General features: G+C 47.1%; 1 protein-coding gene across 2 annotated transcripts; it reads left to right on the top strand.

The window, feature by feature from the left end:
* The first annotated feature begins 2960 nt into the window (after positions 1 to 2960).
* INSIG1 (insulin induced gene 1) lies at positions 2961 to 13533 on the top strand. Of its 2 annotated transcripts, none has more exons than XM_051812897.1 (6): positions 2961 to 3108; positions 3387 to 3826; positions 6425 to 6549; positions 7206 to 7372; positions 7839 to 7938; positions 11142 to 13533. In XM_051812897.1, the coding sequence occupies exons 2-6, from the start codon at positions 3403 to 3405 to the stop codon at positions 11169 to 11171; spliced, it is 846 nt and encodes a 281-aa protein (XP_051668857.1). In that variant the 5' UTR covers positions 2961 to 3108; positions 3387 to 3402; the 3' UTR covers positions 11172 to 13533. The 2 variants fall into 2 exon arrangements, with proteins under 2 accessions (XP_051668857.1, XP_051668858.1); XM_051812898.1 differs by lacking the exon at positions 2961 to 3108 and adding an exon at positions 3152 to 3308.
* The last annotated feature ends 47415 nt before the right edge of the window (positions 13534 to 60948 follow it).

The following is a 60948-nucleotide window of genomic DNA, read 5'->3' as shown; positions in this document are numbered from 1 at the left end:
CCCGCATAAGAAGCCCATGAGACAGTCCTTGTGAGGCAAACACATTGTCAGATTCCAGTACATCACAGAGTTTAACACAGAAAGTGTGAAAGAACAGGTGAAATTATTTATTTATGTAATGAGTAGCAATGCTGAGTACTTAGAGATTCTGCTGCCTTTGCTAAGGGATGAGATAAAAATAACAATGTCAGTAATCTTACAGAGACACGTGAGTGCGTCTTTCCAGAAATAACTGTTAAGCATAAAATTTCAGGCATTAATCAAAGCATGCAGAGGCCTAACCTTCTTTAGGATTCTAAAGAGAAACGTAAAGCAATAGAACTGTAAAGTAACACGAACACAAGGGGCATTTAACCTTTATTCTAAGTAGCTAATTTCAGGGAAAACATGCTTAGGGCCAGTTTCTCAACTAGCATAGATTTGTATTGATTCAGCTGGTTTCAGCAAAACTGCAGCAAGTTTTACCCTCTCAGAAGTTGGTCTCTGCTGTCTGAAAGAAGCCAGGAAGAAAGAAGGGTACCACCACATGATATCATGAATATTAAAAAAAAATGAATAAAATATGCTGCAGGAAGTAATGCAAAAGAGACATACCCACGAGGAAAGGAAAAACACAGGATAAAAAACAATGCTTAAGAGGTTCTTTCAGGAAAGAAAACTAGCAGACATAGCACAAGGGAATGTAAACTCGGCCCAGACACTGAGAATATGGGTAAGATTTAGGGGGGAAATTTAAATACAGAAAAATATTTTTTCAAATAAAGTAGAGATGTAGCACAAGCAAGGATGAATTATATTTGTTTCCCATAGGCCAAGTCCAGAAAGAGATTTCCTACAAAGATGGATTGTTTTATCTCAGATCCACAGTCCTGTTGATAAATCTCAAAGTGATTCACCAAGAAGGAAAATTTCCCAGGGAATGAGTTCTAGTCCTTATATAGAGTTTGCTGAAGGTGTTGCTTAGCAGTCTGGGGATGCAGATAAATTGCCTGTGTCAATTCAAAGCTCAAACACAGTTGCCATGAAGGGAAGTGTGTATGTGATTTCATGGAACAAATACAATGTTTCTGCAGAGGAACCCATAAAAAGCTGACAATATATTAAGACTGTTTTATCTGAAAATAGTTAACTCAAACTTATAGTGCAGGTCCACTGGGTCAGGAAAAAAAATGAAGTCTTAAAAAATCCGACAGAAGAATTCAAACAATTTTAGCGTATGAAACTAAGACCAAAAGCTGTTTCAGTACGTTACACAGCAGTGGAAGCTGAACATTCACAATTCCACGTACAGAGGACATATATACATTGGTTGAGCAGTAAAGTCTGTGAGAAAGGGCTGGGCTGACCCCAGTTGGCATCATCTCTCACTTCCAGCAGTGGCACTAACAATTTGTCCATCACCAAGACAGAGGAGTAACTTTTTCAAAGGCACAATGCTCAGCAGAGTGAGCTATGCTAACTCTTTGCATCTCAGCTAAAAATGAGCGGAGATCAGAGGGGATAGACATATCCCAGATTTATTTTACTCTTTCTGATATACAGAGAAGACCTGCCTCTTTCAGTATCTCTAACTGATTTCGTATTTTTTATTTGCTATGTTTAACACGTTGATGAAAGACAGCTGGAACCATCCTTGAACCACCATTGAATACTGATGGTCTGAATTTTCTTGGACCATCATTCTGCCCATCATGAGCATGGCTATTCTTAAATATTCAGTGCCATCACTTGGGAAGCCATTGGGTCCTATATTCCTTCCAAGTGTAAAGAGGGCATACCTCATGTGAAGAGAAGACCTGCTAACTCTATTGAGGCCAACTAATTAAACAGGAAATCCAGTTATTCCTACTGCATACACCAGCCTCCAACATGTCCTGGAGAACAGGAGTCTTAAATAGAAAGCCTGGCAGTTGAGTCCTGCTTCATGTGCTCAACTTTTGGTGCTGAACTCTAACAGGATGTACATCTCACAGTTAATGATCTCTGCTCAGCCACTTCTCATACCCTTGTGGGGTCTAGAGAGTAAACTCTCATTTAACTGGTTTTTCATGATTTTAACCTGGGAGGATCATGACCCGGGCTTTGTCGGTGTCAGCAGAGCAGCTGCTCAGGCTGTCAGGGAACAGTCAGGAGTCTGGGATCTGCCAGGCACTCCATGGCTGGTTGCTGATGCAGTGTCTGGGTTTGGCACCATCTTTATACGCAGACACGGGCTTGGTGGGATCCCCTTACACCATCATTTTAGAGTGATGACAGGGATCACTGATCCCTTCATCTTCAGGAGACGCTGCAGAAGACATCTTCAACCTTCCCCATGGCTAACTGCCGTCACCCAAGGGGACAAGCAGTGGACTGGGTGAGCAGACGAGGGCTGGACTGCAAGGGCCACTGACATGGCCTTAAACCAAGACGTGGGAAATTCAGATTAGATATTAAGGGGGGGGAAAAATCAGGGCGATCTGGCATCGGAATAGGTCGTCCAGGGAGGTGGTGGAGTCACCACCTCTGGAGGTGTTCAAGAGGCATTTGGGTGATGTGGTTGAGTGGTTTAGGGATCACAGTAGGGGCGCAGGGTTGACGGGTGGACTCGATGACCTTAAAGGTCTCCTCCAACCTTGACGATTCTACGATTGTGTGACACGTTCTCCTTCACCGCCACCAGCATCTCCCATCTCTCCATCACCCGGAGGAGGCGGCGCGCTCCGGACGCGGCCCCGCGGGCGCGGACGGTGCCGCGCGGTGTCCCCGGCGCGGTGCGGGCGGAGCGGGCGAGCTGGGGCCGTGCCGGGAGGCGGGTGGTGTGTCCCGCACGTCATATCATCCGCCCGGGCTCCATTGGCTGCGCCGCCTCACCCGAGCCGGGCCGCGGCCGCCCGGGGCTGGCGCGGCGGCTCCCGCGCCCCGCGATCGCCCCGCCCGGCGGGGAGGGCACGGGCGGGGCGGCGGCGCCGAGCGGAGCGGCGGGACCGGCGCTGCCTCCGGCCGCGGGTAGGTTGGCGGTGGGTAACGTGACATCCGCGGCTCGGCGCTTATAAACCTCCCCCGGGGCGCGGGCCGGCGGCCGGCAGGGAGGCGGCGGAGCAGCGGCCGCGCAGCCCCTTCCCTGAGGTGAGCGGTACCCGCGGCCCCGGAGGGAGAGGATGGGCGCGGGGGCTGAGGTTTGACGGGCCCGGGGAGGGAAGCGAAGCTCTTCCCCGCGGGACAGGGGCAGCGGGGGTCCGTGGCCCTGTCCCCCCGTGGGGCCGAGGCAGTGCAGCCCCGGGGCCGCTCGGCTGTGTCAGGTCACCCCGCATCCTCTCTGGAGCCCGGTGAGTGCTGGAGGAGGCGCCGGCCTGACCCGTTGTTTGGGGGCTTTACTAGCGTGTGCCTGTGCATTGTGTTTTCAGGACCCCGGTGAAGCCAATGCCCAGGTTGGAGAGCTGCGCCTGGAGCTGTTCCTGCACTGCCAGGGGAAGGCACAGGACCCAGCTGGGGGGCACGGCAGCGGGACTGGCCGCCAAGGTGGGCGAGATGCTGAGCTCCTCTGTGTCCAGCCCCTCGCTAGCGATGGTGGGTCGCGGAGCTCGCAGCCCCAGCACCTCCAGCGCCAGCAGCACCACCAGCACCACCAGCAGCAGCAGCAGCGGCAGCAGCAGCAGCAGCACCTTGAACTGGAGTCAGCACCTGGTGCAGAGGAGCGTGGTGCTCTTCGTCGTGGGTGCTTTCATGGCCCTGGTGCTGAACTTGCTGCAGATCCAGCGCAATGTGACTCTGTTCCCTGACGAAGTGATTTCCACACTCTTCTCCTCCGCCTGGTGGGTGCCCCCATGCTGCGGCACAGCAGCGGGTGAGTTGCTGACCTCCACGGGTGATTTTTTTCTCTCTCTCTTTTTCCTCATCCCGTGGCGGAGGAGTGGCGATGGGGCTTCACGCGTGACCCATGCGCGCGTTGGCCCCCAAGCGCTTCCATCGCGCGGCGAGCGATGCGAACTCGGGCTTTTTGGAAAGGATGCGCGCCCCGCTTTATCCACGCGCGAGAGCCGCCCGCGCCTTTCCGCGCGTCCCAAGGCTATCTTTTTGAGCCGGTGCTCTCTGAGCGTGGGCAAGGCGCGTTCTTCCCGGCGGGAAGCGCGGGGAGGGGGGCTCGGGGCCGGGGTGCGGGACTGACACCGGGACCGGCCGCGGGATTTCCCGCGCTGCCCCCGCCCCGCGCCGGGCGCGAGCGCCCTCGGCGGCCCCGCCCCCCGCCGCCCATTGGCTGCCGCGGAACTGGTGAGCGGCGGGCGGCGCGCGCCATTGGCTGCGCGCGCGAACTGGCCACGGGCCGGGCCCAAAACAAGGAAGTCACGTGTGGGGCGCGCGGGCCGGGCCTGTCACCGGCCTGTCACCGGCCTCGCCTCTGTCACTGGCCCCTGTCACCTGCCTGTCCCTTGTCTGCCCCTCGCTGCCCCCAGTCACCGGCCTGTCAGCGGCCTGCCCCTTGCCTGATGTCCCTGCCCCAGTCACCTGTCCCGTCACCTACCTGTCCACTGCCCCTTTCCCGCTGCCCCAGTCACCTGCCTGCCCACTGGCCCTGTCACCTTCCCTGATGCCCCTGCCTTTCCCCTGCTCGATGCTCCTGTTCCCGGCCTCTCCCCTGCCCCTGTCCCCTGCCTGTTCTATCACCGGCCTGCCCCTTGCCTGGTGCCCCTGTCACCAGCTCTGTCACTTGCCTGTCCACTGCCCTTTGCCCACTGCCTCAGTCACCTGCCTGCCTCTTGCCTGATGCCCCAGTCACCTGTTTTTCCCCTGCCTGCTGCTCCTGTCCCCTGCCTTTCCTCTGCCCCTGTCCTTTGCCTGTTCTCTGCCACCTGCCTGTCACCAGCCTGTCCTTTGTCTGCTCCCCTCCCAGTCAGCTTGTCCCCTGTCACCAGCCTGCCCCTTCCCTGGTGCCTGTCACCTGCCCCTTGCCCACTGCCCCAGTCACCTGCCTTTCCCCTGCCACCTGCCTGTCACCTGCCTGCCCACAGCCCCTGTCCCTTGCCCACTCTCCCTGTCACAAGCCCCTGTCACCTGCCTGTCCCCTGCTCCCTTCTGCCCCCTGCCCACCCATACCCACTGCTGGGCAAAATCCCACGGAAGACCTGGACTATGCTGCAGTTGTAGCAGCAGCGGGCACTTACCTGGTGGATTAGTGTTCATAACCCCCTCCCAGCCATGTCCAAACGAGGCTTTGACAAAGGGTTGAGGGATTAAAAATGAGTTAAGTTTTAGGACACTGTGATAGTTTCTAACTTGCATTGAAAGTACTTTAAACAACTCTTGCATGGTTGACTTTTATTTTAATGCAGTGACGTTGTCATGTGATGTTTATGTGTATCACATAGTAAGGGAGTAAGAATGATAAACTGTAAACTTGAATGAATGATAAACTGTGTAATAAAAGGGATGCTGTGGGATATGCTCCAGTGAGAGTTCTCATAGTCCTGTCACAGTTGGATTAAACTTTGGAATTTAGCTGTTATCATAAGGCAAAAGTCCTGGTAGCTGGCATCAGAATAATGAAACTGTGTCAGCATTAGATCATATGTCTGTCTTGGAATAGTATGTTTTGTAGCCTTCTTAACATAGAAGTTATTCCTCTTAGGAGTTTAAGGGATTAAAAAAAAGGGGGTAGGAAAGGAGATGAATAAACATAGGAGTTAACACACAATAAAAGCACCGTGTCTAACCCTGGAGTTGGCAACAAGACTTACAAGTCTTGGAAGAATGGAGCTCCTCTAGTGTTTGTGATAGCAACTGAGCTAACACTAGCCTGTGTTTTTCTTCTGCAACCAATTTGCAGGCTGATAAGGCTGAGAAAATGCTATATGATGATACAAACTTTGTGCGATTAATAGTATGAGTAGTTATTTTTCCGTGACATAAATACAACTGATGGCAGATGCTTCTTTAAGTTCAGCTCTGCATCTGTTTGGTATCAAAATTCACGTGACATGGACAGAAGCACAGGCTGACTTACAACCCAGCAGAAGGAGAGAAAGCAGCTCTGCCGAGAAACTTTTTAAGTCCAGGCAAATATTTAATTCAGAGCCTGATTCACAGCTGATGAGTCATGTTCATAAAACTGTCTACCCTGCACGTGAGCAATGAACACATATTCCAGTCCTCGCTGTAATTAAGCTTTTGTTATGCTTTGGTTTTTATTGGTACAAGCATTTGCTTGGGATGTCAAATGATAAATCTCTTTGGAGAAAGATTGCTTCAAGTCAAAAACCTTAACACTGGTTTTAATTTTCTAAAGTAGAAAGTGAGGGTAATAATTGTATTTTCTTCATCATGCTTACAGTGGTGTGATAAGCAGCTCACAGCTTTTTCAGGCACTTATTTGCCGAGCTAATATTTGATAACATTGGAGTAACCATTGTATAACAGTTAGTGCAAGTAGTGTTGCTTTCTCTTGCAGCTGTCGTTGGCCTGCTGTACCCCTGCATTGACAGCCACCTCGGGGAGCCACACAAATTCAAGCGGGAGTGGGCCAGTGTCATGCGGTGCATCGCGGTGTTCGTTGGCATCAACCACGCCAGTGCTGTATCCTTGAGACAGTGTACATTGTTGCTCCATGTGCTTAGTCTGTTGTCATGAAACAGTGTCTGGGGGAGTTACAAAGGTAAGGATGGTGCTGCTACTGGCAAAGTTCTGTCAGACCTGCTGTACACTGCAGTAATTACTGTAAGCTCATTTAAAGTACTGCACAGTTCATTTAAAGTAGTTGATGGGAGTTCTGGGAGGGGAGAGGGATGGACATTATAGTATGTCTGGTTTAACTACAAGCATAACAGTGTAAGTTGTGTTGTTTTAATCTGCCTGCATCGAATAGTTAACACAATTAACTGGTGATGTACTAGTGAGAAGCACTCAGTAAAAGTGTTCTTGTGTTGTGATTGTCTGAGCAGAAAACATAAAGCCGAATTACTTGAGACAAAAATCCATAAAAGTTAAATATATTACTATATAGTATATTCTTTAGATGCTCAGTGTGACAAAAATTGATGTTGACTTTGCATTCACTATCCAGTCAAAGTCAAGAGCTATGATTGCTTGGCAGGTCTGAAAAACAAATCCTAAATATATTGTATTTAAAGACAGAGAATCATGCTCACTTTCAGTTTGAGTTCTCCCTTGATCAGTGTCAGCAGCAGGATGTCTGCAGACTTCAAAAGATTGTCCTTAACATCTTTTTCCAGAAACTAGACTTTGCAAACAACGTCCAGCTGTCCCTGACTCTGGCAGCCTTATCACTGGGTCTTTGGTGGACATTTGATCGTTCCAGAAGTGGTCTCGGGCTTGGAATTACAATAGCCTTTGTAGCAACCCTGATAACCCAGTTCCTTGTATATAATGGTGTCTATCAGTAAGTTATACTTCTAAAATACTGTTTTTACTCTCATATCTTAAGTAGAAATGTGGGTGCACGTGCCCTGGAAGTTAGTTATTAACATATTTGGCACATCATTATTGTTATTAGACATTTTGTTTGTCTAAGGCTGCTAATTGTCCAGTTATTCCAGATGATAAGATTGGGAACTGGGGGTGGGAGTTGGGGAGCAGACAAATTGGGATGTATGTTGAAATGGTAACAGCTCAGCAAACCGAACTTCTACTGGCTCTCAGGAGAGGGAATTTCTAAGCTTTGCTGATCAGGACATGGAGGTTTAGAATCTTACAAACTGAACAGATTTAATTTGGTCTCCTTGCTTCCTTTTCTCTGTTACTGCCTTTTTGTTTTAGCCCAGTGAGAGAATTCTATAGCATCTTATTAACAGTGTGTAAGGTGATGAAAATCACTTTTCTCTAACTTATTTCCTTTTGTTTACTAGGTATACATCCCCAGATTTTCTTTACATCCGTTCTTGGCTTCCGTGTATATTTTTCTCAGGAGGTGTGACTGTAGGAAACATAGGACGCCAGCTGGCTATGGTAATTACTGTATAATTAGTAGTTTCTTTAACAATCCAAATATCTTCCATTGTTGTTAGTCCAAGAATAAACTATGCCTTTAAGGGTATGACTCACAGACTGACCGAGTTAAATAGATGTCTTTTTAAGAGCTGAACTGTAAGCAGACAACCTGTGTTGCCAGTAGAGTAGGTATTGTCTTAGTAAGTGGTTGAGTATCTGTTTTATTTAACTTTTTCCAGTAACAGCCTAATTAAGATTGGAATCAGTACATGGCTTCTGCTGATAATCGCTCCTGTTCCATCAGTACTTAGAATTAACATCTAAGGTAGCTGGAAAACTGGGGCACAGATGGATTTTCTCTAATTATTTATGTACTAAATTATTTTTGTTACGTAAATGAAAGGAAATGTCTCTATATGGCATTCAGTTCCACCACTCTATAATCAAATATTCTGTTGCTGGTCACTTAAGATGTAGTTAAAGTGTCACTCTATGTATGGGATGATATAAATTACTATCTTGTTTGCTAGGTTCTTAAGTAATTATTTCCTTGTGGCATACTGAAGAGTCAACCTGGCTGTGTGTTTGCCAGGCTTGGTTGTGAAAAGTGTTCTGACACTGATGGATAGTAATAATTAATATTGCATTGATTTAACTTCTGTCTTCTTTGCTACACAAGTCCTGTGTCCTGGAAAATATCCTTCAAGTGTTTAACTTTTCTAAGGCTGCTGTGGTTTAGGTGGCTTCAATTTTTAATGCAGGAAGGGCATCTGTAGACTTGGGAGTTCCTGAAATACTAGTCTCTGAACTGCTTAGTAAGGGGGAGAGCTGCTTTTTGGGACAGAGCCATGAGCGAGTAAAAATATTAGTCTAAAATTAGCTGTCTTTCTCTCCCTTCTGCCTGGTCTGGCTGACCCAGTGGATGGCTGCTGATGTACTTCTAGTTTGGGTGGTCTGAACTGGACACTGCAGAGGGACAGGCCTGCAGACAAGCTGGGCAAGAGAGTCACATTCCCTGACCAGCCCTGGCTAACATTAAATATCGATTTCTTTAGTATTGATTTTCATTTACACTAAACCCACAGTAACCTCTCATAGAAAAGGCTGCTTAAGGAAAAGAAAAAGGCATGGGCAAAATCTACTCCTTGAGGTTTTTCTTTCATGAGGACTTGGTGTCAAGCTACAGATTTCCTGGGACTGTGGTCACCATCTTAACTTCACAGTCAATTTGGTTTGCTCTGAGGTTCTTTAAAACACCAGCTCACTACTGCCCCTTCAAATCCCACTGGTGCAAACTACCTGCACTTTTTTTTTTCTTAGGACTACGTGTATGGGGGGGAAAGAGGGTATAATTTCTCTTTTTAAATTTGCCTCTCATATCAAGTGAAAAACATATATTAATTTAATTCTATTGAAGCTTTGCTATTGCAGCAGAGTCTCAAAATAAAATTATAGTTTGTTTTATGCTGCACTTCTATATTTCACATGGGCATATGCAGTGCTTCCATTGGCTCTGCTGCTTCTATTAGAAAGCAAAGAAGGGATCCTGAAAGGAGTAAGAGCTAAAATAAATTCAGGCACATGGAACTCCTTTTTTTTTTTTTTTTTGACTTCTTTTCACCTGATATCTCACCTGAATGTAGTTAAAATCACACTGACTGCTGCCTGCAGCTTTCCTGTCAGTCTTGTCATCTTCCTTATAAAGAAAGAGGGAAGTTGGCAAGGCAAAGGTTTTTAATCTGGTTATCTGGAAGTCCCTTTACTGTGATTTACACTACCACTACTTAGTCTGGAAGAACTTGGTGAAGCCCAGCATTTTCATAGGAAAACTTCTGCAAGCATTCAGTGCTGGAAATCAAAGAATTTGACTTCTAAAGTAGAGTCTAAAACTCAGTCAACCACATCTTCCTTCTACAGAGAGAACTGAAAAGCATCAGTCTATTTTATCATTGTGGATGCGGCAAGAAGATGGAATATAGCATTTTTTAAACCATACTTGAATAAAGCAGTTATTTCTGTAGCTGTATTCTCCTGTGGCCCCTGAGCTGTTTGCTGCCTGTGACAGTTGCTGATCAAACAGCAGATATTTTCTGGGCCTGTCTAAAGGAGAAGGTGGCACCCATGGAAATTAGTGGAGTAAAGTTGCCTTGCTTCTTCCTCAGCCCCTGTTTAGCTTTTGCAGTTAGAAAAGAAATTGAAAGTAAAATTAGAAGTGTCCCTGAGACGTCTCCTCCCATCCTGATAGACAGTAACTGGGAGATGCTTGCTGCTTTTCAGTCACTGGATTTCAAGTGAGCTCACATGTTCTACGAAGTGCAGTGTAACCTTTAAGCAAACCTGCTGGTAGCAGAGACTTTTGGAGGTTGTTTGTTTTGTTGGGGTTTTTTGCTATCAGCTTGAGGATGAAATCCAAAGTTTCCTTGTAATAGCTTTTATAGCAAAGGAAGACATGAAAGTGCTGCTGCTGCTGCCATCAGCTCTGTCTGCTGACTATTACACCTAGAGTTGCTCAGTCAGTGCTCATCAGCTGGGTTAAATGGATGGCAGCACTTCATTTTGAGTTGTAACCATCATTCTTGGCATCTGGCGAGCTAGGGTCGTATTCAGAACTTGGACCTCACAAATATGTATTGTTTGCTAGTGCTGGAGGCTGCAGGACTGAGAATGCATTCAGTACTTGCAAATACATTTGCATTTTGACCTTAGAAAGAGAAGAACATGTTACAAGCTTTGTTTTAAAGAAAAGTTGGGTAAATTCCTCACACTGACATACACTACAAGGTTTCATACTGAGGGACTTAGGAGGAAATGAGTAAGTCTCTGATACCATGTTTTGATTGGAAAATAATGTAACTTACACTTGAAGACAGTTTAAAAAAGAAAAGGGCTGTTAAAACTGAATTAATGTCCAGTAAGTGAAGCACTGTGTACCTTCTGCTAATAAATAAACTGAGATAGAGAGGAAAGATAACAAAGTTTTATAAAAAGCAGTGCAATTGGTAGATGGGTTTTTCAGATGCACTAACTGAGGCAACAAACATCCATAGTGATTTTTTTTTTGTCCACAGTCCTTGTTCAGCTTTTATAAGAAGCCATGTCTAGGTCGTTGTCAACTTAAGTGAAGTTAGTTGATCATTTAATAATTGAAAATACTGCATAATGTAGTCACTTACCAGATGGCATTAAAACATAATATGTGTTTGATGTTTTTTTATCCATAGGGTATTCCAGAGAAACCACACAATGACTAAATCTTTGAAGAAGAGAGCACGGTGCCAGCGTGAAAGCAACATTACAAAGATGTGTTCCTGTTTAAAACTGAAGATTATTTAGAAAAAATAATCTCTTTATGGGCTCACTGCACAAATGACTTGTGGAAAAAAAAATATTAATCCACTCTTAGAATAGCCAAGTGAAATTAACTGCTTATCTTGAAATCTTACCCTGATTTACCACGTAAGCATTTGCATATGGCTGTTCTCTGGAAGAGTTTAACACCAAGTTGCATACAACTGTTCGGGCTAAGTGGCAGTTTTCCAAGTATTAGATTCCAATGTAAGTTATTGAATCAGCTGCCGTATTTTAAAGCCTTGAAACTGAAATTTAATTACAAGCTCTTGTATCAGTGCCCAAAGGAAGTAGATCGATGGTGCTTAACAATGATGAAGTATGGTTTAATAGGAATAGTATTTATCCAAATCTTTAAAAAATAGGGTTGTTTAAAAATAAGAGTGATCAAAACAGATTAAAGGCACTGCACTAATGCTTTTAGGAGTCTTATGAAGGAATCATGCCCTTACTTGTAATGCTGCATTAAGTTTCTGTCTTTGACAGTGGAGAGGGTTGGAGGGATGAAAGGCTGGAAGTCTTAGTTTGGAATTTCTAAATTACTTCAGTACGATGGGTGAACACAGGAGACAATCTTGTTCCAACGTGAACTTTTATCAGGAGATTCCGACTGGAAATTTCATTATTTCTGAAGCTTGCAGTTAGATTTGCAAGAATCAAGTTCTGGCCTTTATTCGGTAAGATATCTAAGTGTGTTTGAGTACTCCTGCTTAATATTAGACACATACTTCAGTATCTCACCAGAGGAGGTCTTGGGTATCTCAAATGTCTGGTGTCACTGAAAAAACATGCATTGCGTGTCACTGTGTGACCCCCAACTGTTCAATTTGCCATTTCCTCCTAGAGCTGTCCTTGATCTTCAGTCTGAGTCAGGGTTTTGACTGAAACGATTGGAAACAGAATTGGGCCTAAAATGTGATTTAAACTGTATGTGAAAAAATAGCAAACAGCTTGTTTTCTCAGTTCAGTTTCTGAAAGAGATCACTACTTGTTTTTATACAACCCTATAGAACTTGCAATCTGTGATTGCCTTCTTAAAAACAAAAAGTGCTTATGTCACTACATTAAACATTTGGTGTTTCTTAATACATAGTTCTGGTGAGCACAACGTATTCATTTGATAGCTTAGACCACAGGAGACCTAAGTAGCAAGTATTAGGTCTTAAAAGTTGAAGTGCAATGTACAGTAAGTCTGAGCCTCATGTTCTCTTCAATATCGATCATTTCTTATGAGAGATTAAAGAGAAAAGGGTTCTGAGTTCATTTCAATGCTGCATGGAGTCAAATGGAGCAATAATTTATTTAACTAGTAAAGCTAGTTTTGTTGTATCTTACATTGAACCCAAATTTATGGAAATACTCCAATTTTGTGTTTATGTTGTACTTGTAAACTTTTATGGATTTGCCTTTTTGTATTATGCAATTTTTTTTGTGTTCTTTTCCAATCTTACATGGCTTCAGTTATAGTTAGAGGCATCAGTTAAAGACTGAACCATCAAAACAGATGTCAAGGCCAGATAGCTGCTCTGGCTGTTTTCACTCTTCTAAGGGAATGCTTGCAGGAAAAATTTAGCACAAACTGTATACTACAGAGCATACCCTCATTCTAATCTTGCTTTGGTGTAAATCAAGAGTAATTGAGTTGGTCTAAGATCCTTCCTCAAATGTTCAAAACATAAATCATCAAATTTTATAGAAGTACCTGAAGAAATTAGGTCCCCAGATCAGGACAGGTTCAGCTCAACTGTTTAAGAAGTATGCTACCTGCTGGGGAGACAGCTTTGTAACCACCTTTAAACCAATCTCAAAATGTTATAAAACCAGATGGAAGTAAAGATGACAGTGATCTCTATGGATATTTGATTAATAGAGAAGTATTTAAGATTTATTTCTAAAAACTGAAACTAAATCTGTGTATGGTCGAAATAATGCAGCCAAAAATGTAAGTCAAAAGTTCATTTTTTGCCAACACTTCTGAGTATCTTAACCAAAGTGATTTAAGTTTGGAAGAGGTGGGGAGGGGAGTGAAGAAAACTTGCACTATTCTGAATTTGAACACTTATATTCTCATTCTTACTGATAAGTTTTCAGCAGTGTGTTTGGTTTTACACTTTTTTTACTATTAAAGTTTTACGATCAAGTCATGTTTGCCTTGGATTCTCTGTGCTCACATTATGCAGGAATCTTTCTTGAAAAGGACAGTTGTTATGGTTGCATAACAAATATTCAGTCATGCATATGCAGTGGTTTAAAAAAAAAAAAGAATCCTAAACTGAACTTGCCAAGATTAACTTCAGCCTGGGTTGTACAGTTGAGAAGAAAAACAGTCTTGCTATTGTACCAGGAAAGCAGCATAAGTGTGTTATGGTTATGTGACTTAAAGTACAGAATATTACAACCATTGTCTTCCAAAATGCTGAAATTCATAATCTGAAACAAAATACAGAGGGGGCAGGGTAAACATGCACATTCCTTTTGTGGTTTGGTTATCTGCAGCAGTGGTTACTAAAATGTGAGTGCAAGCTAAGAATGAGTAAGCACAGCTGAAAAGTCTAAGAAATTCTAACAGCAGCTTCCAAATTCAGACCAAAACTCTTCAATTTTGCTGCACTTAAGTGTCTATTTTGGGCTTCTAGAAGTTGCTGCATTTTCAGTGGAAACAGTAGAATGGCTTTTTTGATATATTTTCTGCTGGCTTAGCTGAAGAAAGCTTCGTGAAGAGCTTCTTAACTATTTTAGCTTAAGTGGGCTGCATTTGCTTAACTTCAATTCCTGCTCTGTAGCAGCTGAGGAGCTAACGGCTCCAAACCTGAGGATGGCCCACATTCCCCAGGTCCATTGCTTCCCTGAAACTCCACTCAAATTTTGTCAAAAGGAATTCAATATATATTTATTAAAAAATAAATGAATTGTGGGATACAGCCTGGTCTTGGAGAACTGGGGCATGATGGTGTTCCTTTTGAGACAGGAACGGGTGTACAAAGTTTCTAAAGGGAAAAAAGCAAAACGTTCTTCCCAGCAACAGGGATGATTTGACATGTGCACAGTCCTGCAGCTCCATTTGGTGGGTTGTGCAGCCTCTGGTTTTGAGCATGGGGATTTGCAGGTGCTAAATTAGCCACAGGAGGGCCCATGGTCTGCTCTCTGATTGCAGCAGGAACATATTGAGATGAATAATGAAATTAAGTCTCAATTGCCTTACTGCGCATCAGAGTAACTCCAAAATTCATGAGAACAAAGCATTACATGCTGGACTAATTGAACAAAGCATATATGCAAGAGCATATTGAGGGCCCTATCTTGGAAACCAGTGAGGGGTGTGGGTGATTGGGTTCTTCCAGCTAAAAGGTCAGGAAAAGTACCCATATGTGGTGGTGATTTCTCTGGGCAGTGGAATACCACATGAGTTGGCAGTACCTAGTTTGGAGTCATTTCCCTGCTTTTAAGTCCTTCCCTTGTGCAGTGATAATGTTCTGTCTTCATGGGCTGCAAATGGGGACAGGTGAATTGCATTTGCAATAAAGCCACAGTCCTCATGCCTGCCTGTGTGACAACAAAGTCTGTGGATTGTGATGATGCTTCTGGCCTGCTCTGGTTAACTTTCAAACACAGAGTTCAAAGTACATATGATGATTTCCATACATAATGCATTAGTGCCCAAAAACTCATAAAGGACCAGAGCTTCACTGAGTTTTACTCAGTGAATTTTTTTTCTCCATCTGCCAATCACGTTTTCTCTATTCCATTAAGTCTTGTTTGTGTATAAAGTAGCTTGAGTGCTATTACATTGTTTTATTAAATATCAGAGAAGTGCTATAGACATTACATAAGCTTGGTGTGTTTCTTAAGAATTAACACATCAGCTACAAATCAGCAGAAATTAAACACAGCTACATCATTTTCTCCCAGCTCAGTAGCTGGTATTTGCCTCCCTGTGGCACCTGGGCAAATATCCCTTTTGCCAACCTGCCATGGTTTGGGGCTGGGATGGGGAAGACAACTCCTGTGGCTGCTCCAGGGGTGCTCCAAGCTTCCTCCTCCCCAAAGCAATAGATGTTGAGCATTGTTTTTGTTGATTATTTGGTTTCTAATTAGTCAAAAGCAGCCAAAAGTAGCTCAAACAGCAAGACTATTCCAATGAGAACTGCAATAGTCACTGAATGAATTACAGCTGACCCATATTTTTCTGGGTGGACAGAGGAGAGAAAAGGGTTTTTTTCACCCTTTCTAGGGTTTCTCACCAGTTAGAAGGGCACATGTCCCTGCATTGTGGAATCTGGCCACTGATGGCATGGGCCAGCTCCTGAAGATGGGGTTGAATCTGGGTTAGCACCATCACAGCAGCTGACAGTATGGCATAAGCAAAGGTGAACTGACGTCACAGAGGACACTTTTATTCACCCTGAATATTCTTAGCCACGTTAGAAAGCCTTGAGGGCCATATTCTAGTAGTGTCAAGCTGAACTAGCTTCAGTTTAAAATGCAAAAGTCCTGCTGAAAGCTGTGTATGTCTCTTACCTGCATATGAATATACAGGAAGTTCATCCTTTTCAAGGTATCTTAGAGTAGATGCCCCAAAATTAAAATAAGGTAATCTGGACTCACAAGAGAGTCAAGGTCCCATCCACAAAGGCTCGCTGAGATGCTTCTGGAGTAATGTAAGTTGTTCACATGTGACCACGGAATTCCTCAAGACAGAAGGTCTGGTGGCTGTTTTGGCTGCATTTCGAATTGCATGATACTGGAGGGATCATAGAATCATCAAATGGTTTGGGCTGGGACCTTAAAGACCATCTAGTTTCAACCCCTTGCCATGGGCAGGGACACCTTCCACTAGACAAGGTTGCTCAAAGCCCCTTCCAGCCTGCCCTTGAATTCTTACAGGGATTGGACAGCCACAACCTCTCTGGGCAATGTGTTCCAATGCCTCACCACCCTCACAGGGATGAATTTTTCCTAACATCCAATCTAAATCTCTCCTTTTTTAGTTTTAGAGGTGTAAGAAAGCTTCAGATCATGTGGCTTAGGACAGCCACAGACTTTACCATGCAGTACAGAAAGGCCCACGGCCAACTGGGAGCATGCCCAGCATCACCTGCAGTACTGAAGAATTGCTGGGACATGCATGATTGAACAAGAGGGTTGTGATCTCTTCAGGGGTGGAGATGTCTAAACTTTTCACTTGGACATGAAGGACATGTATGTTATAAATAGAGGTCATTTAGCAGCAAGAGGGGGTGACATGACAGAGAGATCAGTGAGGTTCCGGTTTTTCTGGAAGTGTCAGAGTGTTCCTCAACTTGAAATCCATTGGTCTGGCCCATATGTGGGGTTTTGTGGGTTCATGTAGCTCCTTGTCACCACAGGCTGCATGTATGTGGGGGAAACTGCCCAAACAAGGCACTTTTTGTTCATGTCTTCCAGCGATGACAAATATCTTCCATTAGAGATGGCTGTGGGACATCTGCCACTGACTGCAGTAAACATAAGACCAGATCCTTTTTTTTTCCTTTGGCATGAAGACAAGACCACCAAGCACAAAGTCTGGGTCAGCTGGAACACTTGTTACCACCTTGAAATGCATTGGTTTGATTCTGACCTTTGAAAAGCGGTCCAAGTTGTCTAACAGTGCAATGTTTCACCTGTTCAAAAATCTAAACCACTCTTTTTTATAAAAATGGGACGAGCAATTTGGATTTCCAAACTTTTCTCATGGTTGCTTTTAATGTTACAGAAATGCATAAGAATGTGTTAGCTAAGGAAATATCTTTTGTTTTGATAAATAAGCATTTTTTAGAAAAAAATAGGCTTTTCAAAAAATTTCTGATCACTTCTGATAAGTATCATCTTGCTCACTCACCATCCTCACCAATCTTATATTTCCTCACACAGGGTAATCACTTTCTTCTTCCTTCATGCCCTTTCTTGGTTAAACAGCCTCGTCCAGGCTCAACACTGGCTTCATCATCCTTCAGACCTCATCTTCCTCTATGCCACCCCAGTGGTGGTTTGAAAGGCAGCCGATACCTCTGCTGGATGTGTGGTCTGCACACTGCATTGCCTGGACCTTTTCATTCTCAGACTATACTCTCAACCTGTTAAAGGATTTTTATTTTCCTGTTTTCTCGCCTGCCTCTGAAACTCTTACTACAACAAAAAAAGTCAGCGTGCTGGAAGGACCAGCATCCCCCACCTTGGCACCTGGGGGAGCAAGCAAGGAGCTTGCTCCTTGTTCTGCAGAATCTCTGCCTTGTTTTGACAATTGCATTCGGGAAGAAGAACTGAAGTTTTGTGTTTAAAAACAAACGAACGAGTGAAAAACCCAAACCAAACACTAAGTTTTTCTCACCTCTTCTTCTGAGCCCTGGCTCAGAAGAGCAGCTTTGCAGTGCCAGCTGTGCCTCTGTCATGTTGTACTGGAAACTGCTGTGACTTCAAACAGCAGCAGCTGGAGATGGGATACCTCAGGCTGTGTGTTAGCTCCGAGAGGTACAAGCCATCCTTCATTTTTTAATACCAGCACCTATCGCACTGCTGCTGCTTCATAAAAAACAAGCTACTGTTGAGTTTAATGCTTGGTATAACTTGAACCTGATGTCTTCCAAAAGCAAGAGAAGTTGTCTGTGTTCCCTGATCATCCCTGGTGTGCAGCTGACAGACCAGAGGTGGAAGGTCCTTCTGCAGGGGTCTCTGCTGCTGAGCTCTTGCACCAGGACCCTGTAGCAAAGGAGCCTGGGCACTGTGTGGAGCTGTGCTGGTGGGCTGAGAAACAGGCTCTGATTTCTCCAGGAAATCTACTGGGCTGGTGGAAAAGATGACATGAACTGGTGTAGAAAGGAGGTACAACACATCCCAGTCAATATCATGTAAGTCCCCACCAAATTTTGCCCTGTAAGGATCAGATAGCACAGTCCAGAAATCTCTGTAAAGCTGGAGATGCAGAGCTTGGGTGAAGGAAGAAACCCCGGGAACACATATCCTGCTGACTTACCCAGCACTAGCAAAATAAACAGGGCAAAAATCAAAACTTCAGGGGCTCTTTTGTGCAGCAGAGACCTTGTCCAGACAAGCAGAGCTCATTCATTTCTCTGCAGAGCTCTGCAGCAATGAACTTCTTCGCAAGCTCTGGTTGTAAACATTTGTCTTTGTTTTACAGACAGTGCAGTCAGTGAAGTCCTCACCCCAGAAGGGATTCAAACACAGGTGATGTGAGGTGTAGTTGGTGAACTCAGTGGGACTGGAGATGTGCTGAGCAGCTCCAGGCCTGGAGTTCTGCTCACAGCCATAGTGGAGCAGCAGTGAGCATCACTTCTAAGGGCTGGAGGTCAGACGTTGAGTCATCCTCCTTCCAAACCTCCCACAGGCCACCTCCCAAGCACCTTGCTTCAGGCTATTTTGGAACATGTGGAGTAAGAGTGAATAAAAACATCAGGAAAAGAGCCACACAGCTGCAAGCAGCTGAAATATCAGCTGGAAGTGGAAGAAGATAGTAATGGTGTCTAACAGCATAACCAGTCCTGATGATTTTACTCAGAATTTTAGCAATTATTTTTTCTTTTCATGCAAAGAAAGCACTTGGTATCCCCAGGGCAGATTGTGATGTCATTGCTTAGCTTTTACTTCGTCCCAACTCCAACAGCTTGCAGTGCTGCTGGGATGAGAGTCCTACCACAGTACAAGTGAGCCCATACTGAACATAGACTGAAGGTATGACCTGGGGAGTAGTGATTCTCTTGGTGTAACTCGGTTGAAAAGCACAAACATTACCATAATTTTAGACACCCCAGGGTATTCAAGGCATTCCTATGGGCTGGTGGATTTGGCACAGGAGACACATAGCCTCCAGAAGTGGTAGCTGAAGGCCACACAGAAGATGTGGGACATCTCAGAATCACAGAATCATAGAATTCCTTATGTTAGGCAAAAATTTAAGGTCATTGAGTCCAGTTGGTAACCCAGCACTGCCAGGTCCACCACTTAAACCATGTCCCTAAGTGCTGCATCTACACATCTTTTAAAGATCTCCAGGGGTGGTGACTCCACCACTGCCCTGGGCAGCCTGATTCAGTGCTTGACAACCCTTTCATGAAGAAGTTCTTCCTAGTATTCCTTATAAACCTGCCCTGGCACAACTTGAAGCTGTTTCATCTCATTCTAAAATAAGGCACTTAGGCTCAAGTTTTGAACCCCACTCTCAAAGTCCACTAATATGTGAACCAAAGACATCCACCAGTGCTTAAGATGAGAAACACCAGTGTTTCAGGACTTTGCCCAACAGTCAAACATTGGAAGCAGACTCTGAAACAAGGAATGCTCAGTTTCCATCATCACACCCACAGCTCATGGTCATGGGAAGGAGTGATCTCCTGGAAGATGCAGCCAGGTGAGGGAAGTTTGAATGCAAAGTTATGAGGTTGATAGATCAAGTAGCCTGACACAGGAGCCAGTGAATAAGTCTTTCCCATCAGATCTGCAGTGGGACTTGGGGAAAGAACAGCTGCATTTGTCTGCCTGCTCCTTGGGCATGTTCCACCTGCTTAATTGAAGGCAGGTCCAAGTGAGCCATCTGTTGACCTGGTTGAGGAATCAGAGCTTCCCACTAATTTAAAAATATTTTTACAGGTTATTAAAAGCTTAGAAGAAAAGGAGAGATGGATAAAAAACAACAGCTTTGCCTTAGAGGCACAGGTAATATCTGTAACAGCTGCTACACCCTATGCCTAAGCTAATTGTTAAATGAGTCACCCTGGCAAAAGAAGCATTAATAAAGGGAAGCGAAGACTGAACATCTGGAAAATAATATGAAAGGGAAGAATTTTCATATTTTGGAACTCCTTGCTGGGTGGGAACTGCTTGGGGAGACAGCTCTAATTGCTTGTCTGAGAGAATGAAAAGTGAATCTATTCCCAGTCTGAAATCAGCACAGTCATTGTGTATTCCTCTCTGCTCTCCCATCCCAGTGCCACAACTGTTATGTGGGGCCCTGACCTGCAAATATCAAGACAAGCTCTTCATCTTCTGTTCCTCGACCTTTATGCTGGTCCATAAAGCCAGTGGCATGAACCAGCCTCCTCAGGACCTGGGTCCAAACTCAGGAAAAGTTGCTTTGAGCAGCCAAGTGCAAGATGTGCTATCAAAATGACATTGTTCTGGTGGCACCTCCTCTGTCTTGGTGCTGCTGGGTAGTTACCAGGACTCATTTGATACAGCCTGTGGCTGTCAAGCTTTTTTGGCAATGGCCACAGGGTAGGAGAGGAGAACACCAGACCTGTTCCTGCTGTGCATTGCAACTCTTTGCTGGATACAGGAAGCTAAAAACACAGTCAAGTTTCCCCTGTTACAGGAAAAGGACATGGCCAACCAACAGCAGAGTCCTCTGTGCAAGCCTGCAGGGGTGTCCCAGTTCCCTGTGGCAAGGAGCTCTGTGGAAAGGGTCCACACCACAGTCTGAGTCAGACCCTTTCCGTGATTTGACACTGGAAACTGGACTGGATGAAACTCGGGGACATTCCTGGATCTCATTCAGCTTCCACAAGGAGAATCAAACCAGGATGCAGTGGATCCCTCTGATGACGAGATGCTGGGATTTTAACACATACCAGGAAAACAGGTTGTGCTGCAATACCTGTGCTCTAACTGTGTCTGACTGGACTTTGCTCTTCTGCTCACCAGTTCCTTGCAGAAGCAGATCATAATTTTTCCACCTTCCCTCCATTTGATCTTCTCACCCTTCTGCCATTCTGCACTCTTTCAGTCTCCTCTTTCCTGTCTTGGAGAAGGAGCTTCTTCACTAAACACCTCAAACAGTGCTGTATAGCCAGGAGACCTTCATCCAGTCTGGCACCTGTCAGCCCAGGGTTGGTTTCTCCACAGATGAGTCCTGGACAGCGACTTCCTAGGGCACGTGTCCAGGAGGACACAGTGGGTCTGCAACAGGCACTTGGAGAAGGCAGGGGAGAGAAGCAGTACTGAACAAGAGCTCTGCAGCAAGACAGGGTCACAGCTCTCTCGTTTCAGCAGGAGTGTAAAATATTAGCAGTCTGATCCACTTTTCTAAATAAAGCCTGAGAGCAACTCTACCCTCTAAACTAACACTGCTCCCAGCCCAAGCTTGCAAGGAGTCACCAGTGACACATCAAACCCTTCCCAGATTTTAATTTCCACCTGTAAAAGTAATGGGAGAGTTTTTCAGTGTTTTACATTTGCATTCATGAAGGTAAAGGTGCCAACCTGAGCACAGGCAGTGCTGATATGGGGTACCCCACTCTAAGGGTCCTCAGCACCACCTGGTTTGCCCCAAACTTCACCCCTCTGGTGCCACCCAAGGGAGGACACTGGACACTTATTTCTAACCAGGTGAACACAAAATATTTTGTAACTGGTCGTTCTGATCTACTTCTTCCTGATGTTCTTCTGAAATAACTGATGTGCATGGGAATCAATTCCACAGGCAGGAAAACTGGAAGGGATGAACAGGAGATCTGACATGGGGACATGTCACCAGCCCACTCGCAGCATGTGCCACGACACAGTGTCATGGCACTCAGAAGGGATGTCCAGCGATGTGGAGCAGAGGAGGGCTCAGAGAGGCCATGGCATAGATGCCAGGGTCAGGAATGGAGAGGGAGGGCACACTGGGTGCCCTTGGATGCAGGGAGTGGAATGCTGCTGAAGCATGGGCAGGGAAGAGGCTGCAGCCAAGGAGGGTTTGTGTGGGGGCCGGGGCCGGGCAGGCGCGTTCCCAAACATCCACACAAGGATCCTAAAGCATAATTATGAAATTTTAAAAAACAACTTGACGTTATAATTATAACGGTTCCTGGAGGAGCCGCGTAATTGAATTCTAGGGTGTCTTGCTCTCATTGCAGGCGCTAACAAGAGAACGGCTCAGCTTCCCTCGCAGCCTTCCCGGAGCCCTGCAAAGCTCGGGAGACACCCAACAATTCAATTATTGTTTCCCTCCGGAAAGCAGATCATTTTAGACACGCGGCCAGCTCTAATTACAAAGGAGAGGGGGAAAATTTTCTTGTGTCCAAAAATTATTTGACTCATTAAAAGGATTTACTTTCCACCAGGCCTGAAGAGCAGAAGCTCTGGTGGAAAGATGGAAGGCAGGGAGGAGCGGCGCCTCTGGCAGGAAGGAGAGGGACCCCAGCCCTGCAGCGACGTCCCTCGGAGTCTGTACTCGAGTCTGTACTTGGGGCTGAGTCCCTCCAGGAACCCCTTCCCCAGGAAAAGCTGTTTTCTGCACAGAAGGCAAACTGGGGCTGCAGCCAAGGCTGGCTGGGCGGGCAGGTTTAACCTCAGACCACGAGGCTTCGCTCAAGCAGCGTGTGAGGAGAGCTGCTCCCTCACAGGGGTTCGGCGGGAGCCAGGCCGGGGCTGGGACCGGGGCTGGAGGGACTTCTCTCCTCCCTGCTCCCCTCGGCAATAAAAACATGAGGTCTTTTGCTCAAAAGCTTCATTACGGTGGTGTGGGGCTTTTGTTTTCCCTCAGATTATTTTTAAATGCTCTTTTGTGGAGAAAGACGATTTTACGTAGGGGAGGTCCCTTTTCCAATTACCATTAATTAACTCATCTCTAATAGATTTTTTTATAGCCCTCCATTTCCCGTGGCCAGGAGAAAGCAGCAGGCAGGAAGCTGAGCTGCTGCTCTGCCCCAGGATGGATCAGGCCGCTCTGATCCCCCCAAGACAACACTTTAGAAGGGTTCACATATTTTTTTTCCATTTCTGTATATTTTTTCATAATTTTTTAAATAATTATAATAATGCCTTCATAGGCTTTACAGGGACAATGCTTCTGCTCAGTGTGGACAGCCTGGGCAAGGGGAAAGTATTGGTGGGCTCAAGGCTCCCGGACCATTCCTTGCCTTCATCCCCAGATCCACTCCTTCTCTCTTTTCCAGTGCAGCAAAATGAATTCCACTGTAATGTTTATGGTTAATTTGAAATCTAGCTCTTGTTAGATAATCCTGTTAGTAGCTTGTGAAAACAAGGGATCCATTGTATAATCGGTAATTATAACAGGCGTTTTATGTTAAATTATATCTAATAAGCAAGACAAAAAGGGAGATATGTTCTTGGATGGAGCTTTTCCCGTCCAAAAAAATAGGAGAAAAGTCTCCTCCGTGGTGAAATTATGCATCTAGGGAGGAAATAGAAAAAAAAAAAAAAAAAAAAAGAAAAAAAAAAAGCATTGGGATATCACGATGGAGTTGGGATGTCATAGCAGAGCATCGGGTAGCAGGAATTCGGGGTGATTTCTCTCCCCCATGGCAGGACCTGACCCAGCCGGGCACCGTCGAGGGCTGCTGAGCTTGGGGGTCGCAGGCAGTCCCGCGGGTTGGATATTCCCGCATCCCCGCCCGGCTGCTGCCTCGAGGGCAGGAGGAAGAGGAGGAGGAGGAGCAGGAGGAAGAGCACGTGTACCGCGGGGCAGAGTCGTACCGCCCCCCAGGACCCCGTGGCCCGACGGGGCGGGCGGTGAGCCCCGCACTCTCCGCTCCCTCCGCACCGCACCGACGGCCCTTTGCGGGGGGCAGAGCGCTGGGAGGGAGGGGGGCATTGGATGCGCGGCCGGGCGCAAGTTTTCCACGGCGGGGGGTGGAATTTGGCAAGGGGAAGAGAGAAAGAAACCGTGACGGGGGGGGAAGAACAGCAACGAGAAGTGGCGCCACCAAAAAAAAAAAAAAAAAAAAAAAAAAAAGGAAAATATTAAAAATTTAAAATAAAAATAATAATTAAAAAAAAATAATATGCCCCAGCCGCGCCCCTCGGGGCGAAGCACACCCGTCTCGGGTGGACAGATAGCAGTCCCCACCTGCCCGCGCAAGTGGCCGCGCTGTGACCGAGGCCGGGGGATGCGGGTGCGCACCCCCAGCTCCGCGCTGGGGCTCCGCGGGGCCTGAGGGCTCCTGTCCGCGGGGATCCGGTGACAAAAACCCTTTTGTCTGGCTCTAGGACCACCGGCCCTGGGTTCTGTGGTTTATTGGTTGTAATGTCTGATGGAAATAAAAGAAGGTAAAATAGAAGAAGGCAAAAGAAGATGAAAGAAAAGAAAGTAAAAGAAGGTAAAAGGAAAAAAAAATGTTAAAAAAATTGAACATAAAAATTAAAAATAAAAATAAAATAAAATAAAATCTAAGCCCCCCGGGGCAGGCTGGAGCGTGCCATTCTCTGCAACTTTTTTCCCGTCTCAAAATTATACTTTCATTAAACCGTCCTGTAAAAATGTGACAATGTTTAACCACTGGAGTTATTGTAAATACGTTTAATCAAATAGACTCTTGAGGAAATCTCCCTCCATAAACACGCAATCTTGTCATTTAAACATGTGTATAATCAGAAAATCTAATTAAAAGCTAATCGGAGGGCCGGGTTGGGTTAATTCTGCGCGGGCGCGGGCGGGCTGCGCGGCGGCCCCGGCCGCGGTGCCTCAGCTCGGCTTTTCCATCCGAGATGGCAGATCCCTCCCGGATTCCAAACACCGTGTGTCAGGACGAGAGGCAAATGTTGTTTTAGCAGGAAAGTAGTAATAACAGAGCCATTTATGCAAGCACATTAGAGCGGCGGGAACCCTGCCTCTTAGTTAAAATTTTTGAGCCAGAAAATTAAAAACAAATATTTAACTTCGCAATTTGCACCCCCCGGCTGCCGCCGCCGCGAAACTTTCCGCATGCATATGGATGAACCCGGCCCCGCGCTCGCCCGGCCGCGGGAAGTGGTTTAATGTGCTTTAAAATAAATTAATTGTTAAGTTTTGGGGCGATTCCTGGGCGAGGCGCGGAGGGGCCGCGTGTGCGCAGCCCGGCGGGGGTGGGGGGTCTGTGCCGGGGGGTGACGGGAAGGGGAAAGGGAAGGGAAGGGAAGGGAAGAGAAGGGAAGGGAAGGGAAGGGAAGGGAAGGGAAGGGAAGGGAAGGGAAGGGAAGGGAAGGGAAGGGAAGGGAAGGGAAGGGAAGGGAAGGGAAGGGAAGGGAAGGGAAGGGAAGGGAAGGGAAGGGAAGGGAAGGGAAGGGAAGGGAAGGGAAGGGAAGGGAAGGGAAGGGAAGGGAAGGGAAGGGAAGAAGAGGAAGAAGAGGAAGAAGAGGAAGAAGAGGAAGAAGAGGAAGAAGAGGAAGGGAGGGAAGGATGGAAGGAAGGAAAAGGAAAATCCAGAGGGAAAAGCAAGGAAGGCAAAAGAGAGAAGGGAAGACAAGCAGCTGCTAAGTTGGCTGAATGAGTTTGGTCCCACCTCGGCCGAGCCCGGCGGGTTTGGGGCGGAGGGGCAGGGAGTGTCAGCTCGGGACTGGCTGGGCACCCTCACCTGAGCACCCAGGGCAGCGAGCATCCCAAACAGTGCTCGCATCTCACTGTCACCACAGCTCCTGCCCTACCGCTTCTCCCCCTGCACATGAAATTTCTCGCATTTATCAATGTCCTTCTCCATTTCTTTTTTTTTTTCCCTACTGTCAATTTGCCAACCGAGCATAATTTCTCGGTAAAATTCAATTTAACGACTTCAGGCTGCATCGAGCGCTCCGGGTCCTGCCGCAGCGGGACGGGGCATTTGCCGGGGCCGTTGGTAATTGCAGCTTTTGGGGGAATTTGGAAGATCCTCAGCATCGACAGCCACTAAGTGTCATTTCCTTGGCTCGCTGGGGAAGTATGTGGAAGTTATTTTTATTGATGTGCTCCTGGTAGATTGTTTTGGCAGTTGCAATTTCCGTGTGACATATCCAGCCTCTCCTCCGAAAATCGTGGAAGAAAAAAAAAAGAAAAAAGCGCCTTGACATTTATCCCCAGCTACTGCCGCTGCTCAGTAACGTTTAATTACAAAACTCAGCTGCAATGCCAGCCTGTATCGGTCATTAGGAACCTTTCTTAAAATCTTGTCATCAATGAGAAACAGATTTAATGGAGGCAACCACATAGCTCCTGGTCTGCCAGCTGAAACTGAGACTATGCAAAAGAGGATAGAAATGCCAAATAAGCTACTGCGCTCCCTTCCTAGCAACCAACTCTTTAAATTTATTGCACTTTTTTTTTCTTTTTTCTTTTTTTTTTCCCCCCTCTTTTCCCATCCCTGCCCTTCGAACTGCCTTTGAGGACCTGAGCAGGATCTTCATTATTTTTGGAAGGTGTTTTGGGGAAGGAGAAACAAGTTTTGCCCTGGGCTATAGCGTGTGCCGGTTTGACTGGGTTTGTTGGTTGGAATTTTGGGGAAAGAGGCGATGAGAGATGGAGACAGCCGGTGTCGACCTACCCCCGTGCCCCCGGTCCCCTCCCCGGTCTCCCCGGTCCCCTCCCTGCTCTCCCCGTCCCCTCCGGCCCCGGCTGTCCTTGCAGCGAGGGGACGCCAGGGGGCAAGAGGCGTTCACAAAGGCTGCATCCCTTCATCCTTCCATCCCTCCATCCTTCCTTCTCTCCATCCCTCCATCCTTCCATCTCTCCATCCTTCCACCCCTTCACCCTTCCTTCCTTCTCTGCCTCTCCCACGGGGGGTTTCATCGTCTCACAGCGCGAAAAATCAAATTTCATCTAAAAACTAAAAGGAAAATATTCCGCAAAGCCGTCTACATTTCCAATCCCTCAGCCTTATCCCCACGTGCACCCCTTGGGCACAGCAACGCGCTGCCTTCCAGGCAGCACAACCAGGCGGAAACGATATCCAGAAGCCTTGTAAGGAACGGCGGAGTTTATTTAAGCCAGCCATTAATCCTACTTACCTTGCCGCTATTTGGACCTAATCCTATTTCCTCTGTGCATTTATAAGGACAGTGAAATGACACATTTTTGTTCTCCTGGTGGAGGCTGGCTGGGAGGAGCGCGTCGCCGGTGCCTGGGCTACCGCTGGAGCCGGAGGAGCGGGATGCGCTCCGTGGACAGCAGCAGCCTCCAAAGGAAATCACTCAAGGGAAACTTCGCCAGAGACAAAAACCACATTCAATTTCCTGACTACTGCTTTCCTCCCTCGGTTATTTATTTTGGCAACCGCACACATTCAATAAATGAAGTATTCAACCAACTGACCTCCTTGCCAGCTCATATGATTCTTTCAGGAGTCCACTTTTTTATTATAAATTTTGTCTTATTGCTTAAATTAACTACGGGGAGGGTTCCCATATCCCGGCTTTACTTGGCAACTGATGTATTACAGGGCTTATGAATTCTGCAGACAGTGAACTCCAGTGTGGCTGAAGCAGACCGTACACACATATACATGCCATTTCCCAGGCACGTTAGACATTAGGGCAAAGTATCACTTATTCTTTCATATTTTTCACACCTTTTTTCTTTCCCCAGACTTTGCCCCAAGTGCTGAGACTTGGGATGTGAAGCTAATGCCAGAGATTTTGCTGTGGAGGCAGAAACCTCTTAAAATAATCAGATGGCAAAATACCAGGTTCACCCCCGAGAGCAGCGTTTGTAATGCTCCTGCCTGGCATTTGATTCCCTGCTTTATCTCCCCATATCACACAAATCCATACGCTGTGTATCATTTCTCTTTGAAATGCCATGAACTTGGTGTTTTAAATCGAACCAGCCTTTCTTTTTTTTTCTTCTTTCTTTCTCTTTTTTTTTTTTTCCCTGCAAAACAATGGAGATTGTCAAAGGGCCCCGGGTTGAGCTTTTCTGCGTGTTCACAAAGCGTTAAAGCTTTATCGAACAAACCGGCTCTGTCTGACCCCTGCCAGACAAAAGGCAACTTCCATTTTCCTCTGCAGAGAAGAGGGGCAGAGAGGGACATAGAGAGGGATGTACAGTAGGGCTGGGTGGGTCTGGGGCCACGGGTGCCCCAAGGCAGGGGTGGGATGTCCTGTCACCCAGCCGAGCCCCTGGTGCTGCCGGTCTTGGTCATTTTGGAGGTGCTGATGTGTTTGGCCTCATGCAGGTGGGGGAAACGGTGCCAGTACAGCCAGGGAGAGGCAGTCCTGCATGCTGGCACCTGCTGGGGGCTCAACCATAGATTTTACAGTGCTGCACCCACCTCAGCGAGCCTCAATTGAATGAATATCCACCCCCACAAGTGGTCCTGGATGCTTTGAATTTTTCCTTGAGGCTTTGTACAGAGCAGAACCACCCCATTGCTCCTAAGGTCTAGCCTGAAGATTTAACATTTCCACGGGGCTTTTTAATGAATTTTGAATAAGGTGGGACCGTCTTGTTGCTCTGGAGCTGTGCACCATGAGGGAGGTTAGGAGCAGTGGCCAGGTATTGAAGGTCAGAGTGGTCATAAAAGGTCAGAATAATCTTCTGAGGAACAACACGGGCAAGGGGACAACTGGTAGATCTGTAAATCAGATCTGTAAGTGCTGGTGTCTGGATGTGAGCATCTACATGAGCTTGGGCTTTGAGTTGCCCATATGGAGCTTCACTTGACCTCCAACTGCCAGTCTTCGGTCTTCTGTACACCCTTGGTGACATCTACCATCAGCACACAGGTGTCCCCAGCACCCTTCCAGTGGCACCAGTCTCTGCTAATCACCACCACACCATGTGCATTTTTCTCATGCGTAGAACCTGACACAGAGGCACCAGGCTAAATCCTGCTCAGAGTGTCTGTGGCTTTGACAAAAATCTGAACACTGTTTCTCCAGCTCCAGCAGCAGCCAGGCAGCAGATGAATCTGTTTATTGACTATCACCATGATCCCTGTCAGCAGAGACGTGTCTGGAGCACTGTGATGCTGAGCTGTACAAGTTACTTATTTCTGGATCTGCTGGCTCGGACCTGACGTACCTCCTCCTGTGTGAGGATGAGCACAGAGATATCTTTTGCTGGCACCTGGGATTGAAATGGGCTGCTCAGAGGTGAGTGGGAGAAACCCACACCTCCCATGAGTTGTGCTTTGGGGGTTGCTGGTGAAGTCCACACTATTCCTCTCTTGGGTTTGGTTATCTGCAGAGACCCTCCTGTCCTGTGCCTACGCCTATTCCACAGGCAGCAGAGCAATGCCAGAATAGCCAAGATCACCTTTCTGCAGGTATAGCATGTTCTCACAGTGCCAAAGCACCCATAAGTTTCCAATCCAGCTCACAAAATGTTTGTTTCCAAGAAGGAAGCCGGGTCTGTACTGGTTTTGGGTTTGTTGAGCTTTGGGTAGCAGGCTCAGGCTGCTTGGCCCCCCCAGCAGTGTTTTGCATTACTCGTTAAGGGAAGCTGGCACTCATCTTTGCTGTCAGTGGAGATTTGTAAGCCTGATTATATTCCTAAGCATATGTTTGGAAATGAGAAGCAGCTCTCTGAAGTCGGTGGAATTGCTCTGATTGCAAATCTCAAGTTAAGAGAAGGGAAGCCTGGCTCCGGGTCTGAGCTCCCGCTTGGAAGAGCCAAAGGCAGTGACTAACAGCTTTGGGCTTTTCCCCGCTCCGAGAGTGAAGTTGAATAGAAACCAGAACAAACATCTTAGTAATGAAAACGCCAAAGTATTACAGAAGTGTTTGTGTTGGCGTCATTTAAGTGCATAAATGATGAACCACATTACCTGGGTGGGCAAGTAATGCCTGGTACCATTTCCAAGCTATTTTATATGTTTTGGAGGACAACCCTAAGTGGAAAGGGAAGTTCATTGAACTCAGGATGCACCAGATATTCCCTCCAGCAGATGGCTGGGTTTGAGTGCTGGAACAAGTGGCCAAGGCTGAGCAGCAGCAGCAGCAAAGGGTTCACATCACCTTGCAAGGTTCAGCTCTTGATGTCACTGGGCTCAGCTGCTGCAAAAGCAGATGTCTTTGAACAGGAGCCACAGTTTCAATCTCAGAACCAAACTGTTCCTAGGAGTGCATCACTTGTGTTGAGACAGCACCACTTCCCTGGAGTCAGCCAGATCTGCCTGGCACAAAATTGCCATAACAGAGCAACGATTCTAATCTGTGAATCTCAAAGCAATGAGAGATTTGAAAGACTGAAAAGGCGAGCTGGTCCTTTGGTTGCTCCATGTTAAAAGTGGTGGGAGATGAACACCATAAAACCTTACTCATGTGGGGTCATGACTCTGCAGCACTCACACATACACTCCCTGCATTCCCTGCCTCCAAACATGCTGGCGCTCAAAGCTTGACTACAAAAAAATGCTTGACAAAAAATAAGTTTGAATTGCACCTCTGCAGGTTTTCACATCAGAAGGAAGAGGCTGCTCACACGGCAAGGACCCTTTTAAAAGGGCATGTAGTGATAGGACAAGGGGTAATGGCTTTAAACTTAAACAGGGCAAGTTTAGATTGGATATTAGGAAGAAATTCTTCATTATCAGAGTGGTGAGGCACTGGCACAGGTTGCCCAAAGAAGTTGTGGATGCCCGATCCCTGGAAGCATTCAAGACCAGGTTGGATGGGGCTTTGAGCAACCTGGTCTACTAGAAAGGTGTCTCTGCCCATGGCAGGGGGCTTGGACCTGCATGGTCTTTAATGTCCCAACCCAAACCATTCTATGATTCTATAACTCAGCTCACCAGGGCTCAGAGTAGTTGCCTGGAGAAGCTGCCACATGATGTCTGCTGTGGTATCTGCTTTGTAGAGCTGGGACTGGACCCTCCAGTGATCAGTAAATCCCAGCCTCAGAACTGGAATTACTTCCACTTTACACCAGCATAGGGAATGGGAGAATCAGGCTGACTTTGTGTAACTGGGACAAGAGAAAATTCTATTTAAATTCTGCACCCCACCAGTGAATCTTGCAGCAGCCTAATTTTCCTATGAATAATGCCTTGGGCAAGGCTTGTGTGGCCCAGAAAAGAAAAAAAAAAGGGTTGAATTTACTCCATCCTGCTTATTTGTAACCTCCTTCCTAACAGACGGTGAACCTTGGGAGTTTTGGCCCACTGGTGACCAGATCAGGGCCGTGATGTTGGAGAGGGCACCCAGCTGGGAAGCGCCGGCACCCATCAAAGCAAGGAGGGTGAGGATACAAGGACTCAAATGCTTGTGTGATGAAGACAGAGAGCAAAAATAAAATAATAATAAAAAAAAAAAAAGAAAAATTAATTGAGTAACCTCAAATTACAAATCAATTTGAGGAAATCCCAATCTAGCTGCAGACACTCTGTGAGCAGTTAAAGCTAAATTCATTGAGCAGACAGCTCTAATTAGCACACGGTGCCGGCTCACTCCAAGCTCCAAGTGGCTTTCTCCGTGTCAGATGTGCCTGGTCCTGAGCTGTGACACTCATCAATTTGACCCAAAATACATCGAAGGCAGGGTGTCACCACACTGAGATCGTTTAGGGGTTGCAGAAAGTCAAACTCCAAATTTCTCGGCTCCAGCACCTCTGTGCCGCCTCGTCCCAGCCACCCCGGGCTGGTTTCTGACCTCATTCGTGCCAGTGCAAATATGCAATAACTTCACGTTAGCCACAGGGTTTATTATAAATTGTCCTTGTGTAAAGAGACCAAAATCTGGTTTATCAAGTTGGCTTCTTTTCCCTCATTCCCATGCAAGAAACCCTTCTGCAACCAGAGTCAGTGGGACAGCTTTCACCTTTTAACTTAGGGAGAATTGCTCCCAACTCACACTGATGGAAGCAAGGGACAAACCCATTTCTTCCATAATAGCAGCATAGCGTTGGTGGTGCAGGATTTAGCTCTTTAGGCTGACTGAGCACTGAACTTTTTTTTTGTAAGGATCCCAAAAGAAGATAAAAACCAGGATCCTACCACAGCAAGGCGTATGTAGTTACTGAAGGAGGAGGACGAAACACTGCACCAAAAAAACCCCTCTCTTTCAGCTTTAGTGAAAGATGTGACCTCATTCTTTTCCTGGGGCTGTAGAGAGATATGTGGCATTTTCCTTGTGAAGAAATGTATTTTTCCTTTGGGAAAGGCTGAAAGACTATTTGGATAGTGTATTATTTTAGAGATATTTTGCATTCCTGCTTTCCCTCAGAGGAGGAAGCTGCTCTCTCTCACTTCTGCAGCATTCACTCCTCTGTATCAAACCACGTTTGATCAAATACATGGGACTAGATCCCTGGCTAATGCAAACGCAAGCATCCATAAAGCTGTGCTGATTTATACCTGGAGATTTACCCCTCTGTCATGAATTTCTGATTTTTCTATAATCATCTTAAACTCCATCCTTCCTCAAGCCTTTTCTGCTTTTTTTAACCTGATGTCTTCCACCGGGAAACATTTTCTGATCTCTCCATTGTGTGCTCCTGCCAGTACCTGGAGCCCAAATCACGTTTAGCTCTGTTTGCGTAGAGTGTGGCAACATATTGGAAAAATTCAGGTAATACTGTCACAGTCTCATACTTCCTGGACTACACTGACACAAGGAGAGCTTGAAATCTTCCCACTGTATTGAAAACATCATTGCAGTAGTAGATGAAAGCATCACTCATCCTTAGTGAAGCATTTGAATGAGGCAGCGTTTGTGGGGAGAAATAGTGCCTTTCATTGGACTAATTTGGGCAATTGCCTTTGGGGTTTGAAGCGTTCAGATCTGAAGGAAAGCGTGGGTGCAATGCACGTCCTGTGCCTTTCCAGCTATAACACAGTCTCATCTACCCTTCTAGATGTGATAAAAGTAATTCCCTGACCTACAGCCTCCACCCCTGGGAAGCCTTTTTCTCACCCTGTTGTACCAGGGTTGCTGATATGACTTGGATGTGAGCAGTCAGCTGGGATACCTTGCCCAAGTGTGGACATTGCAAACGTCACACCCAAGTCTGTCACTTGGGCTGCCCTAACAGCCATGGAGAGAGGTGGGTGCTTCTAGGGGGTGAAGCCCCTACCCAAAAAGCAGCTGAAGCAGATGACTTCTCAAAAATTGGTTTTGGTTCAGCAGCTGGGAATGCTTCAGGTGAGAGTCTGCCCTGCAAAGTCCCACTGAAAGGGTGAGCTCCATCCCCAGTCTCCCCTCACCCTGGTCAAAGTGTTGGGAGAGCACTCAGGAGCCAGCATGCCCATCCCACTCCTACAGCCCCCAAGGAACTTGCCTGCACCCAAAGCTGCCCTTTACAAGACAGGTACAGCTCAAGCACTTTCAGGATGGGGTCCAAGCAAGCAGTGATGGCTTGTGGAGCCATCATTCACTTTTTTCCTGCCTGGGAAAAGTCATACAGGCTTCCCCAGAGAATGGCAAGCTTTCTTTCCACCCTATATCTGTCAGGTTATACGCTGGTTTTCCATTCCCCATACGCCGTTGCAATCATTTCTGCCCAGATTTATTTCATTTCAGTGATGTCTCTTGGGTTTCATCTCTATTAAATTGTTTGGACATCTAAAAGTGGGATTACCCCACTTAGCTGTAGCTCTCTCCAGTGTGACTCCATGTGTGCTTGTGATCCTGGTCCTGTGCAGGGACAATGGAAAGAAACAAGCTCTTTTAGTGTCAGCTCAGATTCCTACAGGGAAATGGGCAGCTCTCCAAACTTCATGCCACCAAGCAGACAGCCTGGGGTGACTGGTCCCCATATATATGATTACATATGATTGCCCTCTGAGCAACCTGGACCTGTGCAAGGTGTCCCTACCCGTGTCGGGGGGTTGGAATTAGATGACCTTTAAGGCTTTTTCCAATCCAAGGGAGGGTGGAAAAGCAGGGTGAAGGGTGAAACAGGAGACTGAAGGGTGGCAGAAGATGCTGAAGCAGTTTTGTTGTCCCAGCTGTTCCTGAATGCATCGTTCAAGCAGTAGGAAACCAGTCTTCATGCCATGTTGTACAAGATATTTTTAATGGATGTTAAGCCCAGAACTGAAGAAAGTTTCCCTTGAAAGGGCAGATTCTCACAGGGCTCAGTAATGAAGCTTCACTGATGAAAGTATCTATAACAGCTCTAAGAAATCAGTGTAATGTGAGAGTAACCAGAGGGGTATTGACTTTAAATACACTGACTTGTTTTGGTTTTAACTAGTATTTTGGATCAAGAACCTTAAAAGAAGATTTGACACCAGCTTTTATGATAATACTTTTCCCTGATGATACCACACCTTTTCCCCAGTCATCACTACAAGTAAAACTAAGAATAAAAGGACTTTTTTAATCTTTACACTTTATATTAAAAAATACTCTCAATAAACACCTTCCAGGATCACTTTTGACATTAAACATTGATTTCTATGTCTGTTATAAACCTTGAAGAATTGCCTCAGGCACTTGTAATAATCTAAGCATTAGATGGGAGCATTTTCACTATCTAATTATTACCCAGTTTAATACAAGCTGCACTTCAAGAATATTTGAAAAAAGAAATTATCTTAAAAAAGACCCATCCCCCAGCAACTCCACTGCTGATGTTGGGGCCAAATGTTGTACAGGGAATACAAGTCAGACCACCCAGTAACACGACTTCTTTGAAAAGCCATCAAAACCTCTACATGTCAGGATCCTCTATCTAAACAGGTAAAATTCTCTCCCTATTGCTTTTATTTCCAAGAGGAATAACATCCAGTTTCATTATTTCCTGTTTCCAGAACATGGTTCCTTTACTGAGCACATTTCAGGCGCAAGGTTAGTGCACCAAAGGGATTTGTGTACTCCCATGTCCAAGGCTGATTCCTCCTTTTTTATGTTCGAGAGACGTCATTTATTTCTGCATTTTTCTCCCCCAAACAGGGCTCATAGGAAATGAAAGTTGTGAGCATTTGCCTGCAATTGAACTCAAAGGAGGCCACTAGGTTATATCCAGGCACAAAACTGAAAGTTTATGGAATAGTCTAAATTTAGGGTCTCCTGTACTTCATACATCTGTTTCCATAATTTACGTGCACTTGCTTAACTTGACTTTATAATTGTCACTCCAAAAATTATAGAGGAATAAAATACACAGCAGAGGAAGTGAAATACTTGAGCTGGGATTAATCTCATAGAATCACAGTATGGTTGGCATTGGAAGGGACCTTAAAGATCATCCAGTTCCAGCTCCCCTGCCATGGGCAGGGACATCTTCCACTTAGACTAGGTTGTTCAAAGCTCCAATCTGGCTTTGAACACTTCCAGGGATGCGGCATCCACAACTTCACTGGACAACCTGTTCTAGTTTCTTACTACCCTCACAGTAAAGAATTTCTTTCTTATATCTAATCTATACCTGCCCTCTTTCAGTTTGAAACCATTACCCTTTGTCCTATCACTACATTCCCTGCAATATTAATGTGGAAAGTCTGAACACTAAATCTAATGCAATAATGACTTGTTACAGAAGGAAAGATATATTTTTTCTCTAAATTATGCCACTGAAGTACTGAAACCAGTTTGTCTCTCGTGGTACTTTTGTCATAAATCCAACAGGCAATTAGAGCATTTTAAATCTTGCCTGGAGTAACTTCTTGATTTACAGATTTTCCTGCACAGATGTGAACTGCCAAATTGGGCTTAAAATTCTCCAGTGAGACTGTGAGAAAGCTCATCTTTTGTCAAATATGTTGATCTCCTTTTATAACCCTGTGCAGAGTTTGGATACTCTAAGTCTTAGACAACCAGGTCACTCATTGTACCCTCAAGTGTGGAGCTGGGCATCCAGCTGTGGACAGAGATGCTGTTCTTGTTTGGTTTTCAGTCGGACCCATCTGCCTCCAAAGTCTGTAGAAACAAAGACTGAGAAATGGCTTCAGAATCTGGCCATCTCAAAGGCATCAACTGAGAATTACGAGCAAGGATTGCTACAAGATGCCAGCCCAAGTTCTCTTCATTTTAGGGACCAGGGATGACATTTTCCCCAGGGCAGGCAGCATTTCCTCCCATGTCTTTGTCCCCATGGGTCATTCCAGCAGGACTTTCTGGTGCTGCTGTGTTGCTCACCAACAGGAATGGTACCACTGGGGAATTGCCTGCACAGACTTCCATCCACATTCCATACACAGCAGAGCATTTGTCTGTGAGGGACCATGTTCTTCACCACCATGGCTCTCTACCTGATCTTGTGCTCAATTCCTACAAGTATAACTTTTCCCTGTGCATCTCCAGGTTTACATGTCTGCTGTCCACAAGCAGCATTTCCCTCAGAAAGCTTTTCCTCTCTGCTGAAAGGTGAGGTCCAGGAGTCCACGAGGAGTCATACGCTGAAGTCAGCAGACACTGAAGTTTCATCCAGAGAAGAATATATCCATATCCTGTTTCCCCAGCACGTAACCTCTTCATATCAGCTGAGTGATGGATGTGCTTTTCTTTACCCCCGTGAATGCACAGTACCCGTGGTTTCATTTACATTGGTTCATCCTGTTCATTTAGGCAACAAAGTTTCATGGCATGATATGCACCTTAAAGAAGCTGGAGTGGGAAATTTTAGCTAACCAATGTAGACTTTGAGCCTTCTTGCCTTCTTACAGTTTCCCAACTCCATCACCTGAGCTTCCGTGTGTGGATCTATCCCTGTAGTTTTGTCTACTGTGTCACACAGTTTTAAGGTATTCATCCCAGAGGTGTAAATATTCAAACAGCAACATTGGTATCAGTGTGATGGTTTGAATTTCTGTGAGTGCATAGAAAAGCCTCAGGATATGAGATGATGATATGCACTGAAAAACACCTTTCACTAAAGAGAAGAGTCATCCGGAGTATTGCCAGCAAGCGCTGGAAAAATTTCATCCTGGGCAGAAGTGGGTGACAGGTTCCTACTGCTTCCCTGCCTGAGGGGCAGGAGAAGGAGGAGGTCTCCTGGGACACAACACCGAGAGAGTCACTAAAGGAAGCTGAAGTCCCCGCAGCACTGCTTTGCTTCAACAACAGAACCACTGCGTGCTTTCTTTGGTGCCTTCCCGTGTGCCAGGAAGGAGACACCCACTCCTGGACACCGGGGGCTGGATAACTCCAGCCATCCTCTTGCTGACAAGGCAGACGTGCCGTGCAGGAGGGTGGAGGTCCACCTCTGCTGACTCCTCTTGCCCGCAGCCAGTCGTGCCGGTCCCGTCCGCTGTGCGATCGCGGAGCACGTGCCTGCGCCACGGCGCTTTTTGAAGGTGGCAGAAAACTGACGGATCAAAAGTTTAGCCCAGAGGCTGCTGTCAGTTCGCTCGAGCAAATAACTTCATACAGCTTTCAGAGGTCGGTGGGATCTCCGTGGGCAGAAGGGAAACATAAATAGGCAGGGAAGTTTTTTTTCTGGAGAGAAAGGCTGGCTCCTGTTCCTGGGCCTCCCAGCTGGGTGTAGACGGGGAAACAGGAAGGGCTGTAGGGCTTGAAGCGAGGGGAAGCAATGGGGCCCAGTGCTGGACTGGGACAGATAAGCAGGAGGAGACCCCAAAGCGTACAAGAAAGGGCAGGACCTGTCACTGAGCACCACAGAGCAAAGCCAGCCCCGTGGAATTAAATCTAACATATATATATTTACACAGTTCAGATGTCTATCTATCTAGACACGTATATTCACAGAATCATAGACTCACAAAACATGCTGAATTGGAAGGAACCCATAAGGATCATCGAGTCCAACCCTTAGCCCTATTTTGCTACACTACACCACGCAGAAAAAGCCAGACCAGATCCCTAAGTGTCTGTTGAAGTGACCAGAGCTGTCTGCAAGGCAGCTGGCACCAAGACATGAGAATCTGTGTTTGAACACTTTATCCTGGTGTTCAGTAATTCACTAAACCAAGACGAAGAGTTTTAACCAGCTGCTTTAAAATTAACTTTATTGCAATTCAGACAGACACCTTTCCTTTTCCAGGCCACGGGTTTAACAAACACACTGGGCTCATGTCTGAGTTCACAGAGGATAACCTGTAAGCACTGAGTGACAGCTTTGCCACTTTTTTTAAGAGATAGTAGAAATCCCAGTTGCTGGAATCAATGCCAAAGCTGCTCTCCTTTAAGGTTTTATCTGGAAACCCTCAATTCTCTACTATGGGAGTCAAGGGCAGGGGAGAGAATGGAACAGAGGTAACTTTCCCCAGAATATTGTTTTAATGATACCGTGTTTATGTGATGATTTGGACTAATGTGAAACCTTGACATTCTCTTTTCTTTCCATCTTGTATTGTGTGGGTTCAGTTTAGTTTCCTTTTTCATCTCTGTGCTTAACAAAACACAAGTGCTGGTTGAGACTGAAGAACAGGATCCTGAGATGAAATGGAGGTCACCTGAGAGCAGGTGACTTTCACTTTCAAAGCTCAGACATGGCTTTTATAATTCTGCTGTGCTTCAGATAGGCTGGGATTGCTGTGCTTCAGGTAGGCTGGGATCCTGGATTTTGGGAAGTAGGAGGATTCAAATGGGATCAGACCACAGCCCAGCCTCTCTCCCGCAACCTCCTGAGAAAATAGATTCCAGTCCCCAGGCAACCAGCAAGGGGGACACAGTAGAAAGCGTTGTCAAAAGGAAACTCTATTTCCACTTGTCCTGGGCTGGCTCTGGAGTCGAGGGCTCACATTTTCCAGACTTTCAGAAGTGTGGATGAAAATGCTGTGGGCTCATGAGGTGGAGAAAATGCTCCAGTTTTGCTCCTGCCTTCCTTTGGTGATGGTGGCAAAGGGGAGAGGGCACTTCTCACCTCGAGTGATGCCCTCGGACCTTGCTTTGACCTCGGTGTTGGGTTTTGATACCACCATAGGGCTGAGCCCAGTGCAGGGGTCCAGGGAGGGCTCCTGGTCACAGACTGCCAGGCAGGAGACAGGCAAGAGGGAGCTCTGGCTCCAAGTGTTGATCTGGTGACTTGGCATCCTTAACTCAATTCCAGGTTTGACCTGTAAGGACAAACAGACCACATGCCTGGCAGCGACTGTGCTCTGCCTCCGCGCCAGGCTGCCGGCGGGGGGCTTGTTCTTTTTTGCTCAGGGTTTTATTTTTAGGCAGAGACCAGAGATGCAACGGTGCAGGGAGGCACAGGCAGGGCTTCACCCTCTAGAGCACAGACAGCACTTGAATATGTGATTTCACAAGAATTTGTCTTTCCTGAAATGCACGGATTAAGGCTTTTGGAGCAAATGCTTCTCAGTTGCTTGGCTGTGTTGCGAACAAGGTTTTCCCTGGCTGGCTGATTGTCACTGTGATCGTCGTCATCGGCATCATTATTCTACTGCCTCATGCAGCCCTGGCACATGCAGGCACCAACTCACCTGGTGTTTTCTATGCCTGAGCCATAACACTCCTCATACCAGCAAGCTCTCACTCCACAGAGACAGATCGATGGGAGAAGGGGACTGTCAGCTACTTTTTAAAATTAAGTTACAGATAACAAACAGAACCATTGCTCTTTTCCAAGGTCACCTGCAAGGTCACTGCAGTATTACTGCTTAACTGCTTAGTTCGATTCCTGAAAAACTTTATTCTGGTGCCTATGGATTCCTAAGTACATCATCCTAAGGAGCATAAGTGCTTCATTTTATGCTAGAGTTCAGTGGGCATCCATAATTCAGAAACTGGATTTGCATCAGTCTGGTCTCAGTCCTCAGTGGCATGGCCACTCACCAGCTGTTGTGGTCCAGCCCTTCTTGGATCATTTAAACCTGTTGATTTGCACTTCCCATGCCCAGAGCAGTTATATTTGGTGGGTGATTGTCATCTTGAGGGAGATTTAACTGAACAGGCCCTCTCGGAGACAAAGTTCTTGGGACTTACATCCTTTTCGCTCAGCTTCTGGAAACACATGACTAAAAAGGTTATGAGCAAATTTACCACTTGGAAAACCTGACAGGTGACCAATACCATGCAGTTTATTCTCATTAGTGATAGGAAAACACCACGGGTGTTATCTAATATTTCTGGTCTCTGCCTGCGTAAGCAATACCCACAATTATACTGCGTCCCTCTTTTCCAGGACAAACAATTTGATTTATTCCCTTATAATTCAGGGGATGGTTCCTACAGGTCACCATTCGCTAACCTCACAGGGAGCTGGACAAGTATTAAAGGCATAAATGCATGACAGAGGAGGGTCCTCATGCAGGGTGTCTGTGGCACTGGTTTTTAAAATGCCTTTGCTGTACAGTAGCAGCTACTCTTGTAAACCTGCTCCCCTGCTGACCATGGGGAAGTCCTGTCCATCTGATGCTTTAATAGCATTTCATATTTTGGAAATTGAAGCATTTCTAAATCGTTGCACAGGTTTGGTGTGATTATGTCAGGAATGTATCCATAAAAACCTCGTGAGGTTCAAGAAGGCCAAAATGCTGCACCTGGGCCAGGGAAATCCCCTCTATCAGGCTGGGGGAGATGAATGAATTGAGAGCAACCCTGCTGAGAAGGACCTGAGGACACTGATGGATGAAAAATTGAACATGACCTGGCAATGGACACTTGCAGCCCCGAAAGCCAACTGCCTCCTGGGCTGCATCACAAGCAGTGTGGCCAACAGGTCAAGGAAGTTGAGTCTCCCTCTCTAGACCACTCTTGTGAGATCCCATTTGGAGTACTGCATCCAGCTCTCTGGTCTCCAGCACAGGAAGGACTTTGACTTTTTGGACAGAGTCCAGAGAAGACCACAAAGATGGTTAGAGGGCTGGAGCACCTCTCCTATGAAAACAAGCTGAGAGAGTTGAGGTTGTTCCTCCTGGAGAAGAGGAAGCTCCCGGGAGACTTTGCTGAGGCCATTAAATACTTGAAGAAAAGGGACTTATAAGAAAGATGAGGTCTGTAGTGACAGGACAAGGAGTAATGGTTTCAAACTGAAACAGGGCATGTATAGATTAGATGTAAGGAAGAAATTCTTTACTGTGAGGGCAGTAAGACACTAGAACAGATTTCCCAGATAAGCTGTGGAAGCCCCATCCCTGGAAGTGTTCAAGGCCAGTTTGGATGGAGCTTTCAGCCACCTCAGGTTTAGTGGAAAGTGTCCCTGCCCATGGCAGGGGGTTGGACTAGATGATCTTTAAAGATCCCTTTCAACCCAAACCATCCTATAATTCTATGAATTTAATAAGCTAACCAAATGTGTCTATTAGTCAATCTCAAAACTACTTGCCCAGTGCCCAGGAGTGTGGCTGGGCCTGAGCTGAGGGCTCCCATGGAGGAGCAGAGGGATTTTTTGTGCTGGTGGGCTCTTGCAGAGCTCCCTGACTTCCATTGCCTCGTCCTTCCTTGAGAGTTAATCTCTTTTATGAAATTTGACATTGAAATGCCTTCCTTATACAACAGATTATGGTTGTAATTAGCTACAGGATAAATAAGACTGTGTTGAGTATTACACTAGACTTCTCCTTTATTCTGTCAGTGAAGCATGTTTTTCCCCTATTGCTTCTCCCAAATCATCATGAGACTTTTGTAAAGAGAATATTTGCGCAAAAAGCCGTGGGCAATTGCTCTTGAAAAGATTCTTGCAGTTATTTAATACTGTGAAAGGGCAAAATGAAACGCTATTTAAATGTATTTTCATGCTATATTAGAATAATGAAACTTCCTCTTGATGCTCTGGCACTGAAATCGGAAACAACTCACTTTTACCCAGGTAAACTGTGCAGATTGGGAGCAGCTCCTCAAACATGAGGAATGGAGGTTATCAGTAGATGTATTTCTTTCAATATTTTAGATGGTTGTTTGTTTTAAAAAAATTAAATTAAATTATTGTAGTCTGCTTCCCTTGAAAACTAACTTTTAATATGTCACAAGATGGGGGCAGGAGGATTCTTGATGGGAATCAGGGAAGCTCTCAGTGAGTTAGAAGGCTGCAGGTTCCCGGGCCCAGCATGAGGAGCGTGGAGAGAATCCTTGTTTGGCAAAGTGAAGTGGCATTCTCTGAGGATCATCAAGGAGACAGAAGACACCACAATTTTGTGGTACAGCATCCTCAGGCTCCCTGCCTGCTGCATTTCTCATCCTCCCAGCTCCTAAAAATCACAAGCCTTTTGCCGTGAGTAGCTGCTGCCATCGGCATCCTCTTGTATAACCGATGTCATTTTTGTCTCTTTTGAGAACACGTCGTAAACAAACCCTTTCCACTGTGAAAAGCCATTAGTTCAGGCAATGCTACGCCTCTGAGCAGAAAGTCCCAGCGCTAGGTAGGGACCAGAGCCGGTGTTTTCTGCGTGGCGTGTGCCCTTGTGCTTCCGGATGGCACAGCTCTGGAGCAGCGTGTGGCCGGGCTCGCCATATGTGCTGCGGTACCTGCACGCCGAGCGCTCGCTCCCGCACAGCTCTGCCCGCCCCTCCTCACTGCCCGGGCTGGAGCAGAGCTGGGGCAGCGCTCCAGCCTCTATCTGTGGCTTCTTAATCATAAACACGTTAAAATTCCTCCCCCTTGGCCCTGCCGGTGTCCTCAAGGTTAAGTTTGCAGGTACGAGATGCTCAGGGTGATGATATTTCTCCTTCCATGATTCACTCCCAAAACGTCCTTATCCTATTCGTGAAGAAAATAGCCTGGAGTTGTTAGAAGAGAAATAGGGTTAGAAAGCTCAGACGGGTAAGGAAGAAGAGAGGAGAGGAGTGGCAGCATTTTCCAGCTCAGGTAAATACAAATAACCACAGCGAAGGATGGGGATCTCAGCAGCCCCAGGACAGAGGTATCCCCCTGGTATGCATAGCCCAGTACAAATGCTAACACTCTTTTTTGGTCTGTGCAATATTATTAATAATATATTACATATTATATTTATTATATTTGTGTGTATTATATAAGGGTGTATATTATATATGAGTGTATATATATATGTATATAATAGGATGTGGCTTTTATATGTACATGTGTGTGTGTGTATACATATGTGTATATTTATACATATATTTGTGCATATATATATATATATGCACAACATATATGTGTGTATATACATATACGTGTGCAAATGTACATATATCTCTCCTCTCTCATTGATGATGCCTAAAGAACATCACTTCTCTTTGCTGGACACTGTCCATCTCCAGTTTTCCTCCTGCTGGGGCCCCTGAACCTGAAACCAGCCTTATTTCTCTACTGGGAGACAAGATCTGCCCCAATTCCCATCAAGGAATCCTCTTTCCTCCATCTTGTGACACTTAAAAAGTTAGTTGTCAAGTGAAGAAGGCTATAATAATCTAAAAAAAAAAAAAAAAAGGTAAAAAAGTCTAAAATATTATAAGAAATACATCTACTGATATTTACATAAACACACACACACATATGGAAAACCCCAGCCCAAACCACAACCCTGCACTATATGACAGAACCTCCCACCTGGCTCAGCAATAAGCTGCTATCCTGATTATCATTTCACAATTCAGAGCACCTCACCTCACGTCAGATGTATATTTTCCTGTCGTACAGCTCACCTGAGGCTACATAAACCTCACTGAGCTGCTGCTGCCTGTCTCAGCAATGGGAATATAACTTAATGATTCACTCCTCGCCTGGACCAACATGTCAGCCCCTCCTGATCGTACGACTTGTTTAACCTCTTAGGAATAGGAGCTACCCTGACACCCAATGTGTCACATCAGCTATCAGGATGCAAGAGAGAGATCTGGCTGCCCCATCTCCATAAATCCTTGATCTCTGTAGCAGGGCTGTCACTTCTCCCTGTAGAGACTGTAATTTCGGGTTTGCTTTGAGCTGGCTGCAGTACACCTTGGGTTTGATATCTTCATCAGAAGTCGGAGTCTTTGTGCCAGCCCAGGATGGTGTTGCTATGACTGCTCATGATGATGTTGTAAGATGTCCAGTGAGGACTTCAAAGCCTTTGCAGATGCTTTTTAATGAAACCCTGTAGTGAGATATAAAGTAAACAAGCATCATTAAATGTCTGCACAAACACGCAGGAGGAGTTATTGCTGGCTGAGACCGTCCCTTAAGGTCACATCTTTGAGCAGGCCCAACCAGGACGGGTCAGCCCCCGTGTCCTGCCCCACACATTAGAAAACACTCTCTTCTAACCAAATTGACACCTCTATAGCAGCAAAGTGGCCATAAATCACAGCATTAAAGCCTCAAGACCTGTGCTACTGCTCTAAATGCAACAGGCAGCAAGGGCAACCCATGGCTGCCCATTCACCTCCACATCAGGGCATGCCCTTCCTTCTGCTCTCCCGGGAAAAAAAAAACAACTGCAAAAATAGCCCCGCCTGGGAAAACCCCACTTTCCAAACTGCTAAATGCCACCTATTGCAAGAACTTTTTTCCCCCCTCTTTTCACCCATCCAGTTTTTGTTTCCATGGAAACATGGCCAGTAAATCAGCTGGCCAGAGGCAGCCTGGGAGTGGGGAAACCCCTGGGGAGGTTTCCATACCTGAAAACTACAAGGGGCAATTTGCAAAACACGGGCTTTTGATTCCTTTGGGGCTCCCAAGTCTCTCAAAATGTTTAAATGCAAACAAAAGACAAGTTTCCTATACCTAATAATAAGCACACAGTTTAACAGGTAAAAGTGCCTGCCTGAACCTGGGTGACACTCTGGAGAGTCTCTGCTTCAGGTGGACATTCTGGTGCATAGCCTTGTCTCTTGGGCCAGGGGCAGATTTGGGGAGTTTGGGGGTAAAAGTAGCAGCAGGGTGGTCCCTGCTTTTGGCATGAGCCCTTTTGGGGCAGCTCAGAGCTGTCAGCCAGGAGAGGGGATGCTGCCTATGCCCCCATGGCCTCGGTTGCCCCATGCTGGGACTCATCTGTCCCCAAAGCAGTGCAAAGGCACCCCATGTCTCCCATACAAGCATCATGCAGCACAGTATTCAAGGACCAGTTCAAAGAGATTATCCTCTGGATCTGGCAGCTTCCATGCCACGTAGGCTTGTAGATTGACAGATCTATATAGTAAGTGGTATAGGACATAAATAGGTGTGTCCAAGTATTTAAAGGAATAGCAGAAGAGATTATAGCTTTAAAAGCTACAAATCTTAAATATTTTAAATTTCTTTAGTGACAGAAAGCACTGGTAAGTGCAGCTATAGGCCAGCCCTGGAAACCAGAAATCACTTCCTATCCTTCAGAAAGAGTGTCCAGCCTCAACCAGATGCACCACCATTCTATGCCATCCCATCTCAGGGAAAATAGCCTGACGTGATGCACATGCAGGCAATGCCACTGTTTTGACCTACCATCAAAGACATTCCCAAAAGCATTTGCTTAGCACACCCTTTCCCCAGAATATATCACCTGGGGTGGTTCTATATTGGACACTCAGGCCAGCAAGGCTGAGGAAAACTGGGCCCCTGGATGCACATTGTTGCCAACCTTCCCGCTCGCTGTGTTTAATTCAGGAATCCAATTATATCATTTTTAAATCCCCAAATCTTCTGCTCTTTCTCCTGTGCACTTCTCCTCTCCAGTCCTGATCGATATTTCCAAGCCTCTTACCGGGGAGCAACCCGCAACTGCGCTGCAGGATTTGCTCTCACGCCGCTGAAGCAAAGCTCTTCCCTGCTGCTACCCACGAGCCTGCCGTGCTGGTCAGGAAAAAATCACCGAGGGGGTGGAGGGGTCTAGTCCACATCTCTGTTGCTAGAAAATTAAAATTAAAAGGCAGATATGTGCCTAAAGCCGGCGGTGGCTGGCAGGCAGAGGCGTGTGCTCCCTCTGCCGTCGCGGCCGCAGCGGTGATGGACTGCGGGCAGGGCTCTGCGTGCCGGGGTGCACAAAGCAGGGAAGGCAAGTCCAGCCAAAGGCCTTGTTTTCCCCCTTAAAGTAGGAGTCTCAATAGCTGATGAGGATTCTCTTTGCCTGGGCAGCGACGTCAGGCTGCAGCACTCCTGGGATGCAGAAAGGCAAGCTGGAGAAAATGGCTGTGAGGGAGCTGTAGGGACAAAGGCATGACGTGGTGATTGCCCTGGAGTTCCTTAAATCTGCGTTTTAGAGCAATGTTCGGGGGTTCAAAGAACAGCTATTTGGAAGCTGGCAGGCTCAGTAGGTACCTGCATAGAGGGAAGTTTTATTCTGAAAGGCTTTGCAAGCACGGTCCAGCTTGTATCAGCACTGCTGCTTGTCTTAGAGAGGCTGTAGCATCAGTAAGAAGGCAGCTGGAGGAAGGTGGTGATTTTAATTCCCCTTAGCTCCCCTGCAGCATCAGCCCAGCCAGCCCTGAGGATCCCTGCTCCCCCATGCAGGAGATTTAACCTATAACCACATATTGTGTGACCTGTCACAAGCTTCAGGACACGTCGGCGGTGGAGGAAGAAGCTAGGCACAGCCCTGCCCCTCTGACCACCTCCCAGTGCTATCACAGAGATGCCTGTCCTGAAAGCAGGCAGAGACTGAGCACTGCTCATACTCTTGTGATTCAAGTAAGTGGCCAAGCACACCGGTTGAAACACCATGAACCTTGTGGCAGGGAAAGTAGTTCATTAATTCTGTACCTTAAAGGAAGCTTCAACCTTAGCCTTTCCCATCACCAGATCCCCTATGAGCTGTAAACCACACCTTGTTCAGCTATTAACCAAAAACTCTGGGCTCCTTGAAGTTACTGTTTATGCAATTTGTAAGTTGACTGATGTCAAAAGTGTCGGTGAGAACAACACTCCCAGGGATGGGGCAGCTACAGGGTCTCTGGACAACCTGTTGCATTGCCTCACCACCCTCACAGTAAAGGATTTCTTCCTTGTATATATATATAAAATATAATTTAAATCTCTCCTCTTTCAGTTTAAAGCCATTACCCCTTGTCCTGTAACTACATGCCCTTATCAAAAGTCCCTCTCCAGCTCTCTTGGAGCCTCTTTAGGTACTGGAAGGTGCTATAAGGTCTCCCTGGAGTCTTCTCTAGGCTGAACAACCCCAGCTCTCTCAGTTTGACTCCATAGGAGAGGTGCTCCAGCTCTCAGACCATCTTTGTGGACTCCTCTGGACCTGCTCAAGCAGGTCCACATCTTCCTTGTACAGAGTCATTTGTACCACTGCTTATCTCGCCTTAAAAATATGTTCCATATCCTTCTTGTGTGGCATTTAGGGGTTTCCCCTGACTCAGGACACCCAAAGTTGCTGTATGTAGCAGTAAAGTGTGACAGCATAGGAGAAATACCTCCCATTACTGCTTAGTTGTGTGTATATAATGAGCCACTCGCTGTATCTTTATTTCAAAATACCTTCAAATCAGGGCTGTGTCTTGCACCCAAAAGTGCTGGTGGCCGCCTCTGCTTCCCCAGACAGGCACAGAAGTGACATTTCTCCTTGTGGAGGGGGTGATGGGGAGGACACAAGATCCTGCAAAACTCCCCCATTCCTTCAACGCCAATCCCATCAGAAAGGACCCGGAGGACAACGGCTGGGGACACACATGCATGTTTTCTCTAAGTGGGGAGGATGGCAAAATTGGCAAGGAGCCAGTGGGAAGTATTTGTAAACACTTTGTAAATGATCCAATTTTCCTGAGCATCTGTTCACGACTCACTTGCCAGCTCCATGGATCCAGTGTTGGTTGCTCAAATGGCAAAGGCTGGAAAAATCCCAGACTCGCTGTGACTTCGATCCTGTCACTGAAGCAATTAATTCACAACAGCATCACTCTGACAATGAAAGCTCCTTAAAATAACAGAACACATCGTTACGAAAGTGCCTGCATTCTTATTGAATTGTTTCTCAGGAAAATGTGCTCCATCCCACAGACATTTCTGGCTGACCTTTCCTCAGCATCCTTTGCCATGGCAAGGGGAGGTCTCCATTCCTCCAGGAAAGATGCTCGCAGCAGTTTAAGTAGGTGCCTTTTCCATTCTGCAGATAGGACTAGCTATGACTAAAACCTAGTTTGGTCCTAGTTAAGACAACAGCAGTGGAAACAAGTGTTTTCCATAGGGGGTTAAACATTACAGCAAGCTTGACACAGTTTCTAGGTCTTTGGATAAAGACTGAGCTGAGGAATTGGCAGCAGCCTGTCAAGATGAAATGACCTCGTGTAATCTCCAATTTCTGTGTCCTGCTATGCCCTTTCCCATTGAAAGTCATCAGCTCTTCCAAAAAAAATATGAAATAAAGGGTTTTCTTAATAGAAAACCCAGAAGGAAAACACAAGGACATCAGGCTCCACAGACATGAGTAAGCAGTGATGATCCAGTAGGATATTTAGTGCTGCAGTTCCAGCTACATCTTCATCTGCTTTATTTTTTTTCCCTTTAGATTGGATTGGAATACCAGGACTGAATCTCCATTGCCAGCATATATTGGGACCCTCTGTGGGCAGCCTGGATCTGCAGGCAGGACGGTTTAACACACATTTGGAGTAGACAGAAGCAGCAGAAGGGATACATGTCCTTCACCCCATGTTGGTATATTCTCCCAAAGACCACAAGGTGTTTCCTGTTTCCTACCACCACCCAGAAATTTCATCTGAAAAATTCCTTTTTGCAGAAGGATGCAAGGATGTTAAGGATGTCTTTCATCCCCACTTTTCTCTCACTCCAGGAGACTAGTGCTTGTGTGAGAAATGAGCTCAGACACTGCCCCGGGCTCAGGAGCACCATGTGTCTGCCAGAGTTTGGCAAGTCAGGCACTGCCATCACTGCCCACCAAGCCGTGCTTTCTCACCCTGGTCTGGGGTTTTCAGAGGTGATATATTATTTTTTTCTTTTCCCAGGCAAAGATAACCCCGTTCATGGCTCCTCATTTATTTGTCCTCATGCTAATAATTAGAGCAGAGAGAGGCCAGGGGAGCACGCCTGTCATGCCCAGTGCCTGGGAAAGCAAAACCCTCCTGCCTCAGGGAGGGTTTCATCAGCCAAAGGAGAAATTGCTAAAAGAAGAAAAGAAAAAGAAGAAGAAAAAAAAAAAAGAGCCAGCAGCCCTTAGATGGGCTGTGTCTGTCTCAAGGACAAAATGTCTCTCCCACAGTTCCTGATACAGAAAGGGAAGGTCACATCTCCATCAGAAAGAAACCACAAAAAAGACATGGAGGGGAGAAATTACAGTGTGTTGGGCGAACAATATAGGATCTTATGCTAAAAACAAAAGGTGTTAGAGGTTCTGACTCCATTCTCATAGATCACCATCATCAGGAGCTGTTTACCTGGATTTAACAGGATGATCTATTGAAACTGAGAGGGAATGTCTGTCCCTAACTGAATTACTCAGAAATGCCCATTGGTTTCTTTTTGTGCAGGCTCCTCTGTAAATGAATTCTGGAGCTGAAAAGCCCACCCAGCCTTCAGCCTGGCCTTGTTTAAGTGACTTCACAGTTTTGTGGGTTACTTTTGGGAGACATGGGCTCACCCAGGTGGGCTCCTTGCTGTGAAGATGTTCCAAGACAATTAGTCACTGCATTGCCATCTTGTTGCCTACACTAGGGTGTGGTGGGTTAATGAAACTGAGATTGTATTATTATTTTCCTGCTAGCTCTTTCACTCTATCACCTCACTTATTTCTTGTTGGGAAAATGGGTATGAAAATATTTTATCTGTTGATTACAGACCAGCTCGTTGCCACAGGAGACCAGCAGTGTGTCACTTCACCTGCTAGAAATCCCCAGATCAAACTTTCTCATCCACCCAAAAAGCCCATTTCAGGCATTTAACTCACTTCTGGCAGCTCAGGGGGCGGGTGTAGTGGGACAAACCCTGGCTGAAAATTGGAGATGGGCTTGAAGGAGAGAGGATCTTTTCAGACCTCAGATCATCTTTTCATACCTCTGCAGCTTGCGTCCAGGACTCCCACACCTGCCTGAGCAGGTAGACCAACCATGGGAAAAAAAACCAACAGGATTTCTGTCCCACTGTCTTTTTGTATCTCATAGCTCTGTCAGTCACTGAGCCTGGAAATGCAGTTTCCAAGGAGCCACCAGTGTGCTGGAGTGAACAGGACCTCATGGTCACAGCTTGCCTTGAACCGAGAGGGAACAGCTCTTCCCATTCCTAAATGAATTGCTGAGCCAGAGTCCTCATATTTTGCTGTGCTGAAACATGACTATCTCTAAGGTGGAAATATCCTCTTTCTTCACGTGATTCAGCACAAAACTCATTGCAGCATCAGTGCAACCAGGTTTTTTTTTAATTTCGTGAAGCCCAGCAACATGTCCTTGAGGATCCCCACACTTTGGATGGTCGGGGCAGATCTACCCCCCTCTAACTACCACAGTTTCCATAGAAGATTTGAGACTTTCATGGCTTGGAAGATGCCTGGGTAAGTTTTTATGCCACGGGTAAAAATGAAAGCAATCTTGGTTTTGATGAATTTTTTTGGGCACTGCAAAGGTTTTCTTTGAAAGCTGGCTTCACTGGAACTTGGAGAAAAAAATAAACCTTGTGGTTAATGTGTCTTGGGGCCTTTTGAGTTCATCAGTGCAATTTTTTTTGTCTAGTTGTCATTAACCTGCTTATAGTTGGCTTTGATTTAAAACCAATGAAGTCTTGAGTGGAAAGCCTAGGTTAATTTTCTTGACAGTCCATAGACACTGCTCAAGTTCCCAGTAGCATATTATAGTGCTGGGAATTAACTGGAGTGCTTTTTCTTGTACCGAAGCAAGTAAAAGTCTGGACTCAATGTGTAACAAAACCAGAATAACACCTACAGGATAAAAGGCAACACATACCTTGATCCAGCATGGTGAAATTATCTGTAAGCATTGAAAGGAAATGCACAGATTGAAAGGAAATGGTTCATACACATCAAACAGAAAAAATAAATGGTGTTTTGCTATTGAGTTATGGAAATAGAGGTAGGAGAAGCCCTTGGACAAGCAGGTTTCTGTACCAAATGAATAGAAAGTATCCATTATTTCCAGAATAAAACTACATAGATCATTCTACTTGTTGCACACAGGGAATATCACCTGCCTTTGAACTGAGGTCTGGTATTTCTCTGGTGTCTGACGAATCCAACTCATCCCTGGAGCACTCTCGGTTTACACCAGTGTGCAAGAGAGCAGAGCTTGGCCATGAAGAGCCAAAGGGGAATGGCAAGGGACAGACACAATTTTCAGTTTAGCATGTGGGGGTTTTTTAAAGATTATTCAAGCTTTATAATTCTCTGAATGCTCAGTGTCATGGCACAGACCAGAAGATTTCATGCTCTAGTGTTGGACAGTGTACTTTGCTGTATGTTAGGATAAATGCATCAACAAGAGCAGCTGGAGATCTCCTTCTAGTAACCTCCTTGCCATCCTGGGGGAAAATAAAGACCAAAGGAAAAGATTTGTATCAGAGATGTTCTGAGCCCATGCTGCCCCTCATTCCTGCTTCTGAGCATGGACCTTGGCCAAGAGCACTGATAAAAATAGAAAGGGACATTGAAGGAGGTTTTGCCCCATGTTGAGGATGGTGATTTGTCATAGAATCATTGAATAGTTTGGGTCAAAATGGACCTTTAAAGGTCATCGAGTCTCCAACCCACTTGCAGTGAGCAGAAACACCTTCAAGTAGATCAGGTTGCTCAGACCTCCATCCACCCTGACCTTGAATATTTCCAGGGATAAGGTATTCACCACCTCTCTGGGCAACCTGTACCAGTGTTCCACCACCCTCACTGTAAAAAATTTCTTCCTTATACCTAGTCTGAATAAACTGTCTTCATGTTTCCTGTCACAAAAACCCCTGCTTAAAAGTCTGTCCCCACTGTTCTTGTAAGTTCCCTTTAAGTACTGAAAGGCCACTCTAAGGTCTGCCCAGAGCCTTCTCTTCTTGAGGCTGAATAACCCCAACTCTCTCAGCCTTTCCTCATAGCAGTGGTGCTCCAGCCCCCTGAACAATTTTTGTGACCTCCTCTGGACTCAGTCCAGCAGGTCTTTCCTGTGCTGAGGACCCCAGAGCTGGGCACAGTAATGCAGGTGGGGTCTCATAAGAGCAGAGGGGCAGAATCACCTCCCTTGGCCTGTTGGTCATACTTCATACCCAGTGAGTCCTGTGAATCTGCTGCCCTTCTTGGGAAAGCCTTCTTTCTCCCACGTGTAACTGTGTCAGAGCACAGAGGTACAGCTCCTACCCAGAGTGCAGAACATTTCCTCCTCTGAAATCCTCACAAAGCTCAGGATATAGCATGGGAACAGCAAGAAGCACACAGAGGACAGAGATGTTGCCAAATGGGAGGGAAGGAGAACAACAGTCCCTGCTGCTTTGGGGACCCGGGTGATCAGCACTGGTATGCCTGTGACACTGGTGGGCCCCTCCCTGGCTCATCACTGACAGGGGTTCTGGGTGGTGATGGTCAAGAAAAACCCAGTTCAGTCTGGCCTCCAGGAGACAGAAGAGGTGATCCAGGGTATTGATAAAATCCCTGAAAGGGATGCAGGCTATGAGCAGCAGCACCAGGACGCCAGGCTGCAGAGAGGGGTCACGCTGAGTGGTTACAGCAAGAGCCAGTCCCTCCTTCACTCCGTCCCTCCTTTCTTCCTTCCATTCCTCTGTCCTTCCCTTCATCCCTCCCACTACCCTTACTTCCATCCTCCCTTCAGTCTTTCCCTCCTTCCATTTTTCTCTTCCTCCATCCCTCCTTCCCTCCATCCGCTCTGCTTTCTTTTGTCCCTTACTCCATCCTTCTTTCCATCCCTCATCTCTCCATTCCTCCCTTCTTTCCTCCTTTCATCCTTCCTCCATCCTTCCATCCCTCCCTCCATCCTGCCTCCAGCCCTCCCAGCCCTCCCGGGCCTTTTCAAACAGGCTCCCCCATTCAGAGGGGATTTCTCCACGCCAGGCCGATCAGGGGGATTAAAGAGCAATTAAACCTGATAAATTATCTGCCTGAAACATTTTTTCAAAGTGGCCACTGTGCTGGAGCAAAGTCCCTGTCGCTTCATTTCCCCTGTGAAGGGGGATCAGGGCAGATCAAACCCCGGCGACCCGCTGACCTCCGCCTGTGCCGGGGCTCGCAGCAGCGAGGGACCCGCGCCGGCACCGCGCTCCCCTCGCCACACCCCACCGCAAGTGAAACCAGCCCCTCCGCCTCTTTTGGCAGCGCTTTCGCCTTTGGAAAGCGTGAAGGATGTCTCCCAGGCTGAGGCGAGCAAAGCGGTAACGGGAGCAGCCTGCCTCCTTTAAGGGTAAACAGACAGCCTTTGCCTTCAAAGCTCCCAGAAATCGTTGTCCTAATTTCTCTCCAATTCGATATTCTGCATCTGCTTTCGTGAAGGCTCCAGCTGCCTCTTGCCTCAAACCCTTTCCAGCTTCTGCTTGGCAGTAGGAGCCAGAGTGAGGGGCTTTAATGGCAATCTGGAGCTTCCCCAGCTTAAATAAAACCCAAACTTATACTGGTTCTCAGGGATGCTCAAAAATGCACTGTGGTTTCAGACTGGGTGGTTTGAGCTACTGTCTGGTGTCAGGCTGTACTATCAGTCCTTTACCTTTGCTCCCTCAGTCCATAAAATTCCTGCTTTTATTTTCAGCCCTGTGCTGCTGCTCAGCTCAGCTGCCATCTAGACCTGTCTCCTCTCAGCCCAGTTGATTACCCACAGCCCGTCCTCAGCTACAGCAAACCCCTGCCCACTCCCATCACACAGGTTTATCAGTGAAAGGGGTTCAGCCCCATGGAGCTACTCCAAATTTTGGGTGCTGTAATTAGAAGCAGGATTCAGCCCCCAGGACAAGATCATTTATTTCAATAGGAAGGTTGAAGAACCTCACTCCTGGCCCTTCCATTTCACTGGTTTTCTTTCCCACACTTTCAGTCCATTTATCAGAATAGGAAAAGATGCTCTCAAAAAATCTAGTGATGCTTAAGTGTCTTATATTAATGGATGTTAATGTGCCACGTTAATGCAATATAGCATCCACCCAAAAACTCATGAAAACAATACAGCTCTGTGTGGGAGCACAGCACTGTGTACAGCCTTGCAAACTACAGGAAGGAGGGAAACCGAGGACAAAAGTAGTCTTTCATAGACTAATTAATTGAAAATAACTGTGGAGTCAAGGATCAGACTGCTAGGAATATGCTTTTAAAGCTGCTAAATATGTTGGGTTTCTACAGTGCTGTGCAGCTGTATCTAGATTTTGTGTCCTTGCTGGAGTCCCCGATGTGGAAGTCCAGCTTTTGCCTTTCAAGTCCACTTATTCAGAAAGCAGTTTGACCAAAACTGAGGTGCTCAACTATTCAAACAACAAATCAGTCCTTTTCTCTGGCCATTCTGCTCTACGAAGAGCCTTGGAGCTCTTGGATCAAAATACCCCGAGTTTATAAACCCAAAATCAGTGCATGGAGAAGGTCTGTAAAGACCATATACAGACAAAGATGATCCTTGCTCTTTGAGCCGATGGACGGCTCAAAAAATATCCTTGGATATCCACTACAATTAAAAAAAATCCAGTTTGCTTTGTCCATATACTTGCCTCTTCTGCCTTTACTTTCCTTACACGGCTTAACAGATTAATTACCTGGCTAAAACATGCCTCCAAAGGGAAAATTATAAACCAGGAAAGACCCTCAGAAAATGTGACCCAGCTCTGATGCACCATCCACCCCTTGAGGGCAGATCAGCACTAACATGACCCGTGTGTCCAGCAGAACATGTCAGTGCTGTGAACTGTCACACTCCTGGGGAATGGCTTGTGAGGAACCTGTGAAAGGCTGGTCTGGCACTGGAAAGTGGTGGAGTCACCATCCCTGGAGGGATTTAAAAGATGTGTAGATGTGACACTGAGGGACATGATTTAGTGGTGGGCTTGGCAGTGCTGGGTTAGCAGTTGGACTTGATGATCTCAGAGGTCTCTTCCAACATCAGCAGTTCTATGGTTCTGTGATTCCATCAGCTGAGAATTACTTCAGAATATGTCCACAGACAGTGAAATTCCCCCCATCCTCTGCTGTATCTGTATGAGCTACCCACAGCATACTTCAGCCCAGAGGCACCTGAAAAGTCCACATGCCATTGCAAGGACATAGCAATCAGTTTACTCTTCACTGGCCTTTTGCACCACCATTGGTTTCACTCAGAGAAAACCAGCAAATACCAATCTGCTTTGTCTCCATTTAGGAAAGACTTTTGATCATCCGCTGTAGAAACTGGGAACCAGGGGCTGCACTGTGCTGTAGGGCTCCTGGTGTAACTCAGTGAGGTGCCAGGGATGGAGCATGGAAGAGATGCCTGGTCAGGAGATAGCACTGTGCTGCAGGAAATGGAAAACCAAAGATGAACTTATTCACCCAAGGACGTGAGGAATCCTGTTGTGAAATGGAGATTTCATCTTGGAACACTTCGTCTCTTCCCTTCCCTGGTAGAGGTGAAAAATGCAAGACATCCATGTCCAGGGAGGGTTTAGCAGTGTTAGCTGAGGGTGCACAGATATTTAGGGGACAAAATCACTTAAAAAAACAAATGTTCATGGGTATTTGATCCTCAAGGGGCCAAGGGCATGCAGCATCCCTTCCCACATAAGCCCATACATTTCAGGTCATGCACTCCTTGCTCACCCCCTTCTCACCAAGTAAGCCCTTCTGCCCAGGGTGCCTCTCCTTGTGCCAACAGTCACCATCCCAGCTGACATCTCAACATCCTCGTGAATACCAGCCAGGAAAATCCAATACTCTCTTTCTCATTTCTGTCACCTGCACCCACATGTCTCCTCCGGTGGTTCTTCATCTTCTTCACCTTCACCTTCCTCTGATGGGAAACTTGTACAGGCCCCTTCTCCTCTCCCCAGGCAGAGGCTCACTGGATAACACAACCATCATCACAATGGTCCTGCTACTAGGCATAATAACGCTGCTGGGATTATTTTCCTCCTACTATAAGTGATTCATTAAATTGATTTCACAAGGAACTGCTATTCCAGCTCACAGCACCATCCAGAGCACGGTAGGAGTGTGTGACATTATTTACATTTGTGTTTGCCCATACCAAGGCTGACTGTACCCCTATAAATATTTATAGAAGCAGTGTCTATCTACAATACCCAGTCAATTCTCAGTGTGTGCTAGGCTTTATGGCCTATCCTGTGGTTTTATATAAAACCAATGATGCAGAAAGGCAAGGGAAAAGGGAAGGACAAGTTCCCGGTCCACATGAGCCACTGGTGTTTGCCTTGAGTGAGGGGAATCCACACCTTCGGGAGAGGTCGCCCAGGACAGCACAGTTTGCAGATGCTTCATGACACATAAGTCCATAAGTCAGGGGAGTTGTGACTAAGCTCACACGGGGGCAGGAGCCACCTCTGCACAAGCCAAAGCAGCTCCAGTGCCCGCGAGCCAGAGGGGGGGATGGATTTACTGTGCTCTGGCAGTTGCGGCGGCAGGCGGAGTGCCAAGTGGCATCTCCAGTGAGCGCGGCTGGGTACTCGCTACCCAGGTTGCAGGGGGATATTTACTGAATGACACTAATAAAACTCCAAAACAAAGCAGGCTAATGTCAGTAATTCCCTCGGACAATTGAAATGCACATATTTTAGGAAAGTAGCAGCCTCCCACACATCCATTCTCACTCACTCGCTCTCTAAATACTGAGAACAAAGCTGCCGCTGCACTTTGGAGAAGAAAGTGAGAATAGATTCGGGGACTGAAAGAACCAAGCAGAAGACACAGAACTCTATCTATGTGCTACCTGAATGTCGCAGAGCCCTGGGACTGCGGGAAAGACTAGGAGAGGTGGTGTGTGATCATCTTCTCTGTACAGGCATGGAGGGACAAAGCTGTGTGCTCAGGGTCACAGCAGGAAGCGGCCAACTCACTAACATTTGCCTCAAAGGCTGCACACAGAAAACATTCTGCATCTTCCCGTGCAGCCCGAGCAGGAATGTCCCTGTATCCTGGCAATGCAGGATGAGTGCACAGCGCTACTCTTGCAACCCTGAAAGTCTCAGGCAGATGTGGTCCCCTCACCATCCTCATCCCAGGGGAAAGCATGACCATGACTCTCCTTCCAAATGTCCTTCCTTCGGGGCATCTTCCCGAAGTTGCCCCGAGAAGTGTCACAGCAGCTCACCTGTGCTGGTAGCAGCCCAGGAGCAAGGGAGTTCCACCACTGGCACCTCCCTGTGCCGTGGTGGGGATCACATATTACTGGGGACCTCCTGAGCACAGGACAGTCCAGAACCCAAATCCCAGCTAGATCCAATATCGATGCTTCCATCACTCTTAGTGTTGTTTGCATTCCTCTTTGCGCTGAAAAAGGCATTTTCCATCCCTGGTGAAAACCAGGGCTGCGCCTCCCTTTCCTTGCTGCCCTGCAGAAATGGCCCCAGGCTACTGCGCAGGATCGGGCTGGGCACAGCCCCGGCTTCAGACAGGTGAGGGGAGTGGTCTGTGCCCACCCAGAGGAGCAGGGGAACTGAAAAGGGAATCGGGAAGGCAGAGGGCACGCAGAGAGGATGCAGCCACCTTTGTCGGCGTTGACCCCGAAGCCCCCGGCTTCTGTCCGTGCCTGAGGCCAGGCAGGGTGCCGCCTTTGTGGGGAGGAGAAGGGAAGTGCCCTCGCATCCCTCACGCTGACTCGCCTTCACCAGGGACCTTAATTCAGCAAAAACTGCAGCCGTCACGGATGGATGCGGAAAAGGGGAAGGGAGGGTTGGGGGCGATCACTTGCATGGTCCTGTTCCTTTCTATCGCCGGCCCAGCTTCCGACAAATACGCGGCAGCAGCAGTCTCGGGGAGGGGGCACAGCCTCCTTCCCTAAGCCCAGGGCTCCCCACACCCATCGCTGTGCATCCCACAGCCCTCTGTGTCCCACCGCCCGCCTGAGCGGGAGATCCAGAGCGGCCACGTCCCTCGCTATGATGTTTCCTGCTGCATGACACAGAGAATGTGAGGTTTGGGGCATTGAAGGGATTTTACCTCCTTGCATCCGCTCCCTTTGACAGCTGAAAGGTGCCTGTGTGGGACCAGGGAGCCCAGTGGCCTCCTCCAGCCATCATCGCCCCCTTCACCCGCCCCCTCCACCTCCCTTTGACAGTTCTTCTCCAGGTTTGGGGAGGCTCCGATGCCGCTTTCCCTGCGAGGTGAAAGATAGCTCCTTTAATCTCACCCCTAACCCCGTGACCTTCCTCCCTTAAGGAGCTTTTCCCCTTCATGTCACTGCTTTTTAAAGCCTCCTTTACAAATAAAAGCAATTTCCTTTTGGAACTGTAGCTATGACATGGGGAGATGCGCTTTTTTTTCGGACAATGAAGGGGTAAGAATGGGGGGCCGCCTCCTTTTTGGTGTTTGTATTCGGCCGGGTCTGTTTGTTTAGATACTTTACATAAGACAGTAAACACCAGGCGAGTTAAAAGCTTTAATTAAAAAAAGGTGGTGAGCTGGGAGGGGAGGAAAAGGGGGGGGTAGGAAACCCTTTAAATTTACAAAGTGACTTAGAAAAGCAGCCCCAGAGAGACAGGATAAATACAGCCCGGGAATCCAAGAAAGGTAGAGGACAAAAAACTTTAGAATATGACGGTATCAACCTACAGAGAGCAACAGCTCAGAGCTGCAGCACCGCACACTCCCGCAGCCCGCCCGGCCCTGACACCGCGCCCGCGGGCTGGATGTGGTCCCCGTTCCTTTTTGCCTCCTGTAAAAAATCCCTGAGAGGAAGGCAAGGGAGGTGACACCCTTGTCGCCGCCGCCCCGCACCCTGGCTTTGAAGTTCCTGGGTGGGGTATTTTCCTATTCTCGCGGGCTTGCATGCGGAACGGGCAGGTCCTTATTGTCCCCCGCCTTGTCACCCGGGTGGGATTGGAGCGATGCACTGGAGCAGAGCCGGGCGTCGGGCTGGCCAGGCTGCAGCTCCCGGACCCGCTCCTATCGAGAATACCTCTCGGGATGCCGCGGGCAGGCACGGCCACGCCACCCACCGGCTTCCCGTTGGGAGGCTTTCGGGGGGGTGGGGGTGCTGGAGGGGGGAGGAAAGGAGAAGGGGAAGGGGAAGGGAAGGGGAAGGGAAGGAAAGGAAAGGAAAGAAGGAAAGGAAAGGAAAGGAAAGGAAAGGAAAGGAAAGGAAAGGAAAGGAAAGGAAAGGAAAGGAAAGGAAAGGAAAGGAAAGGAAAGGAAAGGAAAGGAAAGGAAAGGAAAGGAAAGGAAAGGAAAGGAAAGGAAAGGAAAGGAAAGGAAAGGAAAGGAAAGAAGGAAGGTAGGAAGGAAAATTGCCCACTCAGGGCCGTGCCAGCCCGCCCCACCTCTGTTCCCCCTCACGCAGCTGGCACTGGGGGCGTGGGTGGAGGCCTCCCCCCGGCCCAGCCTTCCCCCGCCGGACATCCCGCTTCTCCCCACCGTGTTCCAGGCACTGCGGGCTCGTCCAGGCCCCACGGCCGCGGATGGACACGGGGAGGGTGTCGAGGTCCCACTGCGGGCAGTTGGGGATGGCAGACCTGCGAGCGCCGCGGCAGGACGGGGATCGGGGCTGTTATTCCTCCCCGAAGAACTTCCCGCAGAGCAAGGAGAGGCGAGAATGAGCATCCTCCCCGTCCACTCTGCAGCGAGACTGAGCCCTCGCTCAGGCGGGCAGCACTCCTGCCTGGCTGACAGAGACACCCCGCTGAGAACTGTACTTTTGTTTGTTGGTGGTTAAAAAATTAATAATAAAAAAGACAATTTTTGTTTGTTTGTTTGTGTTTGTGTTTGGAGTTTGAGTGAGTTTTTTTCAGGTTTTGTTGTTGTTTTTGTTTATTTGGTTTGGGGGTTTTGGTTTTGTTTTGTTTTCCTGGAAACGCTGAGGAAATGCAGTGTGTGTGCAGCGTGTCCGGGCCATGCCCCCGTCACTGCGAGCAGCCCCTCGGCCAGGCCGGTGCCTCGGGAGGGGCAGGGGGGCAGCCCAGGGCGGGGGACACCCCAGGGTAAGGAGCACCTTTACCGGGCGGAGCCGAGCTGCCCCATTACCCTGCCCATCTCCTCTGTGGGGGCGGCTGTCGTGGATCCCACCTCCGCCCCCCCCGGGACACCATCCCCACGAAGGGGCAGACATGAACCCCCCCATCCCCGGCTTGCCGGAAAGCCTCGGGCAGTGGAGGACAGGGAAGAGACAGGGAGACCGGTCCTGCTCGGGAGGGCAAGGGACTCTCTCCCCAAACCCCGCTCGGAGCTTGCCCGACCCCGGAGCCTTGGCGGTGCGGGGTGAGCGCGGCTGGGCTCCCGGTCTGCAACAGCTGGAAAACAGCCTTCGAGAGACCATAAAAGTTGATTATCTGGTGGGAAGCTGGAGTGGAAATTACCTAGTTAATTAGAGCGGTGGCTTTATTCTGACTATGAGTAAATGCGAGGTGTAAATCCAAGGGAATTTAGGGGAATTAGCCGCCTATGTGAAAAGTGCAGGAGCAGCTCCAGCATCCCGCTCAGTCCCTGCTAATGCTGGGGTCGGTGTAGAGTTGCTGAACTTTACCGTCACAACAGCTCCTGTTGTGTCTGCATGGATTAACTCCTCCAAGTCACGGGAGAAGCGGGGAAACGTTCCTCAGTCGCGACATGTGCCTGTGTGCACACTTGTGTAGGCGCCGGTACACAGCGCGTGTCTTTAAAACAGGGGGGTACATCGTCTTCGTACGATTAAATAAAAATTGTTTCGGGGAGGAAATAGTTTTGCACTTATTGGAAGCTTTTCTGCCTCCACGTCTCCAGATGAGAGAGAGAAAGGCGATCCCGACCGTGGCCCCGCGGATGCTCTCCGGGAGAGGCGGCGGGTGCCCGCCGCAGCCGGGGACGGTGCGCCCTGCCCGGGACAGAGCCACAGCCGGAGCCGGAGCATCCTCCGGGGGGACTGGCGGCCGGGCCGGGCTGAACCGGGCACATCCCACCCAGCTGCGGGCGGCACAAACTGGGGCCAGTTTTCTTCTTCTTTGCAAAGGGGCTGTGGGTGTAACACAAAGACAAAGGAAGAAGGTTCAGCTCCCAGCCTTATCTTTTAACTATTTTAATTAATTTATTTATTATTTTAACAGGGGGACACAAACTATTTCTGTGCACAGGCCAAAAACTTTCCCGCAGCGACTTATAATTTCATCCCTGGTTATGCTTCGAGTTTGTAAGGCGACGGCTCGGCGGAACAAAGTCCAGGCACCCCGGGGAGGCAATCGGCACCCAGTGTCACCCAGTGTCCTGGCGAGGCCTCTCTGGCCCCGGG

Source organism: Manacus candei, unplaced genomic scaffold (assembly GCF_025592945.1).
Source record: "Manacus candei isolate 608988 ecotype Guabito, Panama unplaced genomic scaffold, ASM2559294v1 h1tg000089l, whole genome shotgun sequence".
Lineage (NCBI taxonomy): Eukaryota > Metazoa > Chordata > Aves > Passeriformes > Pipridae > Manacus > Manacus candei.
Note: the sequence above shows the minus strand (reverse complement) of the source record. Positions and strands in the feature narration are given on the sequence as shown.

Excerpts from the sequence above, each read along its gene's own strand:
- INSIG1 (XM_051812897.1), top strand. The coding sequence starts at position 3,403 with ATGCCCAGGTTGGAGAGCTGCGCCTGGAGCTGTTCCTGCACTGCCAGG. Across the intron at positions 6,550-7,205 it reads GCATCAACCACGCCAGTGCT|AAACTAGACTTTGCAAACAA; the intron begins GTATCCTTGAGA and ends ATCTTTTTCCAG. Across the intron at positions 7,373-7,838 it reads GTATATAATGGTGTCTATCA|GTATACATCCCCAGATTTTC; the intron begins GTAAGTTATACT and ends TTTGTTTACTAG.